The sequence below is a fragment of the Cupressus sempervirens genome, chromosome 5 (assembly GCF_028749045.1).
Source record: "Cupressus sempervirens isolate cs-2001-9-10 chromosome 5, ASM2874904v1, whole genome shotgun sequence".
Lineage (NCBI taxonomy): Eukaryota > Viridiplantae > Streptophyta > Pinopsida > Cupressales > Cupressaceae > Cupressus > Cupressus sempervirens.
Genome location: NC_143122.1, coordinates 100,302,638 through 100,374,726, shown reverse-complemented (window position 1 = coordinate 100,374,726; position 72,089 = coordinate 100,302,638). Strand labels below are relative to the sequence as shown.

General features: G+C 33.3%; 1 long non-coding RNA gene and 3 pseudogenes across 2 annotated transcripts; all 4 read left to right on the top strand.

The window, feature by feature from the left end:
- The first annotated feature begins 22,527 nt into the window (after positions 1 to 22,527).
- On the top strand, positions 22,528 to 25,178 carry LOC149554761 (uncharacterized). The gene is made up of 2 exons (XR_016364415.1): positions 22,528 to 22,934; positions 24,378 to 25,178. It is a non-coding gene; the product is annotated as an uncharacterized LOC149554761 (long non-coding RNA).
- Positions 25,179 to 37,436: 12,258 nt separating this feature from the next.
- On the top strand, positions 37,437 to 38,552 carry LOC149554760 (wall-associated receptor kinase 3-like; annotated as a pseudogene).
- A 153-nt stretch (positions 38,553 to 38,705) lies between these two features.
- LOC149554759 (putative wall-associated receptor kinase-like 16 pseudogene) lies at positions 38,706 to 44,706 on the top strand (annotated as a pseudogene). The gene has a single exon (XR_016364439.1). The product of XR_016364439.1 is annotated as a putative wall-associated receptor kinase-like 16 pseudogene (transcript).
- On the top strand, positions 39,415 to 44,749 carry LOC149554758 (wall-associated receptor kinase-like 22; annotated as a pseudogene).
- The last annotated feature ends 27,340 nt before the right edge of the window (positions 44,750 to 72,089 follow it).

The window sequence follows — 72,089 nt, the reverse complement described above, 5'->3', positions numbered from 1 at the left end:
TTCTCTATGGAGGGAGGGATTCTATATCTCTGTTTCATCTCAGATTGAAATTTCTTCATCATTCTGTCAATGTCACTATCTCTAACATTTTTCAATCTCACCCTATAACATTGCATTACCATCTTTATAGTACATCCATCATTATCCCAATTTGTCATTTCAAGGAATTTCTTGGTTGCATAAAAGAACAGATGTGTCAACAAAGACTCAAATCTAAAGATTGCATTCTTGGTCTTCTTTATCTTTGCAATGTTGTCCAACAGTTGTGTTCTGACAATCGTGCACATGTCTACCTTTCTTTTCTCTACAACCATCACATATGTTGAATGCATAAATCCTGTTGGCACTGAGTTCACTCTAGAATTGTGATTCAGTTTATATCCAAGAAGTTTTTTGAATAGTTTAACTCCTTTATCCTAATCATGTCAACTTTCATGTTTCTTCCATCAAATCTAGTGAACAAGTTTGTCTCAACTATCTTTCTCGTGTTTCTATCATTTATTGGGTTGCATCCTTCATTGCTTAGACTTGTGACCTTGTGAACTAGGTCATTTTTAATTGTGACTAGTACATCACCTATCAAAAACATCTCATGATGAACTCTACTCAAAATGATTCCGGTCCACTCATGATTTTCAAACTCCATGTAGAACATATACTTGATCAAATTCAATTCACTTAGGTTTGTGTACTTGGATTTAAGGGTTAGGTCACTGTTACACATGCATACTAAATCCTTATGTATGTCCTCATATACAATGCTTTCAAACTTGCAATCAATGTAACTTTGAACATCCTCTACATGAAGCACATTCAAAGGGATTTACAAAAATGCTCCTAACGGATCATACACTAAAGAAACAAATGGGTGTTTCTTGAACTTATACCTCAACCTATCACTTATGTCATATGTTATTTGACTTGCCATAATTCTTAACTATATACACTAGAAATTTAATTCAAGCTTCATAAAATACCTTAAAATATAATGTTTAGGGCTTCTATAACTTTGCACTTCAAATGTCTTTCTTCACGCTTGAAATTATTATCAAATCACTCTAAACTCTTTGCATGGTCAAATGGTACTCAAAATCTTGTTCACAATCTTTAAATCACTTCAATTTAGACTGCACATAAAATGTGCATCTACCAAAAACTTCAAAAACTTGCACTAATTGCTAGTAAACTTGTTTTCTATCTTACAACTTCCTATGAGTGTATCTAAGCTCACACAGTCAACCATAGCTTCCTCTCTATGTCTTCTACCTATTGTTAACTGTACAACTTCTAATTCACTCTTTAAGATTAGTTATGATTAACTAATGCTCTATTTCTACTATAACTGCTTAATTCATATAGGATGAATCACAAACAACTTCTAACTTCAATTTCCCTTTAGGTGCATAAAAATACTATTCTTCCAACATTGTATAAGAACTCTTTGGATTATAGGCTTTCACAAATGCTTCTTTGAATTCAACAACATGTTCCTTGACTACTTCCTTTTGACTGTCGTCACTACCATTATCATTTCTTCTATCATTTCTATTATTGTTCCTTCTATGATTAGGATTCTTGTTGAGTTTCCTTCTGTCCATTCTACAAAATCTTGGTGTGTGTCCAAAGTTATTGCATAACTAACATACAGGTGCATTCCTTCTTTGATTGGTTCCATTTTGACTCTTAAGTGCTCTGCAATTCCTTGCAATGTGTCTAGGATTGTTACATTTGTAGCATACAATCTATTTTATTTCACCTTTAGATCTTTCACCATCATTTAATCTGCTATGTGATTTTCCTCTTTCAATACTTGTAGGGTTAGTATTCCTAAACATTCTACTATTTGCATTATTACTATCAAACTTAGGTTTATTACAATATACTTCTTTATGTTCATAACCATGATAATTATAATAATAGAAATTAGTAATAGGTTTGAAAGATTTACCTATGCAATCTCTTTTCATATTAACAACTTCATTATATATGAAACATTCACCTCTAAATTCATGTCTAACTTCCTTGGGTGATTCAACTTGCTTAGGTTGATCAACTTGCTCAGTTATCTTAGGTTTGTCAGATTTCTCAAAAAAATCAACTAGTTCAACTCCTTTAGATGACTTGATCTTATTTTGATCAGTTTCTTTAGGGTTTTCTACAACTAGATTTGGTTCTTTCCTAATTTCAACTTTCTTGGTTGACTTTTCTCCAATAATATATCCAAGACCTATTTTTTCATAAGATGGTCTTTGAAAAAAAATATCTACTCATTAATTTTCTCACTACTTGTATAAAGTTTCTCTAACTATTGTTTAGCATGTGTCACCTCTCCTTTCACAATAGTATTGTATTTTTCTACCTCAGCATGTTCTATCTTGATAGAATCTAATTTAGATGTTGCTTGACTCAACTGGGATCTAAGGTCTACATTTTGAGATTTCAGATCAGATTCATTCTTACTATCATTTTTCTTAAGGCTCAACTTTAGTTTAACAATTTTCAACTCATGCTTCAAGATTTCATTTTCTTTCTTGAGATTTCCTATTTTATCATTGTCACTAGTCTACACATTTGATTCATTACCAAATTTTAGATCATCAATCCTGTCTTTCAATTTGCCAATGTAAACTTTTGCATCTACATATCTATCTTTCAGGTTGTCTTTTTCTTCTGTAAGAAGGTCAATCTACTCAAGAGCTTCTTCAATATTTCTCTTTAACTGTTCCATATCCATAGGGATCTTACTCAAACTGTTAAGCCTATTCAGAGCAACTATGCTCTGATACCAATTGTTAGAAATAAATAATACTAAGAGGGGGGCTGAATCAATATTCTACAAACTTTTGCCCATAGCTAAATATTGTTAATTAATTTATAACTTGCATATGAAAATAAACCTACAATGTTGAACAATAAATATAACCATACACAAAGAGAACTCATAGCACCATTATTTGTTAACTAGGAAAAACCTAGCCAAGGCAAAACCCAAGTGGGATGATACCCACTAGATGATTCACTAAACAAAATGATCTTGTTAATGACCCTATTAGGAGTCTATGAAGTAAATATAATGTCTCAAGTCCTTGTTAGAGGACTAGACCTTGTTAAAAGCCTCAACCCTATTAGGAGTTGCTTCAACCCTATTAGGAGTTGGTAGATCAAATGCAATGTATGCAAGAAGAGCTCACTGTCCTAACATGTAATAAGAAATAAAGTTACTCAGAAGTATACATACAATAATTTCTCACTGCTAAAACTCACACTTGATTTGATCATACATCAGATTTCATATCGCATAAGGCTCACATATCTATCAAGCTATCTTCACAATAGTTCGCATGTTACACATCTTACACCTTACTTGAACAAGATAAGATCTTTACTTATATCTCACAAATTAATAAATCTTTGCTCATTCGGCCTTCATATCTTCACATGCTTTATAAAATCACTTAGGGATTAATATCTATAATGTTGGCCCATCATGACTTAGTAATTATTTTGTCACCAAAATAATTTCTTAAGTCATACAACTCATATTTCTAATATGCTCTATTTTGTCTTGTTAAATACTTGAATTGGTAAATCAATTGTAAGTTGCATCATACTATCCGTAGACATCTATGCATTGACCTATGTCATCATGAAATTGTCATATAGCTATCGTCAACTACGCATGAGCTAATTTGAAGTTTTTCATCCGTACACATCACATCTGTCTCTAGACTATTGCAAATCGTCTAACACTTAGACAATTTTTTAACTCTAAATACATAAATGAAATACTATATACATGTTGCCATAAATGAAAACACTTTAGACATCTAACAGACTATATTGCCAACATCATGTGCTTTGAGATCTTAGAGATCTTACAAGATATTGTATTGTATATTAATGTACCTATATCTATTTTCACATACCATGTGACATGTGCAATGGATGCTATTCATTAGCTGTGCTTTCATATTATTAGTTGTACTTATGCATTTGCTTATGTGATAATGTATTTGTTATTTCTGGAGACTTTGTACTTGAGATTAATACAAACTTCTTAATGTGACTCAATGTGAAGGAACCTTTGAGGAATAAAAACTATATTTTTAATTGCTTGTGTGTACTTGATGTGTATGTATATATTGCTTTTGCATTATTGCTATCTTGTGTTTTTTAAAACAAAATAAAAATAAAAAATGGTTTAATAAACATTGCAACATGTTAGGTTCATTTCTCTTGGGTTCTCGAGTGGGGCATTATGCTAACTACATGAGATTCTAGTTTTGCAAACTTATTTAAAATGATAGTTTATGTCTAGAAGGAAAATAGTTAGGCGTTGAATCAAAACACACACGCAAAAATTCTTTAGAGAAATTTTTTGTTTCTACTTTTCTCTCTTCATCATAGAGTTTTTCCATTCTATTTTTATTCATTCCCCCATTTTATTAGAATTATTTTTAATCCACCTAAGGGTGGAAGCACAAACCTTTGTCACCCTTTGTGATACCATGAGGTATTTTAACTATAACTGTTTCGGCCAAAACAATTTTGGTGGAACATACGTGGTCGTTTCCTGCGCCTACATGGCATGTACCGTTTCAGCTGGAACCATTTCGGCTAGAACGGTTTCGGCCGAAACCCCATTAACATAATAAAACTACCATAAACCTCTTATGGCTATCATTTTGACTGTTGCGATTCCTAGGTTCTCGGAGAGCAGCTCAAGTGTTTTGGTTGTAATGGGTTAGTGGTTTTTTTCCCCTATTTAAAAAAAAAATTTAACGTGTTTTTTGATTAGTAAATGTTAATTGTACTTAAAGTAGTTATTTTTTACCTATTTTGTGAGTGAAATATTTAAAATTGTTTATTTTTAAATATATTTAAATTATTTTAAATTATTTTAGATTGTTTTAGAATGGTATTTAAATTAATTTGTTAGCAAAAATGTAGTTAAACATGGGATAAAAATGTAGAAAAACATTAGTTAAAAGTGTAGAAAAATATTAGTTAAAAGTGTAGAAAAATATTATGTAAAAATATAGAAAAACATTAGGTAGAAATGTCAAAAAACTTAGTTAAAAAATATAGAAAAACATGAGGTAAAAATGTAGAAAAACATTAGTAAAAACTATAGCAAAACTTTAGGGGACATTGTTCAGTTTCTAACATAACCTGATGGATCTAGGTGAAACAATAATCTCTTATGGTGAAATTAATTTTGACATTAAATACACCTTCTAACATAACCCTATATTAACTACAATCATAACCTATACCACATTCTAACCATAACATAGGCACTTTACTAACCGAATGAACCACACTTAGATATTCACGATGTTCATTTTAACAACTAGTTATTGTTAGGTAATAATGAGTCTTACATTACCAAACAACACATTAAGATCACCTAAATGATATGTTTTTAGGTACGTTATTCATGCATGTGTGTCTTAAGGGGACATAGGAGTCGTAATAGGTCATACTATACTATAGGTTCTAATAAGTCTTAATATGTATTATTAGGATATAATAGGTCTTATTAGGTAATTATTATTCTTACATTACCAAATGACACATAACAACCTCTTATGATACATTTCTAGGTATTTTTATCCATATATATGTTAAGGGGACCTAGGGACTCCTACTAGGTCATTACGTCTGTTATAGGTTCTAATAGGTATTCATATGTTTACTAGCACATAATAGGTATTTCCAGGTAATAATGAGTCTTACATTACCAAACAACACATTAAGATCACTTATGATACATTTTTTGGTACGTTATCCATACATGTTTGTCTTAAGGGGACATAAGAGTCATAATAGGTCATTATATTTTTTATAGGTTCTAATAAGTCTTAATATGTATTATTAGGATATAATAGGTCTTATTAGGTAATGATAATTCTTACATTACCAAATGACACATAACAACCTCTTATGATACATTTCTAGGTATTTTTATCCATATATATGTTAAGGGGACCTAGGGACTCCTACTAGGTCATTACATCTATTATAGGTTATAATAGGTATTCATATGTTTACTAGCACATAATAGGTATTGTTTGGTAATAATGAGTCTTACATTACCAAACAACACATTAAGATCACTTATGATACGTTTTTCGGTACGTTATCCATATATGTGTGTGTTAAGGGGACATAGGAGTTGTAATAGGTCATACTATTTTTTATAGGTTCTAATAAGTCTTAATATGTATTATTAGGATATAATAGGTCTTATTAAGTAATGATGATTCTTACATTACCAAATGACACATAACGACCTCTTATGATACATTTCTAGGTATTTTTATCCATGTATATGTTAAGGGGACCTAGGGACTCCTACTAGGTCATTACATATGTTATAGGTTCTAGTAGGTATTTATATGTTTACTAGTGCATAATAGGTATTTTTAGGTAATAATGATTCTTATATTACCAAACAACACATTAAGATCACTTATGATACATTTTTCAGTACGTTATCCATACATGTGTGTCTTAAGAGGACATAGGAGTCGTAATAGGTCATACTATTTTTTATAGGTTCTAATAAGTCTTAATATGTATTATTAGGATATAATAGGTCTTATTAGGTAATGATGATTCTTACATTACCAAATGACACATAACGACCTCTTATGATACATTTCTAGGTATTTTTATCCATATATATGTTAAGGGGACCTAGGGACTCCTACTAGGTCATTATGTCTGGTGTAGGTTCTAATAGGTATTCATATGTTTACTAGCACATAATAGGTATTGTTAGGTAATAATGAGTCTTACATTACCAAACAACACATTAAGATCATTTATGATACGTTTTTCAGTACATTATCCATACATGTGTGTCTTAAGGGGACATAGGAGTCGTAATAGGTCATACTATTTTTTATAGGTTCTAATAAGTCTTAATATGTATTATTAGGATATAATAGGTCTTATTAGCTAATGACAATTCTTACATTACCAAATGACACATAACGACCTCTTATGATACATTTCTAGGTATTTTAATCCATATATATGTTAAGGGGACCTATGGAGTCCTACTAGGTCATTATGTCTATTGTAGGTTCTAATAGGTATTCATATGTTTACCAGCACATAATAGACTGACCTTACTATCAACTTTAATGAAACTATATCCCATTTACTTTATTAACATTCTTAACTCTAATTCAAACTACTAAATTAAGTCATGAGTTCTAAATTGTAAACTAACATTTGCTAACTAAACTCATTTACTTATCTAGTAACAAATTTTTCTATCCCTATGTCCTAACTCTCATCTGCACTCCCCATAATCATCAAAGCATTTACATCAAAATCTAGAATTTAGTCAAGAATTATATTTTTTTATTGCATATACATGTGTACACTTAGTTATCATTTAATCAAGAAATTTTATTTTTTTATCGCATATACACATGTACATGTACGAATATTTATTTTTTGCATTTGCATGAGCACATTATGTAATGTACATTAGATATAGTCTCTAAGATAATTTGTTTAAAAATACATACATGTTACATGATTGAATTTAGCACCTACATTTAATATTGTGTATTTATATGTACGTGTGTTTCAAATTAAATTTAACTTTTAATTATTTTAATTTAAATACACTTGTATGTTTATATTTCTATATATATGCATGTGCAAATCTCTAGATATTTATCACTCTTGTAGATTCACATTCATATCCTCGTATATATATTCATATATACATTATGGCATCCGATTCTGGGGATTGTGCTCCTGCATCCTCAGGGGATGCCAGTGTCTGTGGTGGGGGTTCTAGTGTTGAATCTAGTACAGCATGCAGATCGACCTCCTCCACTCAGGATAGACAACAGTTATTTAGAGATACAATTGTGAGATTATCTCGTGCTATGTAGGTTTTAGATACCTCACTTTTCTCTTCTACCACCCTCCCTAATAGGGAGAAGGTCACAACGATGTGAGAGGAGTTATTTCATATGATTCAAACCGTTGAATCATATAACCCTTTTGATGATACGAGCATTGATACATTTTATTCTTCTTTATCTCACAGTGTCACTAGCATTGTGAAGTACACACAGATTGGCAATGAGGTTTCCACCAGCATGGTGAAATCCATGTTTCCATCTTATACAGATTGTCACAAAGTTAGAGGCTACTCTGCGACAAAGTGTACTGATCCACTCGTCGCACCATTGATGCATCCTCGTTGGTTGGCCACTCATCATAGATGGCCATAGAAGGATGAGTTCCCTCTATATTTTTGCAAACAATTGTTTGCAGAATTTCATTTACACTACAATGTTGACTATACAGATTATCTAGGGCATATTGGGCAAGGTCAAGGGAGACTTTCTAACAGATTTAGACCCGTGGACACTCTTATGCCCGTTAACAAATGGGCAATGGTGGGTCCAAACCTTTTGGTTATGTCGAGAGGTCCACAGATGGCTGTTGCAGGCGAGAGTGTTCCTAATGACACAATTAGGACACCAATTTTTTCAAGCATCGCCACCGTCGCCACATAGTTACACGAGATTTCTTTTTATTGGTGTGGTAGATATATGCTACGGTCTCAAGATACTACTCTTATAGTTGCATCATCTAGCGCACTTTTTGATGATGATTATGGAGTTGTAGACATACCTTCTCTAGTAGACATTTTTGCAGTCTTAAAGGTGGATGCATTGCATCGTTTGGCATCATATTTAGCATCTGATCTTTTAGATGCATATTGAGCATTATCTACACTCTTCGGGATTCCACTTCATGACATGAGCTCTCAAATTAGTCATATTTTGTCACATACATCAGTCCCAGAGGATTCACAGAGGCAGGAGGACATTCCTACACCTTCTACTACTCCTGTTGCTACACAGGCCCAGGCTATAGCACTAGCCCCAGCTACTCAGGACCCTACAACACCCTCCCCTACTCAGGATGTCAATGCTAGATAGCCTGGTCTATTTACCTCCATGCTTTTAGATCAGGGCCGCACTATTGACTTGGACGCTGATACTATTTTTTCATTGCATGATTCATATATCAGTCAGATCAGCAGAGCATTACATAATGCTATGGTAAATATCTCTATACATTTAAATTTATTTTTATTATGGTAAATAATATGTCTGTATATGTTTAAATTTATGTATATGTGTGTATTTGTGTATGTGTTATAGGGTTTGAGTGATAGTATGTTACGTTTTGCTAATCTGCAGACACTAACAGATCCTACACGTCATGAGTCCCATGTATGTTACAATTTATACACACACACACACACACACACACACACACACACACACACATACACATGTAGAACTTGATATAATTTGTCTATACACATAATTAAATGGTCTAAGTTATCATTTGACACAGGGTTTAGATGCAGCTGATAGACCCTTTTGGGGACAAGGCTCAGGATCAGGAGGCGGGATGTAGCCGATTATCATATGTGGCCTTTTATTTTATTACACACTTGTTATGTCTAGATACATATTTATATGGACACTTTGATGTTTTATATTTTCTATATGGACACTTTGATGTTTTATATTTTATTTTTAGATACATGTTTATATGGACACTTTGATGTTTTATATGTTATTTCCAAATACATGTTTATATCATGGACACTAAATGATGTTTTATATGTTATTTCCAAATACATTTTTATATGGAGATTTTGATGTTTTATATATGTTATTTCCAGACATTTGATTCATGATCTATTTTTATACATTTGATATGGGTACATTATATTCTCCAGATATATGTACATGTATGTTATTGATCTTTTAATGTACACATGTGTATCTTATTGATTTTTTAATGTCTTAATCTTTTATGTAACTTATGCATGTGTTATGAACATGTTTCTATATATGTTATTCATTTTAATTCCTTATATTCATGTTTTCAATATTCAAGTTTACATGTATATGTATAGTTATTCATCTTAATGCCTTAATCTAAGTGTAATTAACTATATAATTTTAATGGTCCATGTACATAAGAATATAATGTATATACACATGTACATAAGAACATATAAAGACTATGATCACCTAGAAAGAAAGCATGAACTACAACATTGAATTAATAAAATTTAATATACATATGTATATGTTTTTAATCTTCATGTTTACATACATGTTACTATTTTTAATGCCTTAATTTAAGTTTAATTAACTATACTTAATGACACGTCTTAATATAAGTATAATTAAGTTCTATATATTTAATCTAAGTATAATTAACTATATTTAATGACATGCCTTAATCTAAGTATAATTAACTATATTTAATGGCATGCCTTAATTAACTATAACTAACTATATTTAATCTAATTATATTTAATGTCTTAATAATTAACTCTATTTAATGACATGTCTTAATTAACTATATTTAATGTCTTAATTAACTCTATTTAATGACATGGCTTAATTAACTATAATTAACAACATTTAATTAATAAAATATAATGTATGTAATATGTAACATAGTTCATATAACATATACATGTAAGAACATATAAAGAGTATGACGTAAAGAATGCATGTTATAATATTTAATTAGTAAAAGTTAATACATGCAAGAACATAACAATTATATAAAAACATAAAGAATGTATCATATAAGAACATATTAAGATTATATGTACATAAATACATAACAACATTAACAATCATATGTAAGAAAACATAAACAATGTACATATAAATACATACAAATACTAAAGGGGTTGTCTTAAGGAGAGGTTAGGTAAAAGGTGGTACTAAGGGGATGTTCTAATAGGTGGTCTTAAGGGGAGGTCCTAAGAGATTGTCTTAAGGGGAGGTCCTAAGAGGTGGTCTTAAATGAGATATCCATGTCGAATTTAAATAAAAATAACAATACATGTCTAATTTTGCATATCCAAGATAAATGATCCAATGTACAACAATTTATAAAACAAATATCCTGTCAATATTAAATATGAAAGTATAAGAGCTATATAGGCATAGCTCAACCAGAGCTCCACAATAAGTACATAGTTAAACTAGAGCTCCACAAACAATGTATTGTTAGGATCCTCTCTACTTTTTATTATCTCTAGAAGTTTTTCATGTTCTTCAATAGGTAATTTCCACTTTTGATTTCTACGATGTCCTCTTCTTTGTATTGCTTCAAATTGTAATTTGGTTGCTATAACATGGTTACTGTAGTGTAAAACCTTTCCTCCATGCTTGTATTCAATAAATTCAATACCACTATCAATTACCCTTGTTTGTCGATAATATGTTCCTTCAATAACAACTGATCCAATTGGATGTGACTGTTGATCACAATCTATAGTTCCTTCTATCAACTTGTGTTTTTCTTTTGTGCATCTTAAAAGATAATAGTCCACATTTTCCAAATTATTTGGTAAGGCTTGAACTGCAAAAATATCTCCTGCATGTATATAAAAATATAGATAAATATAAATTAATTTTAAAACAAATATACATGTATATTAATTTATATATATGTATATATGCACACAAACCTGCCATAACTAAATCGGAAATGTGCTCATAATCAGCTGAATATACAGGATCATGAATGTCAATGTCAATGTTAGCATCTTTAAAAGGAGGCTTTCTAACTATCTCCTTCAAATCTCAATGTGAAACATATCCATTCACAATATTTTCACATGCACTCACTAGATTGTCCTTAATGCAGTCATCACAAAAACATGTTTTCTCTCTTACTTTAATTACTAGAGGTTTATGGTTTCCTCTAGTCATCACTTGATGTAAACTTCTAATACCAAGAATCGTTTGACAATTTTAAGGATTAGATCGATCTATATCTATTACAAATACAAAAAAAAATTGTCATATTTTAAAATAAATATTTAATTAAAAACTCAATTTGATTTGAAAAATACATTAAAAATAAATATAACTTAGTTCATCTTTCACCTCCCAAAAGTAAGGCTTATTGTATTTAGTATCTCGAGTAGCAAAATGAACTTTGCACCATTCAACAATTTGATTTGTGCTTTCTATCCTATTCCTTGTATGTACATACAACATGCATGTATATATAAAATTTAAAATATATGCTACTAGAGTATTAAACATGCACATTTAAAAAATGCATATATTTACCTGCAAGTTCATGTTATCGAAGCACACGTTTTATACATGCTCCTGCTCCATCATGCTCCCCTTTTCTGTGTCCACTTTCAAAGAAATTCCATAAAAACCTAACATCGGTTATAACATGTTGCATTGCTAACCAATTGAATGCTTTTGCAGATTTGAATTGTCCTGTGAACATGAAACATGATAAGTATCTACAATTATCTGTGTACATATATCAAATAGAAATAGACATGTCCAAATAAATATAAGTTAAAATAAAGTTAAATAAATGTGTAACTACTTCGTGTATACTAACCTACACATCCATCAGATCAAATCCAGTGCTTTGAAAAATTTATTCCATGATTTATGAGATCTTCAGAGAACATTGCAAAACAATGAGCCACATAACTCCTATCATGAACTCTATCATCACTAATATAGAAATGAACCTCTTTGATGATGATGCATTCATTTTCATCCAATCTTTCTATCTGATCCACCTCAAATTGTGCAAGTCTATAGGTCACTTGCACAAATATTGCAACTTGTTCAGAATGATAATATTGGCCTTGAAGCTCTGTATGAGGTGCAAATGTATAATTCTCAGAAAAATCTACAACTAAAAGTATACAACTAGGTAGAAAACAATTTTTGGAATCACAAAACTGTTTAGCTTTCCATCGTGCACCATGATAATGTTGGATATGTGGATATATCAATGGACGAAACTTGGTCATGAACTCATCATAATGCAATTCACTCTCCTTCAATACAATTTTGCTAGATTCATCTCCTCTCTTATTTTGGTATGTCTCATATTCATATCTCATCCATGAAACTGGTGTGGATTCATTAATATTCTCAACTTGCATAATTTCAAAAAATTTGTGTAAATCTCCACAATCTTCACACTGATTTTTGATGCATTGCACTTTGAATTCATCTGAATCTTCTAATTTATCACATAATATGGACCTCACAAATTGTGTTGTACTGCTAGGGATGACCAAATTAGTATCGAGTACTGCCATAACTTTTTTAAATAATTGCAAGTGTAGATCAAATTCGACATGATTTTTACAACAAGTTTCACGCATCTTATTTATGCATACAAAGGAAGGACGTAAACTCTCAAACATTCTCTGACATATTTTAACATTTGAAAATTCTTGTTTGAATGCTTGAAATAATTCACTTTGAGTTATATCTGTGAAATGTTTTGGATGTTCAAATTTGGCCCTGTTTCTTGATCTTTAATTTGTATAGTATCACGCTTGTTGGATGAAACATGAGAATGTGTGGTCAAAAATTCAATAACTTGTCTTTTTACATCTTCAAAAATCCTATCTTTTCGAGGAACTCTACAAATATTCACCTAGTTATTCTCAATGTTATCATCTAGCATATTTCTCCTCTTGATGTATCTCTGGATAGTTCTTCTAGATATATGTAGTATATCAAAAATTGCACATACCTATTTTCTATGTGTCAATTTTCTACAAGATATAGTAGTCATCAATGCTCTACGTGCATTACTCAAATCACCTCCTCCAATCGTGTTGTCAATTTTGTTATAAGCATTTTGCAAATTTTCAACTATTGTTTTATTAATATTATGTGCATGGCTTTTCCTGTTATCAACACCTAACAACTCCAAAATAGGTCTCATATCTTTTCTCCTAAATAACTTGACAAATAATTGTGCTTGTCCAAATATACTTTTATCCTTGAAATATTCATCCCACATGTTCTGACTATGCTTTCTGATAGTGTTATCATTTATCATATCTTTAGATGGAATTTCGTTAAAAAGTAGTTCTCCATCCAAATCCATCAAATTTTTTATGCTTTCTAATTTGTCTCTATTAATAGAACTGCCAATTTCTTTGTCTTCATTACTTTCATTTTCTTCATGAATCTCATCCTATTCAAGAATTTCAGTAGGTTGGTTTTGATTGTGTTTTGTATGGCCTTTCATTTTGTCATCTCTTATTCTATCATATTTCCTTGATCTTTTCCTATTACTGCCCATTGAATACTTCAATCTATAGAAACAAAAATAAAATAATTTAGATTTCACTAAATTTATTAGTTAATGGTTCAATATAGAATACATAAAAATAAAAATAAGTAGACGAGAAAAAAAGCACCTTCAAAATATTCGATCCTTTGCAATATTGATTAAATCTGTAGAATAGTTGCTGAAAATTGCTTCAAAATTAATTGTCTTTCGAAAATCTTTTTCCAATTTTTGTTGTTCTATATATTTAATTTTTTTTAAAAAGAAAAAAACAACTTTATTTTATATCAAACAGTGACATTAACCACTGGCGGTTTAATCGGTCGACAGGGGTTTCGGTCGAAACAATTTCGATCGAAATGGTTCTGGCCGAAACAATCTGTGTGGCATCCTATGTGGCAGCCAAACAAGCAAAAATTAGAACTTTTGTAAACATCTCACTTTGAAGGCCAATTTGACCTACTAAATTGAATTTTTTTAAAAACTAAAAATATGCTTTTGTAGTTCTCGGAGTCACGATTATGATCATATAATTTTTTTTAAATTTTGATTATGAATAATATGTTATAATTTGAAAATATTACAAGTAGGTATCTTAAGATTCAGGAAGATGTCTATTCAAAAATAAGAAAAAATAGTAAATCATGTTAAAAATTTATTATTTTTTAATGCTTCACTAGAGGAGAGAGTCTTCTTCAAGAATATGTAATTTGTTTTAAAAACTATGTAGATTTGATAGAAAAAGTTTGATAGGAGAAAAAACTATCAATTTCTGATAACTTTGACTTTGACTAGTTATAACTTCAAAAATATTAGCCGAATTTCAATTTTTTTTTTTTGGTGCACTAGTTATAATATCAACTCTAACATATTTCAAAATCAAACAAAAAATATGAACATTTGCATATATTTGTTTGACAGGAAAAAAACTCTATATTTTTAGTATTTTTAAAAAATTAAAAAATACACTTTAAAAATTCAAAAATAAATAAAATTTTCATTTAATTTAAAAAAAATAAAAATTATAGACATAAACTTCATCTAATTTTACAAATTTCATTAGTTTACATCATCTTCAAATTCTAAACACAAATGCCACTTTTATGTCATTAAAGTTGAAGAGTTTAAATTTTGATATCACTTTTCCTTTATAAAAGGTGACACAGGTTTGTGCTTTTACCCCTACACCTAAGGGTTGCATCATGATATTTCTATTATATGTACATAAGTTTTCTTAATGTGGATTTGTTTCTTATTCTATAGCTACTCTTTGCATTAAATTCCATCAATCTTAGTTTTATGGAGTTCATGTGCCTTGTTTAGGCTACTTTTTATTGAAGGAGGTGGTTTCTCTTAATTGTACTAGATAAACCTCTTCACCCATTATCAGTTCCATCACATTCATAATTCATAGATGCTAATGCATTTTCTACATCTTGCATGTATTTATTTCATCAAATTACTATCTTGTCCATGTACTAGGATTTCATTCAATGATTTTAGCTATTAGGATTAACCTTAGACAAAAATAACAGTTACAATCAAATATAACCAATATCAAAAAATAATAGATTGCACAGAAGAGAACACAAAACACAAAGATTTAACGTGGTTCACCCAGTCCTTGGGCTATGTCCACCAACAACATGTCCAATATTATTATCTAGTGATTACAATCCACAATCTCTTACAGCTTAATACTGACGCAAGAAGCTACAATATCACCATACATTATGAAATCCCTAACCCTAAGCCTTTTAATACAAGTTTTTTACCACTTACAAAATTAGGGCTACAATAAGTCATCCAATAGAAAAAATAGTAGTCGTCACCTTTTACAATATAAGGTCATTTTTGGCTTATGGGGCACTATCCTCAAAAACCCCTATAAGGGCTTTGCCCCTTGACCCCACCCTATACTATGACAAGAAGTGTAGTTGGGGCGTTGCCCCAAGACCTCGCAGGGGCACTGCCCCCAAACCCTCATATAAATAATTTGGGGAGAAACCATGCTGAATAAACCTCTAAGTCTAATTAGGCTCCACATCACAACATTAGTTAATTTGAGAGAGGCATAAAAAATACTAGACCTACCAAATAATTCCTTAAACGAACAACACAAATAATTTGTAGTACATGAACCGTAAATAAATGAACATTTTGATCTTAGATATTCATTGGATTTCATGTGCATGATTAATCTAACTAAAAATTAGAATATTCAAACATTGTTATTTCATCTTTTTGTAAACTATTTTCATCTTCTATGTCCTTTGAAATATTCAAATTCATCTATTCAACCTTATATAAAAACTTCAGGTTCTTTGTGTACATATTTATTTTAACTTTCTCATTCTTTTTCAATATGATCATTTCTACATATTTATTGAAATTAACCATTTTTCTAACAAATTTACATGCTCTATCTTTTCCAAATTATATAGCTTTTTACTTTCATCAATTGTTCTTCCAAATGATTTTTCCCTAAGAAATTATATTTTTATTTTCCTTCAACCTTTTTGCAATCTTTACCCTTGAAACATAAAACATTGTTATTTAGTTGAATTTACTTGTGGTGTTACATATTACCTTCCAAGTAATGACAATTATTTATGTGGCTTTAGTCTTCCTTACCTATGATGATTATATCTCTTTTTCAATTTTATTTTTTTCATAATATCCCTTTAAGCAAAAAAAATTCCCTACCCTCCTTCAACCTTATTAATAACCAAACTTTTCATGGATATGAATACCTTAAATCTCTTCCTTTTAGTCTCTTACAAAGGATCACAATGTCATTTTTGAACCTAATCAAGACTTAATAATAATCATATTGCTACTTCAATGCAGAAGAAGAGCAATGTTGAGCAAAGACCTAGAGACAGAAGCATTAGGAGATTAGAGACCAACTTAAAAGCGATGATAATGAATTAGTTTAGGGTTTTTTCACCTTAGTAATTGGGTTAATTGCAGGTGGTAACATGACATTTGGAGAACATGTGACATGTGAATGAGAGAAGATTTAGGGTTATTTGCGGTTAAGTGTGGTGCTCATATGGGTGTAATAAGATGGGGTTGTGATTAGCATTAGGGAAAAATCATTTTAATTAAAATGACCCCTTCATCGCCTTTCTACCTACTGGATGAGTCCACATTATAAACTAATTATTCATTCACATAAAAGTAATTAGTAGTTATATATATATATATATATATATATATAGTGCATTAATGTGACTGTCATTGGGGGGTCTACATATTAGGTTTTGGGTGAGTTTTGAAATGACATTTTTCAACCACTTTGCACTCCATAGCTTCTATAGAGAGATTTGTAAATGTCAAAATACCCAAACCTTAGCTTTAAGCTCTTTATACACCTATAGAGGTACATCAAAAAAATTTCCATAATTCGACTTACAAGTTAGGAGATCTAAGTGCACGAAGTTAGCTTGGGTAGCTACTAGGGTTCTTCCCCTAGGTGATATCGATAATTATTCACTTATTTCTTATATATTGTACTTCAATTTTCTTACTCAATTGATGTTTGCTTCACATTACCACTCATATTTATAAGACTTTACAACAACTTAGACATAGCCAAGGGCATACCTTGTTTCTCTTTAAGGTGATTTTAATTGAAGGAGAATGATGTAACAATAGAAAAAATTCCAATATAAAAAGGGTTGAACATATCTCTCCTTTTTAATATGAAATTTAAACATTTGTATCTAGAAGGAAATGACTTTTAATGTCGTTTAAATTTGAAAAAAAGTCGATATTGACTTCTATAATATAAAGACAAATATTTGACAAAATCTAATATTTACTTTTGAAATAAAAATAAATTAATTTGGAAAAGAGGATAATAATGCATTCTATCAATTATATCAAATAAATTTTCAAGAATTTTAAAACTTTCACAAGGATTACCTATGTAGTCTTTATAAAAGCCCACATCCATTTGAAATTTAGAATGAAGACTTCCCAAAAAAATCTCATTTTTATGTCAGTTTATCGCATCTTTCCAAAAAAAAAAAATGTTGTTACCTAGGTGCTTGAATTTTTTTCACTTTTTATCAAATAAAACTAAATTTGAAGTTATTTGTCTCTTGCCCCCCATTGGAAGATGGAGTAGAATAGGGGAGACTCGGGGGCAGGCCTAGAATTTGATGGTCACCCTTGCCTGTCCTATGATTTTTTTATGACGATTTGATCATTATAGTTACCTTCATCTTACGTTTAAAGGAAAATATTGGTTGTCAATATTTTTTAATTAATGAATAATTTAATATATTTTTTAATTTAATATTTTTATCAATATGCTTTTGTACTATATATATATATATATATATATATATATATATATATATATATATATATATATATATATATATATATATATATATATATCAAGTCCTAATAAAGTGTTACAAATGATATAATTACTATTTTTTGAATCAAACATGTGATTTTTAAAAAAAACCACTCAAAATAAAACAACAAGATTTCTAAGAATCTAATTTATAAATTTATTATATTCATTTGAAATTGTGATATAAAACATAAAATAATATTAAAAAATAGTATCAAAGATCAAGATCTCTTCTTGATTATTTATTCTTCCATATCTATATGTTTCATTTGAATTTTTGTTATTTATTCCAAATCGATTTAAAATACATTCATTAATGCATCTAGTGTATCCAAATCTATCTTTGACAGTTTTGACATCTTTGATTATAATTCATTTTAAAATCCTACTTCACAATCAACATTACTTGTTGGAATAGTAAGAAAAATCTTCCATAACCTAATCATATGAGTATGACTTCTATGTCATTATTCTGTATTACAAAAGACTTTGCATTCATCTTTAATTTTTGACTCCCTACATCTCTCCAATAGTTGTTTGTGTTATTCTATTTGAATTTTTTTTTGAAATACTTACAAAAATCAATATAGTAATCATATCCAAAACACTATTCTATGCAATCATTGGAGAAATACATAAAATAATTTATAATGTAATTGTATTACAAAGAAGTTACCAGAAGCCTATTTCTAAGATTCACTATTTTCTGAAGAAAAAGATTTAAGCTAGTGTAGAAGTGAGATGCAATTGTCTCTTCATAACAAATGATAGTTCTTATTGACATAAATGTAAAGAATATAAAATTAGAAAATAAGTATAAATTAGTAATCTGATTTTTTTAAAAAATTATAGAAGAAAATTTCTAAACTTATAGATTTGATTTAAAAAAAATCTTATTAGAATATTTTTTAATATAAATTAAATTTATATTAAAAAATTCAAAGTAATTATGTATGTTTCGACATCAAAACATATACTAAAATTGAAATCATACAATATTTTAAGAAGATTCTAAATTACTTCTAGTATATTAATGAAACAAATATATTGTTATAAATATATTTTATTTAGCACACATAGTCATATATGTTATAATAATATATTTATATTAATAAATAGATTATCTATAAATATTTTGATGGTTTATTATAAATTTTAAATGTAAAACTTACGATTTTATAATTACTAATTTTCTAGCCTAAAACGGCCACTGAATGAGGAGGGTGATGACGTAAGGCAACGCCTCGAGGTGTTTTCTCCCGTCGAAGCCGTGCCATCTAGCACTGGCTACGATGCAACTTATTTGCACCGTGCTGTTAGCGATTTCCGTCAGTTCCCTTCCATCTGTGTTGTATTGTACCGTCAGTTCCCTGTCGTACCTCATAGCTATTGATTTGACAATGTTATGGATAAAGCAAATTTGATTGTTTGTTTTTATAAATTTTTATGTGTGAAATATGTAATTTTAAATAATATTCTTTTATATAATGTTTTTATAATATAATTGTAATATAATTTAATAATATATTAAATATTTCAAATAAACTAATTTAAAGAATATTTTTATATATAATGTTTTTATAATATAATTTAATAATATATTAAATATTTCAAATTTAGATAAATAAATTTATATTATTAAAATTTCGAATATTAATATTATTAAACTTTAAATAACAATATTATTATTAAAATTTATAATATTATTAATATTTAAGCATAAAAAATTATAAATTATTTTTAAAAAAAATTAAGAATTCTTAGTTTAATAAAGAAAGATAAATATATTAATCTTATTTTATTTTATATTAAAGAATTCTAATTTAAATATATTAGGTTAATAAAAGATAAGGTTTTTAAGTTTTAAAATTCAAGAGAATTAATTTCAAATTTTACAAATGATAAATTAAACAAAAAACATCATAACTAAATAAAATCTATTATTTCTTAATTAATAATAAATATTTCATTTTTTGCTTTATTTTTTCTAAAAATATTATGTTTAAATATCTCATATAAACAAATTTAAAGAATATTTTTATATATAATATTTTTATAATATAATTTAGTAATATATTAAATATCTCAAATTCATATAAATAAGTTTATATTGATAAATAGGAGATAATTTCCACAGTAAGGGGCTTTCAATTGATGAGCTTAAGGGACTTTCATTGATGAGCTTAAGGGACTTTCTAATGAATGGTTCATAAGGCACAACACTTGGTGAAGGTTTTGCAAATGGGGTTGCAAGCTTTGGGTTTAACCATGGAGAAAACTATGTAGTTAAGTGTGTTCAGGCAAGAGTAGTACTGGGATGGGTGACCTCCTGAGAAGTCCCGATGCTTCACCCCTATGAGCATCACCTAGATCCAATGAGTGCTAAGTGTTCCATTTATTCTCATGAGAGATGGATTCATGTTGAATCGCTACTCATGAAACATGGGTCAATGAGTTTGACTCAAAATCACACAGTTAAAACCCCAATAGCAATATCACAAGTTTATATTATTAAATTTTTTAATATTATTATTACTAAACTTTAAATCTTATTTGTAATATTTAAACATAAAAGATTATATTTAAAAAAAAAAAAAAAGAGAATTCTTAGTTAAATAAACAAAGATAATATATTAATCTTATCTTATTTTATATTAAAGAATTCTAATTTAAATATATTAGGTTAATAAAAGATAAGGTTTTTAAGTTTTATAATTTTACATCAAATTATTTAATATATTTCATTTTATTTTCTGTAATCAATTCAAAGTTATGACATTTGTAAGTGTGATGAGTTGTAACATTTTACCAACATACTCAATCATTAGTGTATATCAATGACATGAATGGAATAGGGTAGTGTATATCAATTGAAGAGTGATATTTTCAAAACATGGAAAGAAAACTATGATTCAATTTCTAGTCTAAAATGTGTTAAATATTTAAAGTTGATCTATTTTTCTAACCTAAATTTCTTCCTTTTTGTGTGATATTTAAGGGTTGTCATTTATTCTCATGAGAGATTCCTATGTGAATCACTATTCATGATACATGGGTCAATGAGTTTGAGTCAAAAATTATAGAGTATAGCACTATCACAACTATAACACCAAAAAACAACTTAAGTATAATATTCACTTCATCAAAATTATAGATTTTCTTTATTTAGTTTTGGTTGTTTATTTATTATATACAAATTGTTTAGAAAAATCTGTTAATTGTGAAAGTTCAGACTCGAGTGGTAAGTGCATGCAGATTTGAAGGTTTAAAAATGCTGAAATATTTTCTTTCCATATCAAAACCACTCCATCGTCTATCTCAATAGTTGAGTTTCAAAGTGATTCTTTGAGATATTTTTAGAATACTTATATAGATATTATTATTAAATGTTAAATTATTATGATTATTTTGGTTTTTTCTTGAGAAATTAAAACTTAAAATGAAATATTTATTATTGATTAGAAATTATAGATTTTATTTAGTTATGATTTTTTTTTGATTAATTTATCATTTGTAAATTTTGAAATTAATTCTCTTGAATTTTAAAACTTAAAAACCTTATCTTTTATTAACCTAATATATTTAAATTAGAATTCTTTAATATAAAATAAGATAAGATTAATATATTATCTTTCTTTATTAAACTAAGAATTCTCAAATTTTTTTAAAATAATAATAATAATATTGTTATTTAAAGTTTAATAATAATATTCTTATTTAAAGTTTAATAATATTAATATTAGAAATTTTAATAATATAAATTTATTTATATAAATTTGAAATATTTAATATATTATTAAATTATATTATAAAAATATTCTTCAAATTAATTTATTTGAAATATTTAATATATTATTAAATTATATTACAATTATATTATAAAAACATTATATAAAAAATATTATTCAAATTTCATACTTCACACATAAAAAATTATAAAAACAAACAATACCCCATTGTCAAATCAATAGCTAGTGAGGACGGTACAATACAATACAGATGGAAGGGAACTTACGGAAATTGCTAACGGCACGGTGCAAATAAGTTGCACCGTAGCCGGTGCCGTGCCGTCTGAAGTATACGGGAGAACTTGAGAAAAAGCAGGGCATTATGGCTTGGAGAAAGGGAAGCATTTTAATGGAATCGCCCGTCTGTTGCAGAGCTTACATCTTTTCTGCATGTTATTACTGTGATGCTGGACGGGAAGGAGTAGAAATTTTTAAGATCTTGTCTGCTTTGGGGTTTTCAGGCTTCCCTTGATGCCGTTATGGCTCATCCTCTACAATTGGGGGTTTTGGTCTCTGTTTTCTGGATGATGCAATCCCTGGTGTGCCTCTTGTGGAGCCGTGGGGTTTTTTTAAGCCAAATTCGGCAGTTGTAGCTGCATTTATAGGTATCTCTTTGACACTATTTTTTGACGTTCTTGATGGCTGTGACTGTTTCCCACGTTTGCATTTTATTTGGGTTGTTTTCTTCCTCGTCATGTTTTTGGGCTTGGGTGCTTATGTTTTTCAGAGATGTTTGTGTGATGGGTTTAGTCTTGTTGGACCTGGGGTTTTGTCTTCTCTTCCGCCTCTCTATCTTAGTCCCGCTGGTGTTGGAGGTGAGGAGTGGCTGGTGATGGCCCTCTAGGTTCCTTTGTGCCTGTTTTGGGGATGGTTTTAGGCTGGGGTGGTGCAGAGGGATTCAAACACAACAAATACAATGATAATTTAAAGCATTTGACACCTTAACAAACTCTTACTAACATCTACAACCCCTTTCTACTCTTTTCACTTCAACATGGAAATGATTGTATGATATTTAGCTCTTCCAGCACAGTTTGTGAAAATCACCCCAAAATGTCCTATGGATGTTAGCTTCATTAAAAATATAGTCGGATTGTCTGAATTTTTTTTTATTGGAAAACTGTAAGAGGAGCTGTGTTATGATTTTTTGGGGTAGTGTGCTTCATCTTAGAAGTTTGACCCCTCTGAAAAAATTGTAAATTTTATTTTGTGATAATTCTTTGTTTGTTTTTGTTTTGGTGAGAATAATATGTCTTTTTTAATAAATGGCTGAATTTCTTTCTTAGCTGGTGGGACAATTTCAGCCCTACCTTATTTTCACCTGTAAGACTCCTATTTTGAAGAAAAAGATTAGTGTTCCAAAAAAATTCCTACAGAACTTCTGAACCTTAAAAATAGACCTGTAGTCCCTCTCCTGAAACCCTGCTTTAAAGATGTTGGAGTCAAGAGAGGTCTCTGGCGGCCCTTAATTTCTGAGTTGCTGATAGGGCATGTTATGTACAAGAATTTTACAGCTCTATTATGCTGGCGGCCAGCTTTGTGGCTGAATATGGTTAGTTTTTAGTGTTTTTTTTAAGGGGATTTTCCCTCTTTGGCAGGAGTTTTCCATTCTCTTTTTGCTCTTCTTTATGATCTCGGTTGTAGTGATAAAACCTGTTTGTATAGAATTTCAAAAAGAAGACATAGAGGAGTATTGGCAACAAGTAATAAAATCTAATTGTAAACAATTCGTAAAGAAGACAGAGATGACTATTGGCAGCAAGTTTGGATATGGATTCATTTCTTTTGAGTTGCTGCTTTATGATGGAAATATAAGCTGGCAGGAAGTGAGATCAAAGAGATTATTCTGTGCCTTGTTTGGTGGTTCCTAAGTTTTCTGGGGCTTTTTTTGGTGACAGTTTTATGCTTAGGGGTTTCTGATTATACTGTTATTCGCGTGTCTTCTGTAGAGGTGGAGATCTGTATGAGTATATTATTTTGTGAAATTCAAATTTATTGGTTGGCAGCAAGTTTGAAAATGGCTTCTTTTTTTTGAGTTTCTGCTTAAGGTGCCAGGGAATGATAGCCAGGATTGATAAGAGTGGAGAAAATAAGGGGTTGTGGTGGAGTGAAAATGAGAACGGCAAAATGAGGGAGGGAGGCATGAGAAGATTTTGAGGGATAAGATAGGGAGTCATCAAGAGATATCCGGAGACATAAGGAGGTTGGAGTGATAAGCAGACTTGAGGAAAAAGGAGATGGAGTCATAGGGCGATCGAAAAGTCGAGGAGGGGAGTCATAGGGGAGGGGAGAGAAGGGGAGCTATTTGGAGAGCTACGGAGCTGTGGAGAGATAAGGGGAGCTGCTTGTAGAAATAAGGAATAGTGTTGGAGCAATAAGGGTGGAAAGAGTAGAGTTGTTGGGAGACTTAAGGAGAGTGATTAATGAAGCTAATTGGAGAGATAAAAATGAGATGGAGTGATAAGATGGTTGAAGAGATAAGGAGGGATAAAAGGATGGAGAGATCAGCCTGCTTAAAGAGGAGTGACAGAGAGGTAAGACAATGCTCAAAGACAAGGAGAGAGTGGAGAAAGAAGATTAAGATGGCACAAGGAGACAAAGTGTTAGTGTGCTTAATTCCAACTTAGCCACGTATGTTAGCTTGCATGTTTTTTAACTGGAAGTTATGCCTTCCTTCTGTTCGGTAGTTTTGCATGCAAACATTTGATACGTTTCTATTAACTGCTCATGCATTGAAGTTTAGTTTAACTGAGTTTCTTTCACCTCTTTTATTGTAATTATGGTGTTCTATATATTGTAATTCTAACATTTTTCATCATCAATGGAAATTGAGATTTAGTTTTCATTCAGCTGGTCTTGTCTTTTTTTGGTATTCACTGCATGTTATGCGTTTTGTTTCTTCTTCTTCATAGCTAGATCTATGCTGAGCATAACATCAAACAATTGAGGATGTGGTCTCTCTGGTTCATTACTCTAGTAAAAAACAATTCAACTTTGACCTTATTGGTAAACAGATTGTTCTTTCCTTTTACTCTTTGGATGCCCAATATTTGTGAACAACAATTGATTACAACAGTTGGAAAGTTGTACTAAGTGACTAACTCCCTCTGAATTCTTAGGTATAGCTCCCTTTTGTATTTGTAATTCACAATGAATTATGTTTGTTTCTAACTCTAAATGGGGTATGTTCTTAACCCAAGAACAGGAAAGGTGAACCAAGTTAGGCCTAAACAAGAACCAACTTAGGCGAGGATTCGAATTTTAGGATTAGTCAAATTTGTGGATTCACACGTCTTATAAATCCACAAAGTTTAACAAGTCAACAATGAATACTATCTACAACTAAACTGATATCAACAAGATTCTAGCTCTAGGAAAGGAAAAGACTAACATAAAAGGAAAGCACGAAAATGTATCTCTCTTGAACTTTCAATAACAATACTTATTATCTTTGGTTTGCTATTTCAAAACAGAGGAATAAAACTATGTTCATTCCTTGATTCAATTCAGACCCAAAAGAGAAACATAAAACAAAAGCAAAAACAAATGGAATAGAAAATGATTGATACAAAATACCCTCAATTTGTCTTTGCAATATCAAGTATTTGTTGTGAGATTTTCACACCATTACCCCAAAAATTTTGGGAACCCCTTTTTTTTGGTTACTTTAACAATTTTTCGGTCCAGAGGTTTCAAATTTGAATATTTCACACCTTGGATGCTTTCAGGCTAGGAGGGATTTGATTTACTGTGATGTCCTTTTTCACTCAATTTCAACTTGATTTTCTAGAACAACCAATTTCATCCTTAGGCCGAACAAATTTCAAAGAGCAACACTTGGCAGGATAAAATTGTAGATTTTGTACCCAGACAATTTCTTTTGAAAATTTGGATATAATTGTGTAAATTTAAATAATTTTCAAAAGGTGAAATTTTGTTAGATTTAGGTTTTTGGAAAATCTTGAATTTCTTTGGTGAGAGAAAAAAAATTCTTTTGTGAAGATGAAATCAAATTTCAAAATTGATTTTAGACTCTAGAACTGATTTTATTTTTGTCAAAAAAAATTAAATTACTTGGCAAAATCAATTTGAATTAAATTACAAAAAATTGGCTTTTAATGGATTAAAATTGCCTTGAAAATTTTAAACTTTTAATGAAATTGGTAATTTAATATTAAAAAATGGCTTTTGGCTAGCCAAAATCTGATTTTAATGACATATTAATTGCTAAATTATCATTAAATGGAAACATTTAGCATCCCCAAGGCATTGTTTACTTTCTTTTTTCAATTTTGCTCTAATTGGCAATTTGAAAAAGTAAATTTCATCTTGGCAAAGTTAATTTTTGGCTAAGCATTTAATTGGGGGCCAATTTTGGTGTTCTAATTAATATTTTTTTGCTCCTAGGGTCCTAGTCGGCCAGTTAGGAAGGAGAGGCAAATGGGGTATAAGAGGGAAGCTCTTCCCCTTTATTTCTTCATTCCTCACTTCTCCTCTTTGGTGCTTAAGTGATTTTTGGCTAAAGGCAGGTATTCTCCTCCTCTAAGTGATTTTGAAAGGGCATGATGAAGCTCAATTTTTTTGCAAAATTTAGATCTCTATTTAAGAAATAATGTTGAGAATTTGATAAAACACTGGCAATGTATGAAGAAAATGAAGACTAGAAAGAATGTGCAAGATTTCAGGCACATATCAATTTGGCAAGAGCCCAGAATAATAAATTGTAAGCCGCTGGGCGAACAGAGAGATTACAATACACTAATCATAATAGGATGGATATGAATGATACTGCAAATAAAAATTTAATTGACATTTCTACGAAACCAACCCAAGAAATACAAAAAGACAGTAAAATTGCTGGAGATCATGAAATGTTTGCAACCAATGAACTTCTTGAGAGTATTGTAACACCACAAAATGTTCATGGTGCAGAATAAAGGAAAAACTTGGAACTTGGTATTAAGGTGCAGCTGGAAAGATGCATGCAGAGTATAACAAGGACAACAACATTGCCAAACAAGCTCTTTCCTCTATTAGAACTGTGTATTCCTTTGTTGCTGAAAAGAAAGTTATGGCCAAGTTTGCATTTACACTAGAAGTAAGCATGAAACTTGAGATTAATCAGAAACCCAAGGCTGAGATATGCAGGACCCCAATGTCATTCACTGAGAAGGCAAAGCTTAGGAAGAATCTTGAGGAGTTATTTGTTAACATGCTAGAACAAGTGTATACTTTCCTAAAGAAGCATACAGGATTTACCCAGTGTGATGATGAAGTTGAGGTTGATCTTGAGTGTTTCAATGACAATAACTTATGGGAGCTTTAGATTCTTGTGAGCAATTATCTGAGAGAGAGGACTAGGAGTAGAACGTTTGCAAGTTTCAGAGCCTGTTAGATTGCTCGCAGATTCCAAGGAAGTGACAACTGCCAGCATCAAATCCAGTAGTTCCACTAGCAGCTCAAGCAATGATTTTGAATCTTCCTCTAATGATTCTGATTCTGAAAGCTCATTAGATGGTGACTTGATTATAGATGAAGTGCATGATGCAGAAGCACATCTCGAAGGAGGTGTGGATTTCATTACTTGTAACAAGCAGATGGTCCAATCTGATCCTGAGAATACCGGTGTGAAAAATACTGTCAGTATAAAGTGACAACAAAATTACAGGCACATCATACAAATGTAATGCTACAGAAGCCATATCAAGGATAATAAGGAATTTATTGGAGAATGATGGCTTGTTTAATCTTTCAGATAAAGAATTACGTTCTGTTTGCAAAATTACTGATGGTTATTCTGTATCTACCATGAAGAAATCTTGTAAAGGATGTTTCAATGTGACCACTCAGAGAAGCCTTACGTAACAGGATTGATATTGCAAATTTAAGGCAGGGATAATGGAGCACCATAATGACAATATAGAAGGAAGCCATCCAAATCCGATAAAAGAAAAAACCAGTTGAAAGTCGCACAAACACCATGAAGAGACATAAAAGTATTAAAGACAACTAGAGGTACTGTGGATTAAGGTAAAAGCCTTGCGATTTAAAAATACAGATGAAGCATCTTCGAAAAAATCATACTCGATAAATAAAGGAATAAAAAATTAAAACAATTACGATCTCAGTCAAAAACTGTGTTTGGGAAAACTCAAAATACTCATCATCAAGGACCATAGGCTACAGTAGATGAAAAGCATCAATGGAGTGATGTCTAATAAAAACATAATAGTAATAAAGTTTAGAGCAATCAAATGTTGATAAGAAAAGTTCCGCAAGTGCTCAGAATGCTTATATCTATCGGAGTTAAATTTATGAAGAAATGAGTCTCATTGCAGGAGTTAAAATTTACAAAGTGATCGCCAATGAATCAATAATAATTGTCCCCTAAAGGTTTTTGTTAACCAAAGGATTAAGGATAATTACTATTAAAAGGGTGCAATCATTTATTTTAATACTATGACTTTTCACTTTGAAAAGTCACATCCCTATCTCATTAAAATATAAATAGGGAGATACTCAAATGAAAATAAAGACTATGGATCATCGTAACACTTTATATTCTCTAAAAAAGAAGCATATTTTGTATCTATATATTTTGTAAGGAGAGATAAGGGCAATATTATGATTTTGTAATAAAGTCCATTTTAAAAATAAAATAAAATAAAATGTCTTTTGTTTACCTTTAATGGCGTGGAGATTTAAAACATCAGATGAATCGTCCTTCATAATTATATTTTAAAATTCTATATATGATTTTGTTATCAGATAAGTGGACATGGTCAATTAAGCACTTTAAATTTGATCATCATAGGTGTTGTGAAATATTTAATTGTTTCCACAGCTGTGTCCAGTTTGTCTCAGTGGAGTTAAAATTCAATTTGGATTAATTTAAGATTGCATTATAATTGGTCTATCGCATCTAGATTATCAAAATTGTTGGTAGTACAAATGCATTGAACATTATGAAGTTGTATGTAAAAGTTCACTGAAGTTGACTCAATCGCCCGGATGAGCAAAGGCACTGGTCTTTTTATTGAAGTCAGAAAATCTATATATTCCTCCTACAAGCATCAAATTTATTATTATTCAATTGTTCAAAACATTTAGCCATTATCCAACGTTTCAGTTTCATTCTGATTGAGTTCAAGGACCTTGCTAGCCGAGGAACTGGCATAGTTTAAATTCGCTATAGAAAACCCTTGAATTGAGTAGTCAGTGTTCAAGGTGAAAGTTTACCCGCCTGGGTGTAGCGGAGCCCGAAGTGTAGGGGAATCTAAGCGATTTCCATTCATTGGCTAAAATTTGATTGAGAGACCCTACAGGAGAAGTGGCAGGCTCTTGGGTTTCCAATCTGCAGTTTTGGGAACTAACATGGCAGATTGGTATTCTTTTTGGTGTTTTTTCTTCATGATAGGGATCTCCTATGCTTGGCGATCTGCACTTTATATTGGCGATTTTTCATGATTAAAGGGCAAAGTTCTCATGCATTGCGGCTTCTCTAGGCTAGATCTGAAACTTTCCATTGCTAGGCAATTTTTTGTAAAATCTGATTTTGCTAAAGAGCTGCATTTTCTGCCCTAATTTGGGTGATTTTATTTGGAGGAGGTTATTGTGATCAAAGGTCTGATTTTTTCGGGCACATGCATGGACAATTTCGAGAGCACTAAATTTTGACTTTTCCAACTAGGGCATCAAGGTTTGCAAGGGATTTGACATTCTCAAGTCTAATCCTAAATTCCAAGAAAAACACTCAGCTATTGGTAAAGGTAGTTTCAAATCATTTAGAGTTGAAAGGGGTCCTTAAGTGGATTTCTCTCTTTCATTCTTGTCTAGACATTGTCTCCCTTGGTTCCTCTCGCATTCATCATCCACCAGTTCACCATCCCATCATAGGTTGACAAGATGGTAGATGTTAATGCAAGTAAGAACCTAAGGGAACAAACGCTAAGAAAGACAAAGAGGATATGATGCCCAAAACAACTTTCTTCTAAAAAATGAAGCGAATAACAAATACCAATGTCAGTATAGTAAACATGATATAAGTAAATGACAGACTAAAGGAAAGACAATCCCCCTTGGCAAACAAAATATGCAGAAGTGGAATTGTACATGCAACAACTTTTCCTCCTACATTGTCATGTCCAGAATTGGTTATGGAGTGTGCATCCAAGTTTGATCTGATTAGTAAATCCATCAATAAGGGAAGAGGGTGTTGTCCAATATTGGTAGGCAAGTGATTGAAGAAGCATTTAACATTTCCTAGTATAAGAACATGACAGTAGTGATGATGGATTAGGCAGCTAAATCATTTCAAGATAACCAGGAGGCCTATTTCACACATCTAAAGTAGGATTGGCTACATGAGGGAAAGAAGGGCATAACTAAGTAATCAAATGTTATAGTGGCAGACTTCAAATCAAAATATGGAGATCTCATTGTGTTTCTCAGCTAGATCATGGGCCTAGCTCAAGATATGCAATTTGAAAATTGGATGTACTTTATTGATGAAATTGAAAAGGGAAAAGAAGATTTGATTGGGCTAGGATCATAAGCAAGAACCTGGAATTACAACTTAGGATTGTACAAAATCAAAAGCAATTCTACATGGGGTCCTACCTCTTTTATTTGATTTAGAGGTAGTGAAAATTGTAAAGTGAATCTCAAAGAAGAGTGAATTTCAAGGAGAGCAAATTTGGAGGAAATGGTTTGAAAATATTTGGGCCTAGAGGCCAAAGACGTTAATTCAAGCGAAACAAGAGGAGAAAGTCAATGAGGCAGAATTTGGGTCAAGATTGGATGAGTTAGGAAATGTTTCTATCAAGAAGAAACATCTAGGCAACCTTTCCTCTCTCAATGCCTTTATCATATTTGCAAAAGAGTATGAGAAGGACCATGAGAATGCGCTACAAGCAACAAGTAGCGTGATGAAATCAATTGAGCTCAAGATAAAGCATACACCTTGTTCTCCCATGGAAGAAGTCAACGAAAGGCTAGCTAAGTTCATTGCATTAGCTAAACGAATGAAAGAAAAAGGGAGAGTTATATTAGAAGATCATTTGATGTAAGCCCAAGTCGCAATTTTTCTTTCTTCTAGGGTAGGACAAGTGTCTAATTTACCACCATTTTGGTGCCTTCTCATTGGTTGCTACTTTTTCACTTTTTTCATTGGTCCATTGGTGAGGTGGCATCTTTTCATTTGCTAATGGGGTGGCAACCCTAATTAGGGTTTTTAGGATTCAATCTGGATCGTTGGTTTTGCCTCTTTATCTCTACCATAGGTTGTACATTTTGGCCTCTATATAAGGCCATTTTCTCTCATTCATAATGGTAAAAAAAAATTGTTGCAATGATAATGCCAAAATTCGCTATTTCTTTCTCATTGTTGTGACTTGTATGGTGATTAAGAGCCTTTGGTATTATTGCATGGTTTCTACTTCCAAATAGTTAGAGTAAAATTTTTTTTCAAGTTGTTGAAGTTGGTTGCATTTCAAATTGTTAAGAGTAAAATAGATAGATAGTTGCATGGTAGCATTAGTAGATGTTTGATAGGGATCAATACTAGACCACTAGCATCTTAGCGGCTTGTTAGGGAGCCTTGTGTGGTAAACTAATTCTCTTTTCCTTTGAATCATTGCATCTATGGAGGTGGAGCCACTAGTTAGCTTTCATAAGATTCAATCTTCATCCATTTGCTAATCTTTCTATTCATAAGAGTAGAATAACAAGTAGTTGAGTAGTCAGATTTAACTTTAAGAAAGTTAAGAATGTAGAAGTCATTAGAGCCATTATTGCCTCCTTCTAGTTCCATCAATATTATCTGGTGCTACACCCTCCACCATCACTATCACTATCAACATCACCTGGCACTCATACAAAATCATCACCATCTCACCAAAAACCCAAGTCATCCTTGAATGAATAGTGTAAAACCACCTACGTGATTACCAGAAAATCACATCGATATATTGAGTTAGTATCCATAGGTGTAAGGAACATTGGAGTTATTCTCATGTTCCATGAGTATTAACTTTTCAAGAGAGGAATTGTGTGTTTGATACTCCGTATCAGATATTCAATTACTAATATGTTATGTGGTATAAAAATTGACATCAACAGTATTTCACACCAAAAATTAGCCGACCTTGTATTAATCTTTCAATTAGATACATAGAGGATTTTTAGATGACCGTTACAAAATGGGACTCAAATTGGTTCATCTCCTCAAAATTGACAAATGACAAGGAGCCAATTTGTTAGTTACAATCATCACATCAAAATGTGAAAGAGCATGATAAGAATCACTTCACCTTCTTTCCTTTTTCTGACTTCGCCTTATAGGCTTTGGCAACAACAATGATTGGAATCAATTCCTCATGTATATGAACATGGACATTTGTATATCTTAAGAGCCACTTGGAATGCTCTTTGGCTAGATCTTAGACGACATTCGACTGCTCCAATATTTCCTCCATAGCCATGTGTATACATCCGCTAAGTTTTTGGAGCTCAAACACTTTGTTTTAGCGATCAAAAGATATCTCTATTAAGCTATCTAGATAATTGGAGAAATTCTTTTGCATGACCACCACTCTAATTATCCCTTTTCCTTTTCCACTAGCTTGGGAATCTGTATGTAGGTCTCTTAATAACTCATGGTCTCTGTCTTGATCCTTTTTAACTTTAGCTTGTATTTCCTTCAGTCCTTCCTTTGCCGCCAAGATCATTTCAGATTTGAATTGCATGCTTTGTAGCCATTCAAATAAATGCTCATATCCTCTAGGTAGAATCTTTACCTCTATAGCTTTCTTAGCCTTCATGGGAATAATCATCTTTAGTAAGAAAATGTAGTCTTCACTCTTGACTTTCTCTGCTGCCAGAATAGCTCGATTAGCTAAGATATTATCCTTCTCTATTTCGAGCCTCAGTATTGCATTGCCGATTTGTTGTATGATTGCAAGTCCCTCAGACTTAAGTTTTCTGCTCCACTTTCTTTGTTCTATAATTGTTGATTTGTTCTATGATTGCTTGTCTTCTTGTAACTAGGAGATGAGAGCTTGAATGTCAGTAGTAGTAGGATCACCAATGCTTGGCATTCCTAAGATGCTTGCCAATAGGGTGACTAATTGCCTGATGAAGCAATTAAGTTCATGAATCTTCGCCTTTATTTTGACTTTATCTAGCTTAAGGCTTTCAAGTTGTCCTTGTATCACATCATTTGTTGACTTCCATAGGCCCACCTTGGTGTCATGCCTAAATTCTCTCCGAGACTTACAAAATGCAAGGCAAAATCATCTGCAAACATGTCTTCAATCCTCCCTTCTTTAGTGTGCTTGGCAATCTCCATAGTTAGATACCTTGTTTCAGGATCTTGTCCAAGAATTGACAGGGTCTTCTGCTTCTTGATTTTACTCAATGTTGATCTAGAGAAAATAGCTTGAGATAAAGTCTCTTTATTGGGAACTCCCTCTTCTTTCCTCTTCCTTTTTCTATCCAAGGTGTCCTCTAGCCATGATTCTATACCAATCACCTTGGATGCAGTCTCGAGTGTGTCTATACTAATCATCTTTCTTTTGACCGGGGTCAATGTCTTTGTAGCTAAAGAGATGATTCTTTGGGGCCTGTGAAATGAGCTTTGAAGATTTAGGACCTTTCTCTGCTTCTGTAGTCTTTTGTGTTGCTTCATCAGACTCAGTAGACTCACTTTCACTATGTCCACCATCTCTAAGATCCACCAATTGTACTTGGGGACTATTTGGTAGGAGTAGTGCATCACTCATAGATGGAATCAGACTGCTATGGGGTGAGAGAGCTACTGTGACTGCACTATCTTTAAATTCCTCTACCTTCTTCTCAGCTTTTGTTGCAATTCCAATTACTGACAGAGAACCATCCTGACAAGTTTTGGCAAGACGAATGCTCTTGTCGGGAGGTTGATCACCTCCACCTGATTGTTGTGTTGCCCCTTGAGTAATAGATAAGTTTGCACCTGATGCACCTCCTTAAGAGGAAGAAGCTATTGTTGCTTTTGGGGAAGCTTGAGCAGAGATGCCTTTGCTTCGACTACTCTGAGTTGTGGTCCATTCGACCCATTTTTTGGTCCTCTTGTAGATTCGAGCCATCATTATATCCAGCTCTTCCCTAGTGTCTTCGTAAGGCTTTGAGCTTATTGGAGTGCCTCTGAGCTTGGTTAGGTAAGAGTTACCATACATATTCTAGCCATCTTCCTCCACCCCTTCTACATCAATGTCAACTTTGTACATCTTCACCTAATCATCCATTAATCTGGTGAAGGCTTGATCATGACTCTCAAACTCATCCTTGCAGTTGGCCCAGTAATCTGCAATGGTGGTGATATGTTTTATCACATTTCCTATTTGCAGAACACCTCTGGCATACCCATTTGGTTCAAACATGGGCCTCAAGACTTCGTACATATCCAACTTGTACTTCATCTCAAATACTTTCAACATGTTCTTGGCATCGAAGTGAGTATCCCAGTTGAAAGTCCCCACCTTCATGGGGGATTCGTATCCTTTCTTCTTCAAGTGCCCACTCAATATGTTCACTTGAATAGCTTGCCGCACAATCTTGATCAACACGAGCATGTCACTAGGATACATTGGTAGCTTCAAGGGGAAGCCATTAAAGTTGCAAGACATAAATAAGAGAAAGATAAGAATTGAATGAAATAACTCCCAAATTATCTAATGGCGGCCATGGCTTCAATACTGAATCTCCTTTCTGGACATCCCTATAGCGCCCTGCGAATCCTCATGGTAAATGCATCATTTACTTTCACATACTCTGCATAACTATTCTGTAACTGTAAGCATGGATAAAACTCGTAAGATTTCACATCATCAGGAAAATTCTCTATTCTCGGGAGGCCTGGCCATAGTTGCAATGAGGCCAACATATAAATGAGGAAAGAGGACATGTAGAACACATTATAAAATTTGGTTGCATGGAGAGCATTGGATATAATTTCGCTTACCTCTTGAGCCTAATCAATGTATTGAGTGTCAGAGCAAATGACTTGTACTAAAAAGAAATACTGCTCAATAAAATTCAAATCCTCTACCTCACCTTTCAACCTATGTAGGAGAACCAAAATATCAATAATCTCTAGTTTGAGGTTGGTCCCAAACAAGGTTTTAGGAACTTTACTCTTAGCACTTCATGGTTTCTAGAACCACGTCTGCGTGATTTATTTCCTCCAAATCATCTTCTTTGTGGAGAACTTAGAAATGACTCCCCCAAAGGTCAAGTTTGAGAATTCTTCCCATTTTGGCACGCGGAGGCAATTTACCACAGTTTGCCTATCAATTGAAATCAACATTGTGTCATTAGATAGCACAATCTACCTTGTCTCTAGGTTGTAATGATGTATACATTCATAAATTAGCTCCAAGGCTTGACCAACAATCGAAAAACTAGCAGTTTCGACCAACCCACGTCCTTAGAGTTTCTCAGTGATGGGGTGAATCTAGTTAGACTTTACCCTCTTTTGAAAATCCTACATGTTGTAGAAGCAAAGAGAAGTGTTTGTGAAATTCTACAATTGGGATTTGATCCCAGTCAATCCATCAAAACCTGCAAACCTGGTTGCCATGATTTCAATAACAAGATTTGAAATGAGAATGTGAAAGGGATGGCTAATGCAATAGTCATTGGCTTTTCATAAAATTATGCACGTTAACATATTCAACTATTTATGTTTCTATATATGGGAGCCTCAATTCATCCATTGATCTTCAGAATTCGTGCCACACACATGAATTTAAGGAGATACCCATTGAATAGTTAATGCGAGAGTTTAACAAACATCCAGAGGTTTTTTCACTGTTCCATTGAGCTCAACGGTAACTTTCTATATCTCCATAACTTACTTTCCCGTTTTCCTTTAAGTTTGCGGGAGTTACCATTGGAGTACTTTGTGGGAGAATGTCCACCAAGTTAGATCCTAATTATTGTTTCTTTTCTATAATGGTTAGCTTTTCTTTATTATCATTCTGACATGTTCTGAATACAACTTGCGAATCAAACTCAACCATTAACTTGATTTTTCTTTGAAATTTGGGAAACTGTCCTCATGGGTTGAAAACTGGTCGAGGAGAAGATAGTTTTTGATTCTCCACTAATGTTTCCTTTTCAGTTGGATTTTAGTCCATCCCCCTTTTTGAAGTCAGAAATATCTAAAATGAGATGCAAAGACCTTCTCGAGGACCACTTAACATTCCTTTTCATTCCAAACTGCTTTTTTGGAAAACCGACTTCATGGGTTGAAAACCCGTCAAGGAGAAGTTAGTTTTGAGTTTTCTGCCAAGTACAATTATGAGGGCCACAATGGATCTAAACCATATTTGGAAGTCATAATCATAAATAAAAACATGATTCATTGCAGGGTGCCTTGTTACTTGCATGTTTGCGATTTGCATGCATCATTTAGTGCCTTTTATAGGAAATCATCCTCATGGGTAGGAAACTCGCCGAGGAGAAGACGATTTCCAAATTTCTGCCAGCATCAATTTTTCAAATAGTGATATGCCAAAAATGGATGTAGAAAGTTGTTGATCTCTAAATGAGTAAGAATTAATCTTTATGAGACTGGGCACTAACCTACCTACAAGATCACTCAAAAAAAATGAAAAGCTGGCCGATTAGAAATGAGGAGAGGAAGAAAGGGGAAAATCTGATAGAGATCCTCCTAACCTAAAGAGACTTAGACACAGACTCAAACCAAACTAAAGATACTCACCTTTCATTAAAATTCAAGAACTCACTTTTGCTAATCAGTTCGAGAATGAAAAGTGGGGCAATAGACCTCTCACTAGTTCATAGCTCGAATCAAAAGTGATTTAGCTTTGACTTAATATCCATAAAAAAAGAAATACATTTTTATTTCCTAAGCCACCATCATTTGAATAAAATAATCATAAAGACTTGTCATCATTGAGTCATCATGTATCACAATCCTTTCAATAAAATAATCTTGAATTCTTTTTAGTATTTCACAAAGTCTTCAGCTGCTATTTATTTCTTCTTCTTGTTGAGATGATTACCTAGATGAGTTTGTTCAAAAGAAAATGTCAATATGAAAGAAAATGCATTCTAGAGTTTCTGTTGGCTTTCTAATTTGTCTTCATTTCCTTATATGTGGGCCAATGAATGTTATTTATCCTTTTTGGATTAACAATGAAGCATGTGGGTACCTTGGTTTTCATCTCACATGCAAGGACAAAGACTACCGAATACCTTGGTTGGCCCCATTCCTTGATGGCACTAGTATTGGTAATCACACCGACTCTAATGATAATATTATGGAGATCGATTACACGGGTTTCCTTGTCATAAACTCATTCAATATTTACGCCCAATCATGTGAAGCAAACAACAGTGGGCAAAGCTACTATGATCTACCCTCAGATGGCCCTTTCACTATCTCAAAATCCAATAGCTTCCTCATTGTGGGCTGCAATACATTCAATACCTACACTTCTTATGGTTTAGAAGAGGTGGGGTGGATGTCCAAATGTGACTCTTAGAGTGATTAACCATACTACTATTACGGTTGCTGTGAAATCAACCTTCCAAATAATTTGTGATCTTTAAATTTCATTGGCAGAGATGTGTTTCCCATACCTGATCCAACCGACAACATTAATTATAACCAGTGTGGTTTCTCCGCCATATTTGATCCCTCCACCTTCAAGCATCCTGATAATTACTCAAATCTCTATGCAGGGGGAAAATGTAGTTCTTGAAAGCTTCTTATGGTCGCTGCATTAATTGGGGAATTAGAGTTCAGAATTGTTCCATGGCTGAAGGAACGACCAAATATTCATGCTCCATCAATGCATAATGCATTGACTCTTCTTCTGGAAAGGGGCATGTATGTAGATGTCATTTTGGATATGAAGGAAATGGTTACTTCAATAGCACAGATTGTACAGGTACAAACCTCAAACCTCATGGCTCCTAATTATAACTATAAGTTGTAACTGTTGTCACATTTTTAGGTTTCTCAAATCTCATGGCTTTTAATCATAGTGATGATGACTTTTTAGAGAAAGATGAGTGCAACAATAAAGAATGGAATAGCTGTGTTGGAGCAGAGGGAGGAGGAGTATGGTTGAATTTTCTAGGTTTGTACAATTGTTCATGTGTAACAGGTTATGAAGGAGATGGATTTCAAAATGGGACAAGATGCACGTATATAAGTTTAGATCGTGTTCTCTTTCCTACAATCATAGGTAAGGAAATATCACACATAGGATAGTTTAATTGTTTGCTTGAAAGTAACTAGGAGATAGTTATAGCCAGTTTTTAATTTTATTTCAATGTTTATAAATTATATAGGATCCATCTCTTAATTTGTGGTTATCTATTTAGCAGCATCTTTTTTGGTTTGGTGGCTAAAGAGACACCACTTGAAGCTTGTGGAGGTCAAGTATTATCAGTTGTTGTAGCATCATATCACTTCTAGATTGGGTAGGGAAAGCCTCAAAATGTTTTCTGCAATAGAATTAGAAAGAGCTTCTAATAATTATGCAAATGAAATGGTGTTGGGAAGTGGATGTTTTGGAACTATTTTCAGAGGGATTCTGTCGGATGGGTCTCTTGTGGCCATTAAAAAGTCCAAACAAGCTTTGAATTTAGAGGATGACCATGAGTTTCTTAATAAAGTTGTGATTCTCTCCCAAATTAATCATAGAAACATAGTCAAATTATTAGGATGCTCCATAAAAACTAAATTTCCATTGTTGGTATCTGAATTTGTTTCCAATGGAACACTTTTTGAACATTTACTCTCTAAAGAAAAGGTTTTGCCATGGACATCACATCTGCAAATTGCAATTGAGACAATAGAGGCATTGTCATGTCTACACTCTGGAGCATCTTAACCTATTTTCTAATGCAGGAGCATCTTGCATTAAAATAATAATTTTTTAAAAAAGAGGAGAGAGAAAGTGATGAAAATTAGAGGAAAAATAATAAAAAATAAAAAATAGAAAAAAGGAGAAAAAAGGAATTTTTTTTTTCAAGGTGCATAGGTGGCGTAAATATTTAAATAAATTAAAAATGGTTGTCATCTCATTTGACGAGGTGTGTATGTGGAATTCTAGAAGTTTTTGGACATTTCCTTTAATCATGCATTTAATATTTGTTGGGCCATATAGTGATGCTTGTTGATGTTAGTTTTGTACCACTACATAACATATAACAATTAAGTATCTGATACAAAGTATCAAACACACAATTCCTCTCTTGAAAAGTCAATACTCATGAAGACATGAGAATAACTCCAATGTTCCTTACACCTGTGGCTACTAACTTAGTATATCGATGTGATTTGCTAATAATCACGTAGGTAGGTTTATGTTATTCATTCGAAGATAACTTGGTGGTACTTGGCTTGCTTGACTTGTTCTTTTCTCCTTGCTTACTTTCACTTTCAACAACTCCTACCACTAAATGCTTATTTCTTTACTACTACTCCTATGGATGGAGAAATTAGGAAATGGACGGGGATCTAAGGGATATTCTTAGGATTTTCACACAGACACCTATCTTCCAACCTAACTTGAAGTATAAGCAGAAAGATGATATGCAAGTAGAACTTGGGAGCGATTGGACTAGATTACCACCCAAGGCTTCCTAACAAGCTGCTAGGACCCTAGTGGCCTAGTATATAGGTCCCTATCAAACATTCACTAACATCACCATACAATTAGCCATCTACTTCTACTCTAACAACATGAAATGAATCCTACTTTAATTTGAGAGATGAGAACCATGCAATACACCAAAATGATCATGTATATCCACCATGCAAGCCACAACAATGAATAGAGAATAATTTTGATAGTATTTTGGCAACAATTCTCCAACATAACTCTCTCACAAATGAGAGCAAAATGGCCTTATATAGAGGCTCCAAATTACAATGAATGGCCGAGATTAAGAGGCAAAATCAAGGGCCAAGATTATATCTTACAAACTGTAACTAGGGTTACCATTATTCAACCAATTACATGAGGGCACCAACTTTGTGGGCCAATGAGAAAATTACAATAATTTGTCAACCAGTGAGAACATAGGACTCTTGGCATGATTTGATTGCATGCACATGAAAGTGCCACCTCACCAACCTTATCTTATAAATTTATGCAATGCTCGAGATAAGGTGAAGCCTTAGATGCTTGAGCTTGTCCTTAGAAACTCTCTCATCACCACTCAAACTTGCTTGTACTTGACGTCCTAACCCTGAAAGGATGAGGTTTTCATGCACTTAGGGTAAACTTGCCTTGGCCTTGATGGCTTCCCTGGATATGAACTTCTTTGCAACTTGAGAGCCTTGCTCTTGGCCACTACCTTGAAGTCGAACTTAACCTCCCCCATTATTCTTGCCTTCTTTAACCTTCTTAGTCTTCCAACCTTCCCATTCGAATCCAACCAAGCTAGCTTGCATGAATAGCCAAGCCTTGCCCAACCTCAAATATTTTCAAACCTCTTCTACTAATATGCTCTTTCTTGAAATTGCGGGTCTTCTTGAATCTCAATCTTCAATCAAACTTGCCCTTCACCCAATTTCATTCTTTACCAAAGCTCACACTTCAACCTTTGTCGGCTTGCAATCAAATAGAAGGGCTAGGACCCCTTGTGGAATTGCTTCTAGTTTTTCATTGCCCTAAGTTGTAATTCTAGATTTTTACTTATAATTCTAGCCCAATCAAATTTGCATTTACCATTTGCAATTTCATCAATAAAGTGGTAAACCAAGTTTTCAAATTGCATACCTTAACCTAGGCCCATGATCTAGTTGAGAAGCACAATGAAATCTCTATATTCTGATTTGAAGTCCACCATTGTGAGCCTCGATGATATGGTGACTCCCCTCTTTCCTTCGTTTAGCCAATCTTGTTTTAGATGCATGAAATAAGCCTCCTTGTTATCTTGAAATGACTTGGTCGCTTGATCCCTCATTACTACTATCATACTTTTGTATTGAGAGATATTAAATGCTTCTTCGATCACCTATCCATTGATGTTGGCCAACACTCTCTTTCCATCGTCAAAAATGATGGATTTACTAACAAAATCGAACCTGGATGCACATTCCATACCCAATTCTGGGCAAGGCAAGGTAGGAGGGAAGGTGGTTGTGTGTACAATGCCACTCTTGTAAATCCTCTTTGCCATGGGGGATTTTCCTTCCTTTAGTCTATCTTTTACCTGTATCATGTTCACTCTACCGATATTGGTATCAATAATTCGCCTCATTTTTGAGAAGAAGGTGGTTTTGGGCATCATATCCTTTTTGTTTTTCTTAGTGTATGTTCCCTTAGGGTTTTTGCTTGCACTAACATCTGCCATTCTAAACACTTATTTTTGCCCCTTCTTTCTAAGTGATATGGACTATCCTTATCGATCTCCAACCTTCTTTCTATTGATGGATTCTAACTTATTTTTGCCTTGCCAAGTCCTATCACTACACTTATCAATCTCCAATCTTCAACCTAGGGTTGGGACTACCACTTATTTATGCCTTTTCATTACCTTAGGATGGATTACACATATCTCCCAACTTCATTCCTAGGGTGGTCTGGCTTATTTCTGCCTCACTGAATGTCCTATCATGGATTCTACATTTATCTCTCCAATCTTCAACTTATAGATGGGATGATGAAGTGGTGGATGATGAATGCAAGAACCAAGAGAAACAAAACTAGACAAGAACAAGGAGTGAAATCCGCTTAAGGATCACCTTTTTACTCTAGAATGAATTGAATTTGCCTTTACCAATAACTGAGTCTTCTTTGAAGTTCGGATCAAACCTTAGAATTTTAGGCCTTTTGCAAATAATGAAGCCTTAGCTTGAAAAATCAGAATTCTATCCTTTTGAAATTGTCCATGCATGTACCAAAATCAAGTCCTTGATCATGTACTTCTTCACCAACAAAAATCGTCCAACCTAGGGAAAAATTTTAGCTCCACAAATTTGGGCCCCACAAACTTCGGCTCCACAAATTTTGGCTCAACAAATTTCAGCTAGGGCAAAAATCATAGCTCTCTATGAAAGAAAAAAAATCAGACCTCAAACATGAAAATCTGCTCTTTCAAAAATCACTTAAGTTTGATAATGTTCTCCCTTTGCAAAGAAAAATTGCCAAAATGGAAGAAGGCTGCCTCAAAATTGCCAAGGAAAGGAAGAGACCTGCTTGTGGAATGAAAAACGAAGGGAGGGGGAAGCCTTCTTATACCCAACTCCACACATTCTTGCAAGCTAGCCGACTAGCACCTATAGGAGAGAAAAAATTAATTAGTGCACAATTGTGGCCTAGATTTAAATGTTAAGCCATAATTAATGTTGCCCATAGTGAAATTTGCACTTTTAATTGTTGATTAAGACCAAAATTGCAAAAATAAAATTAATAAAGCTTTGGAGATGCTAAACATTTTCATTTAATGACGTTTTAATAATTAAAATATTTTTTAAAATTGGATTTGGCAAGCCAAAATCAATTTTTTCAATTTCTATTAATATTTAAAAATTTTCAAGGCAAACTTAACCTATTTAATGCCAATTTTTGCAATTTAATCTAAAATCGATTTTGCAATGCAATTTTAATAAATCATTTCTCTAGAATCTAAAATTGATTTTTCAATTTGATTTTACCATCACAAAAATAATTTTTTTCCACCAAAAAAAAAATATTCCGAAACAAATAAATCTAAAAAAATATTATTTTGAAAAAATGCTCAAGATTATACAATTACATCCAATTTTCAAAATAAATTGTCTAAATCCAAAATTTGTAAATTTATCTTGCCAAATATTGTTCTAACGATAAAAAAAAAATGTCGTCTTTGAAATTTGTTTGGCCTTAGGATAAAATTGCCAGTTTCGAAAAATCAAGTTAAAATTGTGTGAAAAACAAATCTAACCTCCTCTCTCCTAGTTTGAAGGTATCCAAGGCGAATTTTTTTCTGAAATTGAAAATTTTGGACAACGTAAAATTTTTTTGCCAAGGCAATCGGGAAAAAAGGGGTCCTCAAAATTTGGGGCAATGATGTGAAAACTTCACAACAATGCTTAGTTGTATTTGGGTGGAAATTAAATATTTGTTATAAAGTATTTGTATTTACCTTTTATCCCACACTGGTTGTGTTTGTAACATTTTGGGTAGTGAGTGCCTATTTAGGCAAGGCATATGAGCATTTGTAATGCAGCTTCAAGGTGTGATCTCTTCTTAGTAGAAGCTTGGGGAGAAGGAGGAAGTAGAAGAGCTAGTTTTTTCTGAGTTTGTGGATAGAGTGCCGAATGTGAGGCAATTTATAGCAGGATTGTGGTGGAGTTGCAAGTTTGTGAGAAAAACTAGTGGCTGTCGTTTAGAAACAAGGAGATTTCTTGGTGGGCTTGCAAGTACTAGTTGGATTTTCCTTGGAGGTTTCTAGCAGTGTCTAGGTCTAGACTAGCTAGGGTTTGGATTGGATCTTGAGGGATCTCGCATAATTGTTATTGTAATTGCTATTGCATTTGGCCGTAACCAGGAAGGCCTTACAATCCGACACATTGCATGTAATAGTTATTTTAATGAATAAAGAGTTATGATTTGATATCAGATCTTTCATTGTTATTTATCTTCCACTGTGTGGTTATTTGCTAGTGGCTAGGACATCTCCTTTGGGGATTCTCCTACCTTGCACTGCATCATCTTCCATCGAGATGTAAAATCGTCTACCATTCTTTTGAATGAGAGATGCTCTCCCAAGGTTGTAGACTTTGGGAATTTTGTGTTTGATCACTGTTTCTAACAACACACATCTGACTACAAATATAATGGGCACAAAGGGTTACTTAGATCTTGAGTACTTCCAAACATACCAACTCATTGACAAAAGTGATGTGTATAGTTGTGGTGTAGTCCTAGTTGAATTTCTAACATCGTTGAAGCCTATCTCCATAGACAGAGCTAATGACAAGTGGAATTTATCTCATCTTTTTCTGTCAAGAGTTAATCAAAACTTGCTTATAGAAATCTTGGATAGCAAAGTATTGTAGGAAGAAAACCTAAAAGAAATGGAAGAAATGGGAAGGATGGCAAGAGAATGCCTTCATTTGGAATCGAAGAAAAGATCGTCTTTGAAAGAGGTTGTGGAAGAACTTTTGTGGGTAAGAGGCAGTGGAAGGAGGACAAAATTCCATAACAGTGTAGAGTCTGACAATCCAATATTTGAGCAGACCAGAATATCCAAAAAATAATTTAGGAGTTACACTTTTCCATCTATAGTTGGAAGTACATCAAAGGAACCATTTACTACACTGATTGAGATGTTGAGGCTACGTTAACAGATTGAGTTGAAAGGAAAGTATTATGGTCTATTTTGGAGTATGCAGTTTCTCTCAGTGTAGTGAATATCTTGTTTATTAGTTTTTAAAAGTGGAATTTTCTATTTTGAGGCTCTTTTTATTTATCAAAGTTGGGTAATTGATAAGTAGGAGATAATTTCCACAAGTAGTCAAATTGTGATATTGCTATCAAGATTTAACTGTGTGATTTTGAGTCAAACTCATTGACCCATGTTTCATGAGCAGTGATTCAACATGAATCCATCTCTCATGAGAATAAATGGAACACTTAGCTCTCATTAGATCTAGGTGACGCTCACAGGGGTGAAGCACCGAGACTTCCTGGGAAGTCACCCATCCCAGTACTACTCCAACCTAAGCGCGCTTAACTACGGAGTTTCCTCCATGGTTAAACCCAAAGCTTGCAACCCCATTTGCAAAACCTTCACCAAGTTTTGTGCCTTATGAACCATTCATTAGAAAGCTCCTTAAGCTCATCAATTGATAAGTAGGAGATAATTTCCACAAGTCAAATTGTGATATTGTTATTAGGATTCAAATCCTGATAACAATATCACAAAGTTGGGTAATGTTTGCGATTCGAGTATTTACATATGGCAATCAATTGTTTATGATTAGAAGTTAGAGAATGTTGTAGATTTCAGAATTTGTATATTAATATTTGTAATCTGTCAATTTTAAGTTAAATAGAGTTGAGCTTTTTTGGGGAGGATTTTAAATTATCCATTTCAATTAATATGTGTTTTTCAAATTTTTTTTTTGGAAGATTCAGAATTTCTTCGGCTTAGAGTTCAGGTTTGAAAAGTATTCATTCTGTCAAAATTTCTTTTGAGCACAATCCTAGCCTTGTCTTCCTTGCACATTAGTAAGACTTATTTTCTAGTGAACTCATTTAGAACCATTCAACTTCACCAATAGATTGAAAACCTATTTATTTTATTTCTAATTTTCAATTTAAAAAAAATCAAAATCAATCTATAACCTTCCATTCGTACATGGTTGGTTTTAGGTGTGTTTGTTGACAACGGTAACCTGCATGTCAAGCAGTATCCTACAATATAATCTCTGTTCCAAGTTAAGCTAAATGAGATTTAGATGAGAACTAATTTTGCTTCTTTCTGTTTTGTTTCTCTCTGTTTTACCTTGCAGTATGTTTTCTCCTTACAGGGTAGCAAACTTTTATTTATCTGTCTTTTATGCTTGCAATTTGTATTGAGCACTGTTTTGTAGATAATCTTTTTTTTGGGTTGGTTGTTAATAAAAAGTGGTTCGCCGAACTTCATGTGAAATCTAATATTGAGGGTTTCTTCTCCATTTTTTCTCTTGATACATGGAAGCTTGGCAATATTTTTTAGATATTATGTTGATTTATCTGTGTATCTGAATCTGTTTGAAATCTTTAGAGTTTGAAATTAGAATTATTTCAACAAACGATCCAAAAAAATGTCAGAACACAGAGAAAGGCTTGGGCCAAAAGTTTTCGTGATTGCAGAACTTAGAAACGTTTGTTGCTATTTGTGAAAATGTCGCCAAACAACGTTTATCAAATCCTCAATCACTTGGTGGGCATGCTAAAGAAGCCGCCAAGCTTTGTTTAGAGGAGATTGTAGAGTTCCTCCTAAAGATGGAGGGAAATACATATGATATACTTTGCATGTCTTTTCAAAATGTATTGAATATGAAGCACATGTGATTCAAATTATGCCGGACTATAATTTTTTCAAAACAGTAATATATTTGTTAAGTAATTTTGAAAAATGCAATGAATATAAAATATTGTTTAGTGTGTTTTTCCTAGTATGTAATTGAAATATTTCAGTTCTTAAGAGATTCACATATCAATTTCCAATCATAATCATGCACATCTTTGAAGTAGCTGCACAACAAATTATTCTCATTTTTTTAATTATTTGATTTAAATTGAGTTAAAAGATGAAATTCTAAGCATTGACTTGTTTAGCTTGCTTCTTTCACACTTTGGTTTTTTTTAGTAGGGTCCTCAATTAGTGTGGTTTTACATGAGATGCTCAACTAAGTCAAAGCTTAGGGTATTATATATTTTCTATTAGTAATAATACGATATTTTAAAAATGAATATTGAATATTTATATGAATTGTATATTATGAATATTGTATTTTGACAATTATTCATTTTATTTATCTCTAAATGTATGATAAATAAAATGAATAATTGTCAAAATACACAACTCTTGTTCTTGATTTATGATATCGTCCATATTTTTTTACAATACTTGCAAAAAAAATCTTATCTTATATTGTTTAATGAGTTCCTTTATCAGGACACTTTTCATTACTGAAAAGAAACTTTTTTTAAGTGTATATAATCGAATTTGGAGGAGAATGTGGAGAAGCGTTGGCTGCCGGCTGGGCTAGGGTTTTTCCCCTAGCCTGTTCTTGGTGTTTGATCTTTACTATTTTTCTGTTCTATTTGGATTGCTAGCTACTAGACATAATTTGCGTCGGTGTTTTTGGAAATCTTCTACAGTCAATTTTGGATTGGGGTTTTATTGTTTGCATGGGAGGGCTTGAGATTTCTTCTTCGTTGGTGAGAACAGATGGTTCTTCTCCAACTATGCATGCAATGCGATCTGAATCATTTTATTCAGGGGAGAGCTCCAAGTTGAAAAAAGTTAATGGTTGTTTTCCGCATAGCCATGATCGCCCTGTTCTGGTTATTCCTCCAACGACTGTAATGGAGGACATAGATTATTGGACCAAGCATGCTTTGATATGCAAATTTCTTGGAATCCGGATTTCCCTATCCGCTCTTGAGGCATGGATCTGCCGCTCATGGCAGGTGGAAGGTGATATGGAGATTATGTTGGCGGGGAATAGTTATTTTTTTGTTGTATTCTCTTGCATGTCTGATCGGGATCGTGTTTTTGAAGGAGGCCCTTATTTCTACAACCATGTGGGGTTATTTGTCAAACCTTGGCATTCAGGTTTTAATTCTGCTGAGGATCTCCCTTCAACAGTGCCAGTTTGGGTTCGCTTGCCTCGTCTTCCCTTGGAATTTTGGCGTGAAGACATCCTTCGACAAATTGCTGCTTTGTTGGGGAAGCCGGCTGCGATCGCACATCAATCCTTCGATAAAAAGGTTATTTCTTATGCTAGAATTTGTGTTGAAATTAATTTGAATAACCCATTACCAGATTCTTTGGAAATTTGTATGGGGGATTTTTCTTGGGTGCAGCAGTTAGATTATGAATCTCTCCTTTTCCGTTGCCGGATTTGTCATGAGTATGGTCATTTACTGTGTCAGTGCCCCCGTAACTCAAGTTTCAAAGGAGTGGATGGTTCTACAGCTGGCAATACTGGTGGTTTGGCAGATACTACAGGGAAAGGACAATCTCAAATGGCTAATACTACCAAGGGGATGAATCCGCAAGATGCTACATATAAGGGTAAGGCTCAAATGCAGGATAAGGATGGATTTACCCCTATTCGCCCTCGTGCTAAGGGTCGTGGTCAAAAGAGGCCTTTGAAAGAAAGATTATCTGATTTAGGTTTTAACCGCTTTGAGGTGCTGGATAGTATGGTTCTAGAGGAGGGTATTCCTCCTCCTATCTCTTCTGATCCAGTTTGCCCAGATGAGAGATCTGTTCCTAATGATGCTTGTGGGGCATCCCAAGTTGTAGTATATCAAAACTGTGAGGGCCCTGTAGCTCCTGTGACAGAGGCTTTGGTGACTCCTGCAATGTTGGAGGATAATGATGTTCTTTTAGCTGACTTGGTTAAGGATGTGCTACCATCAGGTAAGGGCAAGGGTTCTCCTCTCCCCTTGGGGTTGATGTTTCGACCCTTTAAGCAGGCTTCTTCTACTCCTCTAAGGAGTGGGCGCAAAACAGACCAAGAGAAGATTAAACTCACAGGCGATATATTGATTGAGTCTGGTTCAGTGAAACCTTTGGATTCTCATTTTCCCAATTCTACCCAATGATGATTATTCTCTCATGGAATGTAAGGGGGTTGAATAGCATCCCTAGACAAAAGGCTATTCATAACTTGGTGGTTGATCATAGCCCTGATGTTTTTTGTATCCAAGAGACTAAGCTCTGTGTGCAGTCTATGGTCCAACATGCCTCTAGTATTTGGTCTCGTGGCCAATGCCAATGTGTTGGGGCAACAGGGAGTGTGGGTGGTTTAGCTATATTTTGGGATCCTCAAAAAATTTCTCCTCTCGGTTGGATGTCTTCTCACTCAGCTCTCTCTATGGTAGCTTCTGCTCTAGATTCAGGAGAGGTAATCATGGTTACTAATGTGTATGCACCTGTTGATCTTGTGGGAAAGGAGGAACTTTGGGAACATATTCAATATGTTAGAAATTGTCATCCTTATCATCCTTGGGTGTTAGCAGGGGACTTCAATTCAGTTTTAAGTCTGGAGGAGAAGCATGGTGGTTTGGCTAGATTGGGGCCTTCTTCTGCTCTTCTTTGGCAACATATATCTCTTTTGCATCTCTCTGATGTTAAGCCTTCTAATGGTCTTTATACCTAGAATAATCGTAGGACTGGTGTTGCTGCTATCTCAGAACGTCTGGATAGATTTCTTGTTTCTTGCTTCTAGGTTAGTGGCACCCTTACTATCTCTTCAGAAATCCTTGATTGGAGGGGTTCAGATCATTGGCCAATCAAATTTTCCACTATAGGGGCTTATGTTCCGAAGCATCCTCCTTTTAAGTTCCAGTTGATGTGGCTTCGGGACTCCTGCATATGGTACTGCAATGTTCTCATTTTCTAAATGGCTTCAATATGTTAAAAGGTAGCTCAAGATATGGAATAGGGAATGCTTTGGGAACCTTCACTTTATGAAAAGGCTTGCTCAAGAAGATCTTGATGTCATCACAAGGGAGATTAGAGATCGAGGTTTCTCAGAGGCTCTTGGCAAGGCTGAATCCCTTGCTTCTAGAGCTCTAGAAGAATGGGAACTTCGAGAGGAAATTTTTTGGAAGCAAAAGGCTAGAGTTGATTGGCTCCAGGAAGGTGATCGTAACACTGCCTTTTTCCATAAAACAGTGCAATCTTGCCGGAATCAGAGCACTATCTCTTCTTTGGTTAATTCTCAAGGTATCCAACTGAATTCCTTGCCAGCTTTGTTCCAGGAGGCTATTTGGTACTTCTCTACCCTCTTCTCTAAGGACTCTCCTCCTGCTGATAATGAAGAAAATCTTATTTTTTCCTGTATTCCTTCCCTTATCACTCAAGAAATGAATGATTATCTCATGCGTCCTATTTCTTTGGAAGAGCTGGAGGAGGTGGTCTTTGGCATGCCTAAGGGGAAGGCTCCTGGTCCTAATGGCTTTCCAGTTGAATTCTTTCAAGAATTTTGGGACATCATTAATCATGATTTGTTGGAGGTGGTTAAAGAATCCTATGCTAGCAAGCAGATGCTTCGAGCTTTGAACTCTACATTCTTGACTCTTATTCCTAAGAGAGAGGGTGCTAATCAATTGGAGTGTTTTAGACCAATTGCCTTATGTAATGTGGTTTACAAAGTTATTACTAAGTTGATTGCTGAGAGATTGAAAAGGTGGCTTCCCATTATTATCTCAGAAGAACAAGGTGGTTTTATTGCTGGCAGACAAATTTTGGATGGGGTGGTTATTGCTACTGAGGCTATTCACTCTATGGCTACTTCCAGGGAGAGAGCCATGTTTGTTAAGCTGGATATGGCTAAGGCCTACGATAGAGTTAAATGGAGCTTCCTAAGGAGTATTCTTCTTTCTTTTGGATTTAGCTCTGACTGGGTGAGTTGGATTATGAGTTGTGTTACTTCTGCCTCTTTTTCAGTTCTTATTAATGGTCAACCTTCTCAACTATTTGGTGCTTCTAGAGGCCTCCGCCAGGGTGACCCTCTCTCCCCATACCTATTCATCATCATGGCTGAAGGCTTGGACAGATTCATTAAGCATCAGGTGTCCCAGAATTCTATTCAAGGCTGGCGGTGGGGTAATGGCTTACCTTCTCTTTCCCATCTTCAATTTGTTGATGATTCTGCTTTTGCTAGGATCAAGGAAGCTGAAGCCTTTCAACATGCTTTGGACGTTTATTTGGCAGCTTCAGGCCAGAAAGTTAATGAGCACAAATCTTCCATTTACTTTTTTAACACTCCTGATTCTATTTAGTACATGATTGTTGGTATCCTACGGTTTCAAATAGGATCACTTCCTTTGACTTATCTTGGCATCCCTATTGCTGTTTCCAAGCAACCACGTCTCTTCTGGCAAAATTTGATTACCAAACTTCAGGATAAGGTAAATCATTGGACTCATAGATGGCTTTCTATTGCTGCCCGGGTTACTCTTCTTCAAGCTTTTATCCAAGCTCTTACTACTTATCGAAGCATGGTTCACGCTGCACCTATTTACTTTCTCAAGGAGTTTGATGCTCTTTCTTAACAATTCCTTTGGAGTGGTAATTTGCGTAGTACTAAATGGAGCCTGGTTAATTGGGCAACTGTTTGTAGGCCTAAACAGGAGGGTGGTCTTGGTCTTCGATCTGCTCTATTGAGTAGTCAAGCTTTGGCTGCTAAACTTTATTGGCGATGGTGCTCTGGACAACATCAACTTTGGGCTCATATTATCACTCATAAATATTTTCATGGTGCTGATCCTTGCTCTGTTTCTGCACTTCCTCTTGAAGGCCATGGCTTAATGGTTTGGCATACTTTGAAGACAGGTGCGATGTTGGTAAAGAGGGGTCTGTTTTGGATATGTAAAGGAGGTTCTCAGGATTTGTTTTGGTCTAATGCTTGGGATGGATTCCGTTCCATTTTATCCATATACCCTCATCTTCAGCCTCTTTGTGACTCTTTTCTTGCCGCTGGATGGGATAAAGTGGCTCATTACAAGACTCCTTATCAATTGGGACCTGTTGTTGGTTACAAATGGAAGCATTCTTCTGATTGGCCTCCTAGCGGTACAGACATGGATCGTTAGGAGCTTTCTCAAATTCTGGCCTCTAGAGAGTGTTCTTCTTTGCTTGGTCCAGATGTTTTGGCTTGGGGCGGTACCTTGTCTGGTAAATATCATGTCTCTGCTGGGTATCAGGAGATAACTAGACAATTATTTGGGGATGCTGAGGTCCCTTGGTGGAAGCAAGTTTGGAATAAAGTTTCTTGGTCCAAGTGCAATTTTTTCATGTGGCTAGTGGTTCACAACCGTTGTCTTACCTGGAATAATCTTTGTAAAAGTGGATTTCAGGGCCCCTCTTATTGTGTTTTGTGTGGTAATGGAGAGGAGTCTGTCTCCCATCTGTTCTTCCATTGCTCCTATTCTACTCAGATATGGCACCTTTGGTGGAGCGCTTGGGGTTGCTCTTGTCGGCATGCTTCCTCTTTGCTTGAGTTTTGGGCTCGCTTGGGTACTGCTCCCTCCAAGTCTTCTTTTCTCCATGCTGCTTGGATTGCTGGCCCATCTTTCATACTTTGGCATATTTGGTTGGAGAGGAATCGTCGCATATTCCAAGATGTTCGGCTTGGTGTTTTGCATCTTTGGTGGAAAATATCACATTCTCTTCAGGAAACTATTCTTGTGAAGTGTGAGCTTGATGGGGGTATGGATCCGGTTGATCTTGCTATCTGTAATCGCCTCAATTTTCATTTGCAGGATGGGGCTGCAACTCATAGGTTTCCTTCTATGTCCAGGCAGCTTCACCATCAGAGGAAGGGTCGGGTTAATCGAGATGGGCACTGGACTCCTCCTCCCTGTGGAGTTCTGAAAATTAACACTGATGGTTCTTCCCGTGGGAATCCTGGTCCGGCTGGTATTGGCGGAGTGGCTCGTTGTAGTTCTGGGGATGTTAAATTTTTCTTCTCAGTTCATAAGGGTGATTATACTAACAATCTCATGGAAGCTCAAGCTATTTTATATGCTGTGGAACAGTGTTGCTTGCGGGGATGGAGTAAGATTATCTGTGAGTCTGATTCCCAGGTGGTGGTGAACATGCTTTCTTCGCAAGAGCTTGAGGATGTTAGTTAGCAGCTGGCCACTGTTGTTAAGCAGATTATTTTCTTCTCTTCCTCTTTTCAATTCATTAGGTTCACGTATATTCCTCGTGAATGGAATAGAACTGCTGATTGTTTAGCCAAATGGGCATCTAGTCATGATCCGGGTTGGAATATTAGGGATAGGAGGCAACTGTCCTTTGAGATGGTGCAAGAATTTGATGATCTTGTTGCTCAGGATCGAGCTCCTTGTTGAGCTCTCCTTGTTGTATTTCTGTCTTAATAAATTTTTACCCCTCTTTTTGCCTAAATGTATGAGAAATAAATTAAAATAAATAGTTCATTATAAGATATAATATTATAATCTTAAATGTGATCAATTAATTATTGTGTTAATTTTATACTTGTATAAGTTTTAGACTATAGTTTTACTTTTTCTATTTGATTTAAACAAATACAATAAAGTCTCTGCAAAATTAATTTTGGTCTATATTAAAAATAAATGAATGGTTGATATTTATTTTTAAAACAATGGTTGATGTTTTTTAATTCAAAATGTTGCTTAAAACATAACAAACATATCTTTTAATAAGTTTTTTATTTACCCATTACAACAAACTGGGCGTAAGGAATATGAGAACCTTGCTTTGGGAAATTACAATTGAATGCAAGTAAATGCCCCCAAAACAACAAAATTAATTAGAAACAACTATCAGTTCTATCTCCTACTTATCAACAATTGTTGGTTTCAAGAAACAACTTAACACTACTACTACCAACATTATCGTGAGCATTTTTGCTATTGACATCTGGGTCCTTTAATTTGTGTCTTGGCTATATTTTAATACAAAATATTTTATTATTTCCCTTAACCTTAGATTTCTCATACCTTGTAAACTCAATTTTCTCCTAATAAGATATATGATCAATTTAGAATGATCAAAATCCAATTAAAATCTAAATTTAAATATATTCTACTTAAATATTTTTTAATTAACTCTGTTTTATTATAAAATCTATAAATGAATCCTTACCTCATTACTTTCCTTTATATTAGAAAAGTAACACCACAGTTTTAAAGTCAATCTTTCCTTTCAAATATAAGTGCTTGAATTTATGTTGAAAAAGAAGAGAAATGTTCTACTCATGTATATTGCAAAACCCTAACGAAACAGAGTTGGGGATTTTCTAAGGTCTCAGATGATGCAGAGTTTACTATTTTATCCTTTTATTTCGATTAGGTAAGGTAATTTGGGCCACCTTTCGTCAATTACTTTTTGATTCCACACGATTTTTATACTAAACATGTTCTCAATATTGTAGGGATGATTGAGTAGTCCATTTTGGTCAAATACAAATGATGGTGCAATATGGAGTTGTGGTTTTGTTTCTAACTTGTCTATGTTTGATTGGCTTTACAGCTGTAAAATGTTATCCTTAAAATTGTGGTTTGATTAGTGTGAGTTTTCCCTCTTGGATCAACAATTTTGGGTTTGTTTACATGTGAGAAGGGTTATCTTCTTACCTTGTATTATTTAATCAATTACTTGTCAAATTTAGACCAAGATTTGAGATAGGGTAAATGGGACTAGATGCATGAGTCTATATGTGCTAAAATAGGTCTTACACATGTAAATGAGAAATTAGACATAGATACCATTTATAATGCGATAATTTTTATGTTTCTTACTTATCTATTCTTCAAACTTCATGTGAATCATAGTTTATGGTTGTTGCTTTCTTGTATTTAGACAAGGGAGGGTTTAAATTGGAACCAACTACTATGAAAATCTCTATTACATTTGATTTATTCTTTTTTTTCTCAACTTCATTTATTAACATACATGAAAAAAATACTATTGTAGATTTTTCAAAAAGTCATTATGAAAGACGCTCTTGTCCAATATATAATTATTGAAGGAAAGACTAATGTCAGTTCTATAGTCTACACATTTGGTCATTTTGCACTCTGTGGTACTCTCTATGTGGCTGATTATTTTACATTTAGTTTGGGGATTTACTTACTTATTTCTACAACATAACATCAAGATACTTTCAAGTTTCTTAGAGTGCATGTTATTAGAACTAAGGATTTTAAAGTGTTTTTTTGGGTATAGTTTCTTTGTTTTACATACCTAACTACAACTTCCTCTCTCTTGTTGTTTATTCAAGTTTTAAAGTTGGTCTTTTAATAGTCTCAAACAATTCTCTATTAAGTACTACATTTCTAAGGTTCATCACTTTTGAATTCCTAACTACATGAGATTCTAGTGTTGCAAATTTAGCTAATGTGATAGATTCTCACTAGAAGAAAAATAGTTGGGCATTGAATCAAAGTACAAAAAATCACTTTTTTTTTTCTTTTTTTTCCCCATTTTATTTTAGTTCATTACCCTACTTTATTAGATTTTTTTTTTTGTATCCACATAAGCTACACCTAAGGGGGACATTAAGATATTCCTATTATAAGTATATAAGTTTTCGTAGTGAGAATTTCTTTCTTATTTTATAGCTACACTTATCATTAAATTTTCACAATCTTAATTTAATTGAGTTCACGTGCTTTTTAGGCTACTTTTTATTCAAGGAGGTGGTTTCTCTTAATTGGACTATTAATCTCTTCACTCACTGTCAGTTTCATCATATTCACCATTCATAGATGCTAATGCATTTTCTACTTCCATGAACTTATTTCATCAAATTCCTATATTGTTCATATTAGGATTTCATTCAAAGGTTTTGGTCAATTTGAGAGAAGCATAAAAAATATCAAACCTACAAATTGATTTCTTAAATGAACAACAAAAATTATTTTTACCACATGAATCATAAATAAATGAATGTTTTAATCTTAGATATTCATTGGATTTCATGCACGATTAATCTAACTAACTATAAGAATATTCAAACATTGTTATTTCATCTTTTTGTAAACTATATTCCTTTTCTATATACTTTAAGATATTTGAATTCATTTATTCAACCTTATATAAAAACTTCAGGTTGTCTATGTACTTCATATTTATTTTCACCTTCTCACATTCTTTTTCAATATTATCTTTTCTAAATATTTATTGAAATTGATCATTTTTCTAACAAATTAATGTGTTCTCTCTTTTCCAAATTATAGCTTTTCACCTCTATTAATTGTTCTTTCTAAATGATCTTTCTCACAAATTAAATTTTTATTTTCCTTCAACCTTTTTCCAATCTTTCCCCTTGATACATAAAACATTCTTATTTAGTTGACTTTAGTTGTAGTGTTAGCCATTATCTTCCAAGTAATGACAACTATTTGTGTGGCTTTACTCTTACTTATTGATGATTATTATTATTTCTTTTCAAAAATATTTTTTCATAATTTCCCTAAGCAAAAAAATTGTCCAACCTTCCTTCAACCTTTTTAATAACCAAACTTTTCATGGATATGACTTCCTTAACTTTCTTTCCTTTTAATCTCTTACTAAGGGCCATAACATCATTTTTGAAATACCCACACGATCTCTTCTTCAAGCATCTTATTTCTTGTTTCATTGGGCATTTTGTTCAAATTTGATACTTTTTTGTTTATACGAGCTTTCTTTATTCTTCAAAGTTCTTCGACTCTTTATCTTAATTCAATCAACAATCTGGTGGACCTTCTTTGGTGACTTATTCAAAAATTATATAAATGCAAATTTTATAGTTTTGTGTTGCTTTCTCGATGCAATAATTTTAATAGTTGTATGATTCCGTAAAACTTGATAAAATTTAGTTTTTATATCATGTATTAAACCACCATTCATACAAACAACCTAGAATTTGAATGTTCTCTAATATTTAGGCTACTAACACCATTTTGACCAACTCATCATCAATCTTCTTGACACTCCATGCCATGTTAAATCATTTCTTATATATTTGGGGATCCTATTCAAGGTCTCATATCACCTATTGAATGTTAGAAATAAACAAATACACATTTGAAATCACAAACATAAAATGCTCACATATTCATAGAATCAAAATGGTAATTAAATATGTTTCCATAGCCTACAATGACATTCAACTTAACAAATTACATTTCAAATGTATATATCATCAATGCTAGTAAAACATTCACCAATTCCTACTAATGTCATACAATAGAAATGGTTCCAAAGGATATTCAATATTTTTCCACTTCTAAAATCTACTAATTAATTTATTGATTCTTTGCAACAAATTTTATAGATATGTTCATATAAGGTTGACATTTCAATTAATGCAATGAATGGTTCCTCAGGCATACTCTTAATTGCAAATGGAAAAGTGGAACTCTTGAGCTCAAATGAATTTTAAAAATGCTTGTATTAATATTATGTTCAACTCAAATGTTGCATCTTCATAGTTTACAATGTCATTAAATTTTGTCTTTCTTATCCTTTTTAATATAAAAAAAGGTTCTTCTAGTACCTCTTTCATCAACAATCTCTTCCTCCTTTCCAAGTGAAGACATTCTCTTGCCAACATTCACATATCTTCCATATGTTGATGGTTTCCCTCCTCTATTATGTTTTTATCCAATATTTCTATGAGGCGGTTGTGATCAATCCTAGATAGAAAAAGGTTAGGTAAACTCATCTCCTCGCTCTCCCTTTCTAAAGAGATAGGTTTTAGAGGTGTCAAAAGGTCCACCTGGACTACACCAAAATTGTAAGCATCACTTTAATCAATCAATTGATATGTTTGAAAGTACTCAAAGTATAAGTCCAGAATATTAGATGATTTATATCCTAGTGGAAAATTTGTTGAGAAGCTTCAGAGTGTAAATATGCCAAAGCCTCCCCTATCTCAATTGTAATTTCTAGATGTAACGCCCATTGAAAAAACCCTTCTTTGGACTATAAAGGTTCAAAAAGTGTTCTAGTCGAAACAAATTTAGATACCAACATTGGGAACGCCCATTGCAAAAACCCTTCTTTGGACTATAAATGTTCAAAATGTGTTCTAGTCAAAACAAATTCAGATACCAACATTGGGAACTTAGTTTGTATGCAACACCTTAATAATTTTACTATGTTTCTTTGATTAAGTTGGGAAAGCATTGTAACCTTGTTTGGAAACTCATGATCATCTTTGAGATTGAAAGCTTGCTTGGACTTTTTAATGGCCACAAGAGTAGCATCCAACAAAGCACCTTTAAATACAATTCCAAACCCACCACTTCTCAACACCATATCTTTTGAATACTTATTAGATCCTCTTGCTAGTTCTTTCACATAAACCATTCTATGGCCTTCTCTCCCCACTCAAGAGGAGATGTGATGTTGCAAATGCTGAAAATACTTGGCCTCTACAAAATAGAAGTGGCATTTCTTTAGCCACCAAACCACAAGAGACACTTCTAAACACACAACAAAAATGGAAGAGACGGATCATGTGTATCATAGTTTAACAAAATCAGACATTGTATTAAAATGATATATATGCCTATTTTTGGACAAGCAATTAAAATAATAGACACAATTAGTAAAGCTAATGATTCTCTAACTATGATAGTTTTGTCTTGTGGACTTGCATCCCTTCCCATTTCGAAAGCCATCTCCTCGATAACCTTTTGCATGCACATGTTTCCTTTCCTAGAAGGGGAGTCGATGCATTCTATGTTGATGAAGCATGAATAATTGACAGTTTCCTTACCCATGGAACAATTCTAAAGGCCATCACCCCAATTAAGGTAGAAGACCACAAGAAACCTCATTTTTATTTTCCCATAAAAGGGTTTATTTATTGTTGAGGGTTGAATATGGTGGAGAAACCACACACCCTATCATATTTTTTGGTGGTAGAATTGAGAATATCAAACGTACCTTCACCAGTGAAATTTATGGAGTGCCAATTATTTGGGAGTTTAATTTTGCAACATCCATATCGGTAGTATTGTGGATCAGTTAGAGGCTCACATATTGCTACACATCCCACCTCCCCAAATTGACAAAACTGTAGGTACCAAATGTATTGCCGCTCACAACAAGTCTATTGGAGCTTGAAATAGTGAAAGACCAATCTAAAAGTAGATCAAATTAGGTCCTTCCTGAGCTATTCTCACATGTTCAGCTATAGTTATAAAATATTGGAATGTGTAATTTTCCTCTCAAATGAAATGTAAAAGTATAATAGAAGATTCTAGGAATTCCTGGAATGACGAATAGGGTTAGGTAAAGTTCTAGAAGTCATTTATGTGTAGATAGCTCTAGAAAAGTCTATTTGTCTTATGTTGGTTAATTTAGATGTTTCCATAAACAATCAAAGACCTCTATAAATAGAGGCATCTTGTAATGTTATTGATATGAACAAAATGTAATTGATATGGACAAAAAGGTTAATGCCATATATTAGTTCCACAACACATTGAGTATTTTTCCATTTTAGTTTATTTTGTCCATCCACCTTTCATGAGGTGTATTAGAGTTGTTCTAGGTTTCTACATAACAGGATTCTATGATAAGACTACCCGTATAATTTATCTCCATGATCTTGTAAGGATAAAGAAACCCATCTTTATCCTCATTAACATAAAATCAATTATTAGGGGATGACGTATCCTCCCTACAAACTGTATTGCATAGTTGACCAATTTTGAAAAAAATGAAAACATCATGGATTTTTTCAAAAATCTCAGTATTTGATCTTCATGATCTGCATAGTTTGTAGTTGAAAACAATAAAAATTTTGGAAAAAAATCACTACGTTTTTGTGAATTTGGAAAAGAAAAAGTTTGACATTTTTTTTTTAGTGCATTTTGTTTGAAGATAAGCCTGTCCCATTCTTAGGTACTTTGAACTTGTAAGGTTTTTTTTCCAAACTTATTTTCTCTTTTAGGAAATATAGAGAAATAATGATCAAATTATTTACATGTCCAACAACCAAGAATTTTGTTACCTTTAGGTTCTCTGTTCATAAGTCAGGATAGTCCTTCAATCTTCTTGTCTTCTTCATCTCTTGATCAACTACTACTAGCATAGTCTTTACTTGTACTGGAACATTTTGTCAACATAGGTCTGTCTCTTAGTGTGATGAAAACAATCTCCACTCTACGTAATGCCCCTCTTTGTTTCATCCACATTTTTGATGTATATAATCTCACAAGAAAAGTCTCAAAAAAACATGTTTAATCATCTATGTTGTCCGCTTATAAGCAGGTGTCAAGGTCTTCAATATTTTTCATACAATTTTATCTTCAGATTTTTCTCCTCCATAATTTTTTATTCTTGTGACAATCTCTAATGTTCTACAAAAGTATCATCTTACAATTTCATCTTCCAACATCTTAGCATCTTGAAATAAACATATCCAACTCTATAGTCTACCCTTCTTAGAATGTTTATCACCTTCAAATGTAACTTGCAAAGCATTCAAACTCTCATTAGAGAGTCTAAAAGGTTTTACCTCTCCATTTTTTAGTTTGCGGAAGAGATGATAACAATACTTCTTTAGCAAGCATATTCTGCATGAATAGATTTTTCTCTATTTTCTCACATCCTTCAAGGTTGTCTTCTTCAATCATAGTCTTCTGATCTTTTGTAACTAACCAAAATACCAGACCCATTTAGAGCAGATGTGCCTTCATCTTTTCTTTCCAATAATCATAGTTAAAACCATAAAACTTTAGGCTATCTTTCCTAACATGCGCCATAGATATCCTTAAGAGGTTAATATTTTTCTTTAAGGACCTGATGTTTTGATACCAATTGTTAGAAATTGAAGTCCACCAAGATGGCACAGAGGGAGGTGGGGGCTGAATCAGTTATCCAATTAAAACAATGCTCAATATCATTTTTATTTATTTTAAAACATGTAAATAGTAGATGCAAAAACTACAGAAAGATAACCATCCACAATAACATTAGATTTATGAACTAGGGAAACCGTTGATGAGAGGGAAAACTTTGGTGGGGATGACACCAAAAAATTATGTACACATAAAAAATCCTTGTTAGAGGATGGACCCTATTAAGAGTTAGTGAAATACAATCAATATGTGCATGCATCCCTATTAGGAGACTTTGAAACCATGTTAGGAGATTCTAACCCCGTTAGGAGTTGAAAGGAAAACCATCGAATCCACTATCCAAATAGCATTTGTACTATTCTTTGAAAAAAAAAATGAATCAACAATTGTCTAATTAACAACTTGTCTTGCCAAATATAGTTCCTTATAAGCTCATCATGCCTCAACTACACAAACTTTGTTGTGATCTTCACAACTTCATATACCAAGCTCACACAATAGATAATATAAAGATATTCTCACTGATTAAAAAAATCCACATTAGATACCACTCTCAAGTTTGTGTAACATGAAAACAATCTCACTGATGATCACAACCAAGGAAAACATCTTTCCTTTATACCAAGTCCTAAAACAAGTTATTGAGTCAGACTTGAGGCTTTTTCAATTTACATAATAATAATATAGGACCATCTTAAGATATTACAATATACATTAAATCACATTTTTACACATTAACCAAGATTACAATCAATCTATTAAATCAAATTCATCATAACTTTCCATGTGATGAACATCTGATCATGCTAACTTAACCAAGTCTAGATTCCATCTCTGTTAGGAAATTAAATCCAAACAACAATACTCACTTTCTAGAAATGTCATAAATACTCCACTAAAATATGCATAACTCTGTCCAGTCTTCATCTTTTTGTATGCACTCTTAACTATAGCATCTAGACATACTCTAGAACACAATCCCAAGTGCACATAGGTTGATCTTCAATCCTTGAATCGAGTGAAGTCATTATCTCTTTGTTGATTTGATAGTCTTTATAGAATAACCAATATGTTGACATCAATGACAAACTCTATCATGAATACACCACATATTAAGCTTTAAATCATGTCTCCAACAATGCTAATATACTCTCCCATAAGAATACCATCATCAGTCATGTTAACAAAAAGCTCCACCTAGACTACACCAAAACTATAAACATCACTTTTATCAAGCAATTGATATATTTGAAAGTACTCAGGATCTAAGTAACCGCTTGTACCTTTCATAATATGCATAGTGACATGTGTGTCATTGGAAGGCTAAGATAAGACAAGAAATCCTAAAGTCTATAACTTTGGGAGAGAGTCTCGCATTCAAAAGAGTATTAGATGATTTAATATCTTGCTGGAAAATGGGTTGAGAAGCTCTAGAGTATAGATATGTTGAAGCCTCCCCCATCTCAATTGCAATATGCAGATATGATGCCCATCGCAAGAAACTTTCTTTGGACTTTAAATGTTCAAAAAGTGTTCCATTCGAAAAAAATTCAGATACCAACATTGGGAACTTAGTTTGTATGCAACACCTTAATAATTTCACCCTGTTCCTATGATCAATCTAGGAGAGCATTACAACCTAATTTAGAAACTCATGATCATCTTCGAGATTCAAAGATTTCTTGGGCTTTTTAATGGCCACAAAACTACCATCAAACAAGACACCTTTAAACATAGTTCCAAATCTAGCACTTCCCAACATCATATCTTTTGAATAATTATTAGAAGTTCTTGCCAATGCTCTCGCATAAAATATTCTCAGACTTACTCTATCCACTCTAAAAACGATGTATTGCTGCAACTGCTGAAAATACTTGGCCTCTACAAGCTTTAAGTGGCGTTTCTTTGGCCACCAAACCATACGAGGCGACGCTAAACACACAACCTCAAATGAAGAAACAAATCGTGTGTATCATAGTTTAATAGATCAAACGTTGTATTAAAATTATATTTATACCTATTATTGGACGAGCAATTAAAAATAACAGACACAATCAGTAAACCTAATGATTCATGACCCATGATTACAGGGAAGATAACTCGATGTGAACTTGTGGACATGTATCCGTTCCCATTTTGAAAGCCATCTCCTCGATAACCCTTTGCACATGAACACTTGTAAGATCCTAACAAATTCAACCATATTCCTCCCTCCTCAATAATTCAAATTAATTTGTTGTACCACATTAATAAATTGAATTGAACAATTGTAGGAAACATGAATTCATTGGAGAATGAAATAGTGAAAGACCCATTTGAAGGTAGATCAAAGTAGGTTTTCCCTAAGCTGTCTTCACACATCCAGGCATATATTTAAAATGAGTCTATGATAAGATGACCTATATAGCCGATCCCCATGATATTGTAAGGATAAAGAAACCCATCTTTATTGTACGCATAAAAGAAGGGATCCATCGTTCCAGTATTCTCATCATTTTCCTGATACCAAAACCAGGGTGTCCACAAGCATAATTATTGGTCCAGAAATGGTAAATCACAGTCGTTGATACACACTTCTCAGGATGACATTTTGCACAAGCCAAGCCCACCAAACAAAGACAAATTGCAAAGTGAACAACAACTCTACGGCCCCGTTTGGTTGCTGGAATATGAGTGGAATAGGAAAACGAAATTAGAATATGTTTTATATTTGCTGTTTGGTAAGCTCAATCGGAATTGAAAATAGGAAGACATATTCCAATTTTGCCCCTAAAATGAGCATATGTCTATGCCAAAAAATATCTATTATTGGAATAAGACCATTTCCATTCCCATTCCGATTTTCCATTAAAAAATATTTTTTATTAAATTTTGTTTTTTTTTTGTACTTTTACTTTTAGAATTTTTTTTGTTAAATTTTTTAAATTTTTTTTTTTTAATAACATTTTTTAAAATTATATCTATTTGTTTAAAAAAATGAAAATGAAAATGAATTAACTAAAAAAATAATAAATTAAAATTTTTTTTAGGAAAAATGTTTAAAAAAATACAAAACTTAACCTTATTCCTATTCTATTTTTGTACAACCAAACAATAGATTAACATATTCCAGTCGAATTCCAAGTGCACCAAACATGATTGGAATTGTCTATTTCTATTCCCATTCCATTTTTCTATTCTAATTTTCTATTCCTATGCCAGCAACCAAACGGGGCCTAACATTTTTGTTTGATCAAAATGGGCTAGCCAATCATCCCTAAAATATCAAGAACATGTTAGATATGAAAAATTGCATGGAATGAACAACTTGCCTACCTACTAATAGTCACCATCCTTCGAGAGGATTTTATTCAGAACATAGAAATGAACAATCTAATAGGTTTGACAAATTCTTTTAAAATATAGTCAAACATTTTAAAGAGGACGTGAATTGGTCCAAGAGGTAGAGTTTCAGAAAATGATACAAACTCAATTGTCAATAGAATATGATGACTCAAACATGAAAAGATTAAATTTATTGACAATACACCTAGATTTTATGGCCATGGAATATAATCAATCTAGAAACTAGCATTGGTAAAGTGGGGGCTAGTAAAGTGGCAGGCCTCCTTGGATTCTTCTTAGAACTAATTTACTAATACGAATCATCAATTTACGAAGACTGTTGGAGTGAATCTTATAACATGAATATCGATGCAATCTTCTCTCCTTTATCAACCATGATTTTGTTTACCCCTTCATTCACCAGTTTCTCCCTATGCTGAAGAAAATGTAGGTCCTCCATAATATATCTAAACCTCTTAAGCCACATATTAGTAATCATGGAGAAATATTAATTAATATAATATTAAAATATTAGCAATAATAGATATATATTTTTTATCCTTGATTTATTATATTTAGGACATTAATAATAGTAGTATTTAGATATTTCTAACACTTAATTAATTATGAATATCTTTGGAAATATACTTATTGATTAAAGGGAATTCCTAGCTCTCTCTAATTAACTATTGGAAACTACAATTGGAACAATTGTCATGTTGTCATTAATGTCAGACCTTATTGGTGAGATAGTTTCTACCTAAGTAGAGTGTTCTATCATTCAATTGACGAAGAGAATTCGAAAAGAAGAGATAACAAGAAGACCTAGAGAAAAGGTTGTGTTATGTGGAACTACAATAAGTACTTGACTAGTTGGCAAATTCGAAAGATAATCTGTTGTTTAATCATTACACTAAGTGGAGAAGATATTTGAATTAAAGTCTAATAGAGATGATTAATGGAAGATTAAAAGCATGGGCTAAACTCAACAATAGAGCAAAAGACTACATAACTTATAGTTGAAGTTGAGCTATGCTAGTGTTGACTAAGTGACAATAGAAGTCGAGAAAATATAGTGTCGACCAAGCATCAGAAAAGATAGAGTATGCCAAGCAAGATAGTTAGTATTGGTCGATTTTTCTAATGATGACCGAGGTTGACAAACACAATATTAACCGAGTGTCAGCATTTAATAGTTTGTGAAGGAATTTAGATTCTCAACCAACATAGTTAAATTTTTGGAGTGGTTAAAGCATGTGACGGATAACTATTGGTGAGATGGAGCATTTAATGCATGATAAACTATGTTTGAGCATTCCTAGGCATGGATTCATAGAGAAGTTTTGAGAAGTATCTAGAAAAAGGAGGAAACAAAATGATAGAAGGCTTCAATGTATTTGACCTAATCCTAGGATCAATAGTGATGTTCAACCAACAAAAGTTCAAAGCTACATATTTAAGGAGGCACAAGGATAACCTAGAGATTTTAGCAATTGTTGATTTCGTTGATTGGCGAACTTGAGCAGAAGGTTGTGAAGAGTTGCGTAGAGGTGAAGTGTTATTGCTTGAAGGGTTTCCAAGAAAATTAGTAATGATGGTATAAATAAATGTCAGTCAGTGGATCAATAGATGAACTACAGTGTGATCTATATTTGAAAAGTGAGTTGTATTGATTAGATCAACCCTCTGTTACTTTTTTGTTAGAGTGGGGTTATCATTGCACCAAAAGTCCAATCTGCCAATGCCTGATACAACCACTCAACTTATGGTAGACATGAGGCAGTTAAGCCCTTGTCATGAATCCTCAGGGGAGCACTGAATTTTTTTTAACAATATCCCCCTCAAGGTTACCCAAGGGCTTAAGGATTCAAACCTATGACTAAGCTCTGATAACACTTGTTAGAGTAGAGTTTCTATTGCACCAAAAGACCAATCTGTTAATGCCCGAAACAACCACTCAACTTATAGTACACAGGAGGCGGTTAAGCCCTTATCATGAATCCTGAGGGGAGCACTAAACATTTTTTTTACATTTTAAACATTTGTATCGGTTAAAATCCAATAATCAAGGTTGACCTTATAGTCATTTGTAAATCCTTTAATCAAGGAGACATTCTAATGGGATGTTCTTAAGCCCTTTAACTGGACTACTCCTAATAGGTTGATTAAATCCTTTAACATGGTAACATCTAACATTGTGTATTGTAACTTTTCATAAGGTTGGCTCTTAATGAAGCTCACTTTAGAAGAGCCAAAAGTCGATAGCTTGTTACTGGTATTTTTTAAAAATTGGGGTTTCATGTTAAATCTTGGTGTGATACTTGTGTGAATGGTATTCAACGTGTTTTACTATTTAATGTTTTACATTCTATAAGTTGGTTATTATTGGGATAGTGAACTACAAGTTTTTCATAAGGAAAATAGGTTTTATAGGGATCCCAAAACCCAAAAGTTATTACATAACAAAGGGCTATAAAACAATCAAAACAAGCTCATAAACACTACTATGGCCAACAGAAAGGTCAGAACGAAAAACAGGCAAAAAGCCAAAGAAAAAAAAACAAAGACCAAGAAAACCAAAGATAGAACTAGATAAACCTTCACTTACTCCTCGGCCTTCCTATCCAGGTCCTGAATGGTTTCTACCACTTCATAGGTTTTCTGAACCTCCTCTTGTATTCACTCCTAATTCTTCACATAGGTCTGATCCAAGTGGCTCTAGGTTATGTCCGTTATGGTTTCGTCATCCATCATGTCTTTTTATTTGTCCTTTTCCTCCTCCTCAACAAAGCTACTAGCTTTCAACTTACCAGCGAGGGTAATGATATTTTCATTGAGAGAGTTCAGAATAGAGATCATCTAGTTAGCCATGATGTGATTATAAGTCTCCACATTATGCATCCTTTTCTCAACCAAACTAATACAATCCCCCTAGTCTATTAGATTCCCTTGCTCAAACATCTTCCCCTAGCTTTCCAACTATCCCATTCTTTCTTTTACCTCCTCCAGTTCATGAAAAAGCCATTTAATTGATATGAAATTATCAATCATGCTATTTTTTGCATTGTTTAGAAAATTCATTCCCACTTCCTTCACATTTTCAGTGATGGGCACTAGTGCCGGTTCAATTAGTTCCTCCAACTAGATCTTTCCCTCCTTTTCTTCAAGGATTTGGGGATTCATGACTTCTCTCACAATCCCCATCTTTGAGATTGTGTCATTGAAATTTTTCCAAGTCATACACCTGTCTTTTATAACCACCTCTCCACTTCCTTCCCCCATTTTCTCCTTTTCTTGCTCCTATGTGGGAATTGGAGAGGGAGGAAGCACAAAAATCTCCAAACCAAAATCAGTTTTCCCCTCTAAGGGAAAATCCTCCTCTTTCATCCTCCTATGCTTCTTTTTGGGATTTCCAACTGACTCCTCTCTATTCTCATCATCCTCTCCCTTATTATCATCATCCATATCCATGTCTTCTCCTTCCTCATTATAGTCATCTTCACCCTGTCTAGCAGCTTTGGGTCCATGGCCCCTAGGGCTTTTCCTTGCATGAAACTTTACTTGGAGTAGGAGTATCCTTATCTTTTCTCCTAGTCTTCTTTCTAGATGAAAGGGAATCTTCCTGCTCCTCTGAGCATATACTCTAAACATCTTCCAAATTTGATGAGAAGCTAGAGTTCCCCATCTCCTCAGACGCAACCATAACATGTGACAAGGATTTACTCCTAGCTTGGGCCTTAAAATGTTCATAGACCAATAGAAGTAAACCCTCATGCAGGGCTAGGTTAGCACTAGGTGTTTTCTTGTACCTTTAAATGTTCTTGTGCATGGAAGAAAACAAATAAAAATGAAAGGAAAGCTTAACCCCATAATGAAAATGAGTGAGCAGAACAAAATGATGGGTTCTAACCCTATCAAATCTTGTGTCTAGAGAAATAAACTCAATAATGGCCCTCAACACATACCTCCATAGCTTCTTTATCCAGTCCATCTTATAGTAGGTTTCACTTTTCACTAGTTCCTTCTTCTCCTCCGTGTTCTTGGAAAAATCCTTAATTGCATTTGCTGACACCTTTCTATTTCTATAGAATTTTAACCCCTCATCTGGGATTTTAGTGACATGGGATGACACCCCATCAATTTTGACTCTACCATTGTTCCACAAATTTACCATAAGATTGGTAATCGTTTGGTGATACCCATGAAGTTTGGAAATGTAGTTTGTGATGCCACCCTTTTCAAGTTTCTCCTAGACTTTAGTCTTCTAATTCCATTTGTTAGCCTCACCAACTGGTTCCTTCCTGCTCTGCTCATCCACCATCTCGATAACCTGAGTAGTATCCTTCCTCATAAGCACTACCCTCTTTTTACCTTCCTCTATCCACTGTATACTCTATTCAAAACCACTTTGTCTTTCAATTCCAGACAATTGTTAAAGATAATAAACAACCCATAAAGCATGGCGATTTGACAATAAAAATGTCATCAGCCCATTCCTCTTGTATTTTCCATAAATGCATTGGCTTTCACACAAACTAGCTTTAATTTCCATTATTAACTTGGGATTTCAACTGTACCTCCCTGGATCTTCTCCTAATTAATCAAGCTTTTTGCAACTATCATAATATTCCCATTAGTATTCCATATCATCACCATTTCTTTCTTTACTGTTTCATTGGCAAACCAATCTGCCATTGAGTTAGCCTCCCTGTACCCATGACTAACATGAGCATTTTCAAATTTGCCAAGTGTTGTACATATTTCTTCAATGATATTTGCATGTGTCCAAGCAGGTTGGAGAACACAAGTTATACATCTAATGATATTGTATGAGTCCCCCTCCAATCATAAATTTTTGACTCCCACATCCAAGGCTAATTTAACAGGGTGAAGACCAATATTGGCTTCAACATAATGATTTTTCTAGATTCCCAACGGGTAGGAAAGTGTAGCAATTTCCCCACCATAACAATTTCTAATTATGCCTCCACATCTTGAAGGACCATGGTTTCCTTTAGTTGCTAGACATCAAAATTGGCTTTATGCCAACCCTTAGGTGAGAGTTTCCACTTCACCTCATATCTTTTAGTTCTTATGTCCTTTTCTATTTCCTTGCTATAGCCTCCTTCTTCAATATCTCCCCCCTTCCTTATCAAGAAATTTTCCTTCATGATGCTATTGATTTTTTTTGGAAGCACATAAGTAGGTTCCTCCCTATCTCTAAAAATTTGATTGTTTCTCTCCTTCCACACTCCCCAGCAGAAGTGAGGAAAAGTCCAAATGCTTATACTATGTGACTTTGTGCCTTTGTACATACTATCCCATTGAAAAAAGAAGTCCAAAACATTACTTAGCTTAGACCAACCAATCCCATAGTTCTTAGTGAGCAAATCCCAAACCTCCTTTGAACAAGGGCAATGAATTAAGATATTGATTACTGATTCTAATTGGTTCTTGCAAAGAATACATATATTTGGGATATACTAACCTCTCTTTGCCAAATTATCTAGAGTGAGAATTTTATCTTGTAGCATCAGCCATAAGAAAATATTAATTTTAGGGGTAAGGCCACACAACCAGGGCTTAGCCCAAATAGGTTTCTCCTTTAGGCTCCAAAGGGAGTTATACCTTGAGGCCACCGAGTAACAACCATTAGGATTACCCTTCCATATTAATTAATCCTTGTTATTATTCAATACCATTGAATTCAACATCACCATTATTGGCTTGAGCTTCTTGATCTTGGCGTTGAATTATTGCCTTAGGCAAATTCTTACATGGTATCAGAGCTATACCAAATTCTTACATGGTATCATAGCCATACCAAATTCTTACAAACATAATGTAGATAGGTCTTACTAATTTATGGTTTTATTAACATTTCAAATTATGTTTAAATTTTTTTTAGTAGGATCTCATTTGAAGAAATTTGTGCAACCAATTTTAATGTTGAAATTGAAACATATTGTAAACATTTAAAAACATGAGGTCGCTTCTATTTATGTCCTTCAAATTGTGTTGCATATATATGACTTCACTTGTTTTAAATATATGACTTCACTTTTTTTTTTTTTGAAATATATGAGTTCAGTTGTGTAAAATATAGGAGTTCACTTCTATTTGAAAGTTAATAGTGTGCACTTGATATTAAATTCTTTGTCAATTCATGTAATGACCTCCTATATTTTTCCATTACTTTTACATTCAAATATGTTTAAATTAATGTTCCTATATTTAATTAAAATGATTAAAAGTATTATTCATGAACCATATAATAAAAAAAAGTCTTATAACATGAATAAAATATGTCACAATAAACAAAACGGTTCATACTTATAACATAACAACATAAAAATATGTACTAGATACACTAGCATGATAAGAAGTTGTAAAAATATATAACATAGTCTATGAAATCTCTCTCTCTCTCTCTCTCTCTCTCTCTCTCTCTCTCTCTCTCTCTCTCTACACACACACACACACACACAACTGTCCTAATACAAAGTGTGTCATAATAAACAATATTTGTCGTAAAAACAAATCTAAAGGTGCCAAAAGGCCTTATCTATCTAACCTAAAGTCCTCTTTCCTCCACACAAAGAGGACTTAGATGGATCATCTTGTGTATGATGTGTCTCATCATGTGGGACATCTTGTGTCACAATGGGGCATCATGTGTCACATCTTGTGTGGCATCCTAAGGAGACAATATGTACATGCTTAATTGAAATGGGTTTCAAAATCTGGCTTGAAAATAAAATTAAATATTTAGTACTTATTTAAAATAATACCATGCAAGATAGGTGTCCCTCTGTAAGAGGAGGAGGTGCATTGTCATAGCTACCAAATGTGGTAGTGATGAGGTCTTGTAATAGAATACATAAATTTTAATTTTTTTATAAAGATCATAATGAACTATGTAATAATAACAATACTGACCTAAAAGGATGATGTTTGTACCTCAATCTAGCTTAGTCCTATAGTACCACCAAACTCGTGGAGACAACATCCTAAAATCATAGATACATAAACCTTGAGTCAAAATTATATATACATGAATTACAAAGTACATAAATTATAAAGTACATAATTTACACTACTTTTTTTTGAAATAAAAGCATATATATCATACTTGAGTACTAGCTAGTGTCACATATGTGTCTATAGATATGCTACAATGATGATCATCAAAATATCTCAATTGTTCAAAAGATGAAGGAGTTAAAAATAGACTATATTGAGGTCTACATGGAAAAGTACGATCCATCTAATGTTCATAAAATAAACATACATTATTATACATGTATCAAAGTTGAAGATAAGTTAACAATAATGTGTACATAAAAATAGTAAAAAATATTTTTCAAAGTTCATACCATAGGTATGATGGATCAAGACATGTGCAAGCATCTAACTGTGTAATGGATGACAATCCCTACAAAATTAGATTAAGATAATATATGAGAACATGTTATTAAATTCGAGTTCCAATGTACATTATTTAAAGTGTAATTCAAAGTGCATACCATATGAGGGATGTCAACATTTGAAGGTCTCAAAAAAAGACCATACCATCTCATAGGAGGAACAATATCATCCATCCTTTGTTAATCGAAATTTAACATACATTAATAGGGTTAATACAATTATGCATATATATAGAAAGTAAATAATAATGCACTTTATAAATTTTAGTTAAATTTTTACCTACTACTACAAACTATCTCCCTCCCCACAAAGAAGGTCAACAAATGATGACACATCAATATCATTAGTAGCACCACCATGAGCAATGCATGCCTCATCATCAAAATCACCACCCTCGATATCATGGCCATCCTATGTTACATCGACATAGCTCTGGGGGCCTCTGCATATACCTCTACAATTGGTACAAACATGTTCAAGGGGACTAATATCTCTCACCTGCATCCTCTAGTCTACTAAATTTCCTAAAAGGGAACTCAATGAAGTAAGAGAAAATGACACTACTCGATGATGGAGAGGCAATGGAACAAGTAGTGTAGGAAGAGGAACAAGAGGCCGAGGACATCGGCGATTCTTTATATTATCATTGAGCTTTGCCCTAGACCTATCTCGAGGCATCCCTCCATTGACCCCTTGAAATGATTTAATATCAATTGGGTTTCAAACCCAATTCAAAATCTGCACATAATTTCTTAGGAAAATATATGGACACCTCATGATTAGTGTGTGGTGGATGGTCAAATACCATTCACCACCACTCCTAAAAGTGCCTTGATATGTGGGGATGTGTGTACCATCTAATAGATATATGGGGCTCTTCTCACTTATCTCATCACCTATCTTTGGGTTTAC